Here is a 72,089-nt window from a genome sequence, read left to right as displayed (position 1 = left end):
CTAAGAGAAGGATACGGTCGATTCAAGAAGAACACAAAAAGTTCCAAGAGAAATGGACAGACAAGTATTTTTTTATACTGCATGATGTGACTAGCTCACTTTGTCTTACTTGCCAGAAGGCTGTCAATTGTTTTAAACAAGGAAATTTAGAGTGACATTTCCAGTCACACCATGCCCACTCTGACAAAACATATCCGCCTCAAAGCAACCTCAGAAACAACAAAATAGTGCAACTCAAAGGACAGCTCAAAGGACAACAACAAATGATGGACAGATCACTGTTGCAGAAAAAACAACTGAGGCAACATATGAGATTGCTTGGATACTCGCGAGAAACAAGGTCTTCACAGACTTGGAGATTGTCAAAGAATGTTTTTTGGCCTCAGCCGAAATATTGTATGCTGATTTCACAAACAAGGAAGCTATTTTAAAGCAAATTAAGGTACTGCGACTCTCAGAGTCGACAATAACAAGACAGATAGAATACATCGGCGAGGACATCCATAAGCAACTGATTACTGACATATCCGTGGCGCCGTGTTTTAGTATTGCGCTTGACGAAAGCGCTGATGTAAGTGACATTGCCCAATTACGTGTTTGTCCCGAAGCCACTCCTGTGTTGTCTTGACTGTGTGCTTAGGGTCGTTGTCCTGCTTAGGGTCATTGTCCTGTCGCCCCGGTCTGAGGTTCCCTCAAAATAATCGTTCAGAGAAGAACTTTTATGTTTAGTGCCCCTTCAGGGACAAACACGAGGAGAGGATATTCTGAAAGCCTTTGTCACATTTTTTTGCTGATAATAATATTGACTGGTCAAACATGTGAGGGAAGGAGAAGGGACTCATAGGCCTGATGAGAAAGAGAAAGGATATTCCCGAATTTGTTACATTTCATTGTATCATTCATCAGGAAGCGCTTGTGGCTAAACTCAAATACTGTGACTTACAGAACGTGATGCAGCAAGTCGTGTGTGTGTGGTGAACATTATTGTTGCGAGGGCACTGAATCACCGGCAATTCCGCAAGTTGCTGGAGGAATACCAGACAGAGTACGGCGACTTGATATTTCACAATAAGGTGAGATGGCTGTCTCGTGGCAGAGTTTTGGAAAGATTTCTCTGTCCTCAAATCTGTGAATTTGTTCCAAGCAAGGGGAGAGAGGAGCCAGAGCTGGATGATCCACAGTGGATAGTAAAGCTGACTTTTCTTACAGACATCACCTGCCACCTGAACACGGTGAATCTCCAGCTCCAAGGGAAAGCTAAAACTCTGGTCAAAATGTTGCGTGTGGTCACAACATTTCAAAGTAAAATAACCTCACTGTTCATACCTGACAGACAGTTTGTTCATTTCCCAAAACTCAGAGCGGTCACCACATCCAACCCAGACATACTGCAACATTTTAGCTATGACGCATTTGCAGTGGTGTAAAGTTTAAAGTAAAAATACTTTAAAGTACTACATAACTAGGATTTTTTGGTATCTGTACATTACTTTACTATTTATATTTTTGACAACTTTTACTTCGCTACATTTCTAAAGAAATGTATGTACTTTTTACATTTTCCCTGACACCCAAAAGTACTAGTTACATTGTGAATGCTTAGCAGGACAGAAAATGGTTGAATTCGCACATTTATCAAGAGAACATCCCTGCTCATCCTTACTGCCTCTGATCTGGTGGACTCACTAAACACAAATACTTTGTTTGTAAATTATGTCTGAGTGTTGGAGTGTGACCCTGGCTATCCGTTAAAAAAAAATTGTGCCGTCTGGTTTGCTTAATATAAGGATTTTTTAAATGATTTGTACTTTTATTTTGATACTTAAGTATATTTTAGCAACTACATTTACTTTTGATACTTAAGTATATTTAAAACCAAATACTTTTAGGCTTTTACTCAAGTAGTATTTTACTGGGTGACTTTCACTTTTACTTGAGTTATTTTCTATTAAGGTGTCTTTACTTTTACTCATGTATGAGAATTGAGTACTTTTTCCACCACAGTGCATTTGTGCGTGTGTTGGAAGAGTTGAAGTTGGAGTTTGAGTCAAGATTCAAGGATATCATGGACTACTTCATTGAGACCCCCTTTCATGTGCCAATGTCATCTCTGAAACCAGTCATCACAGCCCTCTGTCCTGACCGTGCTGGAATAGAGAGTGAGATAGTGGAGCTGCTGGCAAATGACACATTGCAAGGTGAACTAAGATCAGGTGTTACCCATTTCTGGAGCCTTGTCAGACACAGAGTATCCACTTCTGAAGCAGTGTGTGCAAAACATTTTTTTTTTGTCAGCACCTATTCATGTGAAGCAACATTATCAACAATGAACATTGTGAAACAAAAACAAAGAAACAGACTGACCAATGCAAACCTGGATTGCCTGACAAGGATAGCAACAACAGACTATACATTTAGAATTAATTCAGTCAAGGAGCTCATCCAACTACTGAGGTAACCCTTAACATGGGTCTTAGGCATGTGATGTAGCCTATTTGATGCGTGTGCAGTATGTATATATTTGTGATGTACATCAAATCAATTGCATGTGCTCTTTTGTTCTGAATTTGCTCTCATTTGATAATTGATAATTTTGGAAGAAAAAGTACAACAAATTAAAGATCTGTGCGGCCCTCTGAATTCACTGTCTCAACCCAACTTGGCCCCCTTACAAAAAATTGTGAGTAACACTGAAATAGGGCTATCTTCTGTATACCACCCCTACCTTGTCACAACACAACTGATTGTCTCAAATGCATTAAGAAGGAAATAAATTCCACAAATTAACTTAACATGGCAAAATGGTTAATTGAAATGGATTTCAGGTGACTACCTCATGAAGCTGGTTGAGAGAATACCAAGAGTGTGCAAAGCTGTCAAGGCAAAAAACCCTTGAATTAGGTGTGTACAAACTTTTGACTGGTACTGGTACTTGTACTATATATATATATATATATATATATATATATATATATATATATATACACACAGTTGAAGTCAGAAGTTTACATCCACTTAGGTCGGAGTCATTAAAACTCATTTTTCAACCACTCCACAAATTTCTTGTTAACAAACTATAGTTTTGAGAAGTCGGTTAGGACATCTACTGTGTGCATGACACAAGTCATTTTTCCAACAATTGTTTACAGACAGATTATTTCACTTATAATTCACTGCATCACAATTCCAGTGGGTCAGAAGTTTACATACACTAAGCTAACTTTGCCTTTAAACAGCTTGGAAAATTCCAGGAAATGATGTCATGGCTTTAGAAGCTTCTGATGGGCTAATTGACATAATTTGAGTCAATTGGAGGTGTATCTGTGGATGCATTTCAAGGCCTACCTTTAAACTCAGTGCCGCTTTGCTTGACATCATGGGAATATCAAAAGAAATCAGCCAAGAACTCAGAAAAAAATGTGTAGACCTCCACAAGTCTGGTTCATCCTTGGGAGCAATTTCCAAAAGCCTGAAGGTACAAAGTTGAACTGTACAAACAATAGTACGCAAGTATAAACACCATGGGACCACGCAGCCGTCACACCGCTCAGGAAGGAGACGCGTTCTGTCTCCTAGAGAAGAACGTACTTTGATGCGAAAGGGGAATTCAATCCCAGAACAACAGCAAAGGACCTTGTGAAGATGCTGGAGGAAACAGGTAAAAAAGTATCTATATCCACAGTAAAACGAGTTCTATATCGACATAACCTGAGAGGCCGCTCAGCAAGAAAGAAGCCACTGCTCCAAACAGGCCATAAAAAAGCCAGTGTGACGGCTGTCAAATGGAGTAGACCAAGGCGCAGCGTGGTTAATGCTCATCATGAATTTATTTGATCTGAACACTGAAACCAAGAAACGACAGCCAAACAGTTCTGTCAGGTAAGATATACTAAACAGAAATAAACCACCCACAAAACACAATGAGAAAACACCTACATAAATATGGACTCTAATCAGAGGCAATGAGATTCAGCTGCCTCCAATTAGAGACCAACCCCAAACAATTCCAACATAGAAACAGAAAAACTAGATATTTAAACATAGAAATAGCGTAACATAGATTAACCCAAAACACACAAAACAAACACCCCCTGCCACGCCCTGACCAAACTATCGTAACAAAATAACCCCTTACTGGTCAGGACGTGACAGCCAGACTACTGTTTGCAACTGCACATGGGGACAAATATCGTACTTTTTGGAGAAATGTCCTCTGGTCTGATGAACAAAAATATAACTATTTGGCCATAATGACCATCAATTTGTTTGGAGGAAAAGGGGGGAGGCTTGCAAGCCAAAGAAACACTATCCCAACCGTGAAGCACGGGGGTGGCAGCATCATGTTGTGGAGGTGTATTGCTGCAGGAGGGACTGGTGCACTTCACAAAATAGATGGCGTAATGAGGAAGGAAAATGATGTGGAAATATTGAAGCAACATCTCAAGACATCAGTAAGGAAGTTAAAGCTTGGTCGCAAATGGGTCTTCCAAATGGACAATGATCCCAAGCATACTTCCAAAGTTGTGGCAAAATGTCTTATTAAGGACAACAAAGTCAAGGTATTGGAGTGGCCATCACAAAGCCCTGACCTCAATCCTGTAGAACATTTGTGGGCAGAACTGAAAAAAGTGTGTGCGAGTAAGGAAGCCTACAAACCTGATTCAGTTACACCAGCTCTGTCAGGAGGAATGGGTCAAAATTCACCCAACTTATTGTGGGAAGCTTGTGGAAGGCTACCCAAATGTTTGACCCAAGTTTAAATTGTTTAAGGCAATGCTAGCAAACACTAATTGAGTGTATGTAAACTCCTGACCCACTGGGAATGTGATGAAATAAATAAAAGATGAAATAAATCATTCTCTCTACTATTAATCGGACATTTCACATTCTTAAAATAAAGTGGTGATCTTAACTGACCTAAGACAGGGAATTTCTACTAGGATTAAATTTCAGAAATTGTGAAAAACTGAGTTTAAATGTATTTGGCTAAGGTGTATGTAGACTTCCGACTTCAACTGTAGATACATACATACCTCAGGAGGCTGCTGAGGGGAGAACAGCTCACAATAATGGCCATTCCACTAATTCTGCTCCAGTCATTAACACGAGCCCGTTCTCCCCATTTAAGGTTCCACCAACCTCCTTTGATGTATACAGAATATGCCAAATGACAGACACACAGGCCTTTTCTCAATTGTATACTCCTCACGTCCTTTCTTCTCTTTCCTTGTCTCCTTCTCAAAACCCATTGGAGGAAAGGTCAGAGGGGCGGGACCTCTGGCTTTCTCATCCTATGGGTTTTGAGAAGGAGACGAGGAGAGAGGACGCGAGGAGAATGCAAATGAGAAAAGGCCATCGACAAATACCTTTGAGATAGTATTGGTGGTGTCCCATTACAAGTACTTGGGATTTCACCTTGATGAAACTATGTCCTTTAAGGTGCACATTCAACTGCTCCCTTTTTATTTAGGAACAAGTCTTGTTTTTCATTTCAAGCAAATAAAGACCTTGTTGTAGCCTTTTTTTTGGTTGCCTTTGGTGATGTTCTGTACATGAATGGCCCAGGGTGTTACCTGCACACTCTAGACACACTTTACCATGCTGCTACAAGATTTGTAACCACCACAAGACCTCTTGCACATCACTGTACCTTATATCAGGATGGCCATGCTTGACTGTAAGGTGACAGACTCACTATATTTAAGCACTTTATTCACCATACAGATAATGCATTTTATATAATGTTCCCAACACAAGAACGGAGTTTGGTATGATATTTGTACCTCTGTAACATTCTCTCTCATCATTATTCACAATTCATTCATTGATATCCATAATCATGGTAGCATTCACATTAATGTAGAAGTGTTCAGAAACATATTATATCCATATTTACAATAAAAGTGACTCCAAAATGACAGACTGACCAAGTCAATTAAGGGGAAAACTATGATCCTTTATTGATGTCACTTGTTAAATCCACTTCCATCAGTGTAGATGAAGGGAAGGAGACAAGTTAAAGAAGGATTGTTAAGCCTTGAGACAAATGACACGGATTGTGGATTGTGTATGTGTGCCATTAAGAGGGTGAATGGGAAAGACAAAATATTTAAGTGCCCTTGAATGGGGTATGGTAGTAGGTGCCAGGTTTTTCATGCTCAACAGTTTCCCATGTGTATCAAGGATGGTCCACCACCTAAAGGACATCCAGCCAACTTGAAATAGCTGTGGGAAGCATTGGAGTCAACATGGGCCAGCATCCCTGTGGAATGCTTTGACACCTTGTAGAGTCCATGCCCCGACAAATTGAGGCGGTTCTGAGGGCAAAAGCGCAACTCAATAATAGGAAGGTATTCTTAATGTTTTGTACTCTCAGAGTACATTATCTAACATTCATTTATATTGGGTAAAATGTCATCTGAAACTCAACAAAACAAACTGCAAATGCATCCAACAAGTTTGTAGAGTCACAAGCTTGATTTGTGTGCTAGGAATATGAGACTTTAATACACATATAAGTGAATTTGTGCAAATACTTATGATACCTTCAGATGGGTTGGGAATAGATACATAAAATGCTTTCTTTTCTAAACGGTAAAAAGATATGCATGAACATACCCTCAAATATAAGGTGACATTCTGTACTGTCAAATCCAAAATGTTGGCGTATAGAGCCAAATTAAAAGTTTTAGCTTCACTGTCCAAATAAATACCTAGGAGTGTAGTGTATATCCTTTTACCTTATATATATTCACACCATCTTTTCTTCCTCTGCTGCTTTCTGAGGGAGCCAGAGGGGGCTGTGTTTGTACAAGCCAGCAGAACAAATCGGAAACAAATCACCCAGGCTAGTCAACGTTTTGTTAAGGGGTTATTTGTTATTGTAGTTTGGTCAGGACTTGGCAGGGGGGTGTTTGTTTATGTGGTTCAGGGTTTGTTAGTATGTTTGTTTTGAGTATTCTGGGGTTTTTGGTTATGTTCTATGTTTTTGTATTTCTAGGATCTGTCTATGTTGTGTATTTCTTTGTGTTGGCCTGGTATGGCTCTCAATCAGGAACAGCTGTACATTGTTGTTGCTGATTGAGAGTCATAGTTAGGTAGCCATGTTTTCACCTGTCCCTTTGTGGGAAGTTGTTGATGCATAGCTGTGTATTTAGCCTGCAATCCTGTTCGTTCGATCGTTTTCTTGTTTTTGTTTGTTCAGTGTTAAATAAAGTCACTATGAGCACTCAACCCGCTGCGCCTTGGTCCACTACATACGACGACCGTTACAGAACTTCCCACCACCAACGGACCAAGCAGCGGGGTAAGGAGCAACAGAGGAATGGAAGGAGTTATTTTGAGTCGTGGACTTGGGAGGAGATTTTAGCTGGAAAGGGACCATGGAGGAAGGCTGGAGTGAACCGGGATTGTTACATTGGTACACAGTTGGCATTTAAGCCTGAGAGGCAGCCCCAATAAATTTTTTTGGGGGGGCCACATGGGTAGTTTGGCTGGGCCAGAGTTAAGCCCCAAGCCAACACCCCGTGCTTATCGGAGGCAGCCTGTTACTGGTCAGGCCCCGTGCTATGGGGTGATGCGCACGGCATCGAGGCCGAGCATTCACAGGCCGGTGTGCGCGGTGCCAGCGCCCCGCATTTGCCAGGGGGAAGCGGGCATCCAGCCAGTAAGGGTGGTGCCAGTACTGCGCTCAAGACCGCCAGTGCGCCTTCACGGCCCAGTGTATCCTGTTCCCGCTCCTCGCACTAGCCCTGAGGTGCGTGTATCCAGTCTGGTGTCTCCTAAGCCAGCACCACGCACCAGGCCTCCAGTGCGTCAGCCCAGTCCAACTCGTCCTGTTCCTGCTCCTCGCACTAGCCCTGAGGTGCGTGTATCCAGTCTGGCGTATCCAAAGCCAGTCCCACGCACCAAGCTTCCAGTGCGTCAGCCCAGTCCAACTCGTCCTGTTCCTGCTCCTCGCACTAGCCTTGGGGTGCGTGTCTCCAGTCTGGTACCTCCACTACCAGCCCCACACATCAGGCTTCCAGTGCGTCAGCCCAGTCCAGAGCTTCCGACGACAGTACCCCATCCAGAGCTTCTGGCAATAGTGCCTCATCCAGAGCTTCTGGCAACAGTGCCCCGTCCAGAGTGTCCGGCAACAGTGCCCCATCCAGAGTGTCCGGCGACAGTGCCCCGTCTAGAGATGGCCTACAGTCCGGAACCGAGTGAGACGGCCTACAGTCTGGAACCGAGTGAGACGGCCTGCAGTCCGGAACCGAGTGAGACGGCCTGCAGTCCGGAACCGAGTGAGACGGCCTGCAGTCCGGAACCGAGTGAGACGGCCTGCAGTCCGGAACCGAGTGAGACGGCCTGCAGTCCGGATCCAAGTGAGACGGCCTACAGTCCGGAACCAAGTGAGTCGCCCTACAGTCCGGAACCGGCGCAGCCAGAGTCGCCCTACAGTCCAGAGCTCCCAGAGTCGCACTACAGTCCGGAGCTCCCAGATTCGCCCTTCTGCCCGAGGTCTACAGCGACGTGCCTCAGCCAGAGGTATTCAGCGGGGGTGGACAGGTTAGGTGGGGGACTAAGGCCAGAGCCTGAGCCACCTCCACAGTAGGAGGATTGGGGAGGGGGGGTGTAGCACGGGAACCGTCGGTGACAGCAGCCACCCTCCCTTCCCTCCCTTTAGTTGGGGGGGGGGGGGGTTTATTTTTGTGTTTATTTTTTTGTGTGAGGTGCATCCGGGTTCTGCACCTTTTGGGGGGGTACTGTCACGTCCTGACCAGTTAATAAGGGGTTATTTGTTATTGTAGTTTGGTCAGGACGTGGCAGGGGGGTGTTTGTTTTATGTGGTTCGGGGTTTGTTAGTATATGTGTTTATGTAGAGGGGTGTTTGTTTTGAGTATTCCGGGGTTTTTGGTTATGTTCTATGTTTTTGTATTTCTAGGATCTGTCTATGTTGTGTATGTCTTTGTGTTGGCCTGGTATGGCTCTCAACCAGGAACAGCTGTGCGTCGTTGTTGCTGATTGAGAGTCATACTTAGGTAGCCATGTTTTCACCTGTCCCTTTGTGGGAAGTTGTTGATGCATAGCTGTGTGTTTAGCCTGCAATACTGTTCGTTCGATCGTTTTCTTGTTTTTGTTTGCTCAGTGTTAAATAAAGTCACTATGAGCACTCAACCCGCTGCGCCTTGGTCCACTACGTACAACGACCGTTACACGTTTGATCAGCCCATTCCGCCACTTCACCCACTGCTCACACTAAGAGGAAAAAAACAAAGATTCAACGGATCACAACTGGCCGTGATTGGGAGTCCCATAGGGCAGTGCACAATTGGCCCAGCATCGTCCTTGTTTGGCCGGTGTAGGCCATCATCATCAATAAGAATTTGTTCTTAACTGACTTGCCTAGTTAAATAAAGGTAGAAGTCTCAAAATAAACTGTCCAGATGGTCTGAGAGCAATTCCAAGATGGAAAAGTAAAAAACCCACCATGATATAGCCTACTTTGGGGTTCAAATATAAGCTCCGCTTTTGTGCATAAGGTTTGACGATGTCAGCTGACTCAACAGAGCACTGTCACAATGAATAACTTCAAAGAATGTCTTTGTGTTAAAGAACTTCAAACGGCATGTAGGGATCTGATTGGCTGATGAGGCTGCTGGTGCACAGAACAGAGAATGGCAGCAGTGACCTAAAAGAACCCCAGGTCTGTTTGAATCTCTAGCTCAGAAAAAAGGGACACATGCTTTTTTTCAGAGTAAAGAATCTTTCTTTACAACAACACATCCTTTCAGAGAGAGAATGAGAGATGGGAGAGCCCAAGCGGGCGATACAGCGAAAGAGGGAGAGAGAGCACCATTCAAGCAGACAAAACAACTTTTGGTGACTCAATTTCAGTTATTGCCAAGGGCTAGATATTGTTTGTGATAGTTGACAGTACAGCAGTAATACATGAACCATAACTGATTCTGTAGACTTAATATCAGAAAGTATGAATAGCTTTATGAGACAGCTGTTGTTCTCAATGGCATTAATGATAATGATGTCACTCCCATGTCCCCTCTCCGTACCCCAACAATGGTGACCCCCCCCCCAGGCGGGGGCTGATGTTCGCACAGACTGGTCCTTTCAGGGGGTTCCACTCCCAACCAGCAGCCGTGAAATTCCCCATTATTGCGGCTCTTTCACTGGGAAGTCTCATCTCTCCCCTGGGCGCCCGTCCTGCCGTGCCCTCCTTATTCAGGACGCCTGCCAAACACAGGAACTAAACACAGGAACCAGAGTCTTTTTCTGCTGGAGGGTCTGGTTTAATCCCAATCTGGTCTGGGTCTGGGTGAATAACAGCCTCGGCCTCAAGTAGTATACAGTGCATTGAGAAACTACTATAGAAACTACTTTGAAGAATCTCACATATAAAATATATATTGATTTGTTTAATGCTTTTTTGGTTACTACATGATTCCATATGTGTTATGTCATAGTTTTGAAGTCTTCACTATTATTCTACAATGTAGAAAATAGTACAAATAAAGAAAACCCCTTGAATGATTCGGTGTGTCCAAAATGTTGACTGCTACTGTATATATAGACTACCGTTCAAAAGTTTGGGGTCACTTAGAAATGTCCTTGTTTTTGAAAGAAAAGCACATTTTTTGTCCATTAAAATAACATCAAATTGATCAGAAATAAAGTGTAGACATTGTTTATGTTGTAAATGACTATTGTAGTTGGAAATGGCAGATTTGTTATGGAACATCTACATCGGCGTACAGAGGCCCATTATCAGCAACCATCACTCCTGTGTTCCAATGGCACGTTGTGTTAGCTAATCCAAGTTTATCATTTTAAAAGGCTAATTGATCATTAGAAAACCCTTTTTCAATAATGTTAGTGCTGCTGAAAACTGTTGTGCTGATTAAAGAAGGCCAGGATCCCGGAGTCGCCTCTTCGCTGTTGACGTTGAGACTGGTGTTTTGCGGGTACTATTTAATGAAGCTGCCAGTTGAGAACTTGTGAGGTGTCTGTTTCTCAAACTAGACACTCTAATGTACTTGTCCTCTTCCTCAGTTGTGCACCGGGGCCTCCCACTCCTCTTTCTATTCTGGTTAGAGCCAGTTTGCGCTGTTCTGTGAATGGAGTAGTACACAGCAGTGTACGAGATCTTCAGTTTCTCGGCAATTTCTCGAATGGAATAGCCTTCATTTCTCAGAACAAGAATTGACTGATGAGTTTCAGAAGAAAGACTTGTTTCTGGCCATTTTGAGCCTGTAATCGAACCCACAAATGCTGATGCTCCAGATGCTCAACTAGTCTAAAGAAGGCCAGTTTTTTTGCTTCTTTAATTAGCACAACAGTTTTCAGCTGTGCTAACATAATTGCAAAAGGGTTTTCTAATGATCAATTAGCCTTTTAAAATGATAAACTTGGATTAGCTAACACAACGTGCCATTGTAATACAGGAGTGATGGTTGCTGATAATGGGCCTCTAAGCCTATGTAGATTTTCAAGCTACAATAGTCATTTACAACATTAACAATGTCTACACTGTATTTCTGATCAATTTGATGTTATTTTAATGGACCAAAAATTTGCTTTTCTTTCAAAAACAAGGTCATTTCTAAGTGACCCCAAACTTTTGAACGGTAGTGTATATATATAATAATTTGTGTATTTATAAAAAATAGTGTGGGGGGGGGGGTGGGAAACGAACTCATTATACTTAAAAAATACTAAAACCAAATATAAACTGCGTAGACATGATAATGGACCTACATTCATGCAGTTTCTTGACTGTGTCCAGCTCTCTAATATTCACCTAAATGAAAGCTAGACAGTCACAGAACATATACAATTCCCAAAACGATGGAAAGGTGACAATTTTTTACACATTTTTACTGTGAAGAAATATACAAATAAATCATTGCGGACTTCCAGACCTCATCAAATACCGAATGCGGCCCCCGGGGCAAAATGAGTTTCACACCCCTGGTCTAAATGGTACTGAACGGTATGTGTCGGTGGGCTTAGCAGGCCAGGCAGTGGATAGTTTCTGGCCTGATTTGGGTGGCTAGCAGATCCTGGCTACAGCATGATGGATGTGGCTCTGAACGCTTTCGCCTTACTGTGTGTCAGGCCCAGTTACCAGAACCCTGCGTCTCAATCACACTGGCCCACAGCTGGGCCCTGTTCTGGGGCTGTGACAGGCCCATTCTTCACCAGGACAGAGTGGAGGTACAGTCAAACAGTCAGCATTAGAAACAGCCAGCCCCCCCCAGCTCAACTTACTGCAGTACTTGTACACAAAGTCCACATATACAGCACATTAATAATATATCTAACACATGCCATGAGTGTGTGTGTGTGTGTGTGTGTGTGTGTGTGTGTGTGTGTGTGTGTGTGTGTGTGTGTGGAGGAAAGGGAGGACCATCCTCAGTGAATAATATAAAAATAATAATAGTGAAACATTTAAAAAGTTATCCTTTTTAGATAAAACTATAGTAAATATATTTACGTCACCAAATAATTTAACCCCCTTGAGCCAATATCCACAGCCCCGTGAAAATTAATTAGCATAATAAAATAATCCCCATCAAAATCCATCAATTTAAGCTTGGGCTGCATCGCAATCTACTGCACCCGCCGATGGCGCCCTTCCGTATCTGCGGTGAAAGGTGGCAGAGCTAGAGCGGTGTTTGTCAGACCATGAGACATTCCAAAAATGGGTCTTCTCACGAAAACGTCTGCAGAGTCCGAACAGTTTGGCACACAAACGATTATGTTTTACGACCCCCACCACCGTCATAGGACTCGTTTGAAGTCGGTACATCCGATTCGCTAACTTCTGTCTGTAGCATTTGAATAATTTGGGCTGCACACTAATGTGACCCCTCTGTGGAAGGGTGAGTATCTCCTGAACACATACATGTTGGTTGTTTTGCCTCACAAGCCTAGTCTGAAGGTAGCCAGGTACCAGTTAAAGAAAGTGAATGGAAGCATACATGAAGATAGTTTAGTGTCTAAAATAAGGGGTTAAATACATAAACAACAAAACAAAAAGTTTCCTGATCTTTCTTACATCTCTCAGATATACAGACATTTCAGAACAAACTTTTTTGACTCTTTATCCATGTATGAAGCTGTTATTCAATGCGTTTCTATTGGCTAATAGCAGTAAGGCCAAAATCAATGTTTCGTCAAATAATAATGGAAAAAAAAGCTTAGTAGTTGCCGCAACAGCACCCCGTAGGGGGCTCATGGTTCTCACCCCCTTCCATAGACTTACACAGTATTTATAACAACTTCCGGAGGACATCCTCCAACTTATCAGAGCTCTTGTACCATGAACTGACATGTTGTCCACCCAATCAAAGGATCAGAGAATGAATCTAGTACTGAAAGCATAAGCTACAGCTAGCTAGCACCGCACTGCAGTGCATAACATGTGGTGAGTAGTTGACTCAAAGAGAGAGAAAGACAATAGTTGAACAAATGAATTTATTTAAAAATGAAGAAGTGTCTTTTTTCCCCCCACTTTCAGTTAGCTAGCGAATGCAGCTAGCTAGTTTAGCCTACTCAAAAAGCCAGCTCAAACAGAGAGGGATGCTATGTTGGCTAGCTGGCTATCCAAACCTGGAGTCAAGGTAAGTGTCACATGGTGGAAAAGTGACAGGTTATTTTGGATCTGGGTTTAATAAATAAGGCATGGCTCCATTAGGTTAAGAATGTACTTTTCCTCTGTTTAGTTACACTGACCATTCTCTGGCTCAGGAACACATTTGAAGCAAATGCAAGTTACAAGTTAATCAAACTACAAACAAACCAAAAAAACAAGAACCAAAAAGGGGACACAGGAGACGAGGCAGCCCACGAGGCAGGCTTCCATTTTCTTTAAACAGTTCATATCACAATCCCCAGTAGCCATGTGTTCAGACCAAAATCCCACCGCATGCTCTCTACAAACAGGGCTCGACCGTTCCTCTGGACTGCATCACTTCCTGTGGGTGGCCACCTAGAACACAATAATAGGGAGGTTTAAATACAAGTAAAGAACATACAATTTAACCAATGAGATTGCTTCCTGATTTAACAAGGTAATTAGTTACACCTGTGAGGCTGTGACATAAGCTTTTGGTTTTATTAATTTATTGCCACCGGTGCCCACTGGTGTAACTACTAAACTACTTGCTGACTCTGCACTGTACTGCATGATTGTAGTGGGTTTACTAACACATTAGTTCTAGTAGCTATGTTGACAGCTATGATGTTAGCTAATATGGTGACAACAATGTAGGATGTGTGTAGCAGTTAGCGGTTATGATATGAAGGTTTGGCTTGGAAAGGTTTTTTCGCCTGGTCACAGACATCTGATATGTTGTGCACTGAAGTCTACAAGTATAGGAAAAAGGTGAGAAGAAGAGAGTGCGTAGATGCTAGAATGAATTCCACAAAGAGCAAAATGATCATGCTGTTTGTATGTGACTGCTATGAAAGTGAACTGTGTTTGCGTGTGATCAGGGGTGTTAGAGCATTGGGCCAGTAACCAAAAGGTTGCTGGATCGAATCCCCGAGCTGACAAGGTAAAAATCTGTCATTCTGCCCCTGAACAAGGCAGTTAACCCACTGTTCCTAGGCCGTCATTGAAAATAAGAATGTGTTCTTAACTGACTTGCCTAGTTAAATAAAGGTAAAAAATAATAATAATAATGCAAATGAAAATAAACAAATGATTGACAAAATCTGCTTTTCCTCAATTAGCTGACACGCTTGTTCTGCTCATAGCGCCCAAACCCTGGTAAGTATCAATTGTGAGTGTCTATTTAAAATGATTGACTCAAGACCTCTCTCACTTTCTTTCATACTATCACACTTCATGTCTCCAGTCCTCACAACATAATGAGTTGATGTTGGCATGTGGATGCTAAGCTACCGAGCAGATCTTGGTGATGTTTTTTTGAGACTGACCAAAAAGTCTCAGAGAATCACACAGGATTACCCCGAAGCAGAAAACCCTCCATCCTCTGCCAGTCGAGACTTTTTCATGTTTCTCACAGAGCAGAAAAATCCCCAGAGTGCTTAGATCTCCTTCACAGAGCTCAAAGCTACAAGAAGTCCTCAGCTCAGAGCTGCACCACAGGGCTCAGGGCATAATTCAACCAACACCAGTTTACTCATTTTCAACATACATATTTTAAATAAAGGGAAGGTACTGCCCATAAAGAGACTATGTGATTGTAAACTCCACACGTATATTTGTCTGAATCATGAATAAATGTCACTGCATGATACTGTATGCGCCAATTTTTTTGTTTATTTATTTTTGTTTATTTATTTATCCAGGTTAGTCCCATTGTAACTCAATCTATTTTTCTAAATTTTACCTTATGTACCTAAGTCTTTGTTCAAAATGCATCAAAGACATATTGTATCATCTACAACAGCCACAACTGTCCCATCGTATCCAGATTCCCTGATTCAGGAACTGCTGCTGAATACATGTCTAAATATTTGCCCTGCTCCAGAAGGATGGATGTGTGTTGATTTATGACTAAAGTTGGGAGATATCATTGTGCACATGATATGTCCGAGAAAGGGAGGAGAGAGAGAAAGGGAGAGAAAGAAGAAGAAGAATAAAAAGAAGAAGACAACGACAAAGAAGAAGATTACATGCTTACTAATAAGGTCTGCTGTCTCGTACAATTCAGGCAACTTAGCTGGCACTAGGATGCTCTCACTAGAAGGAGGATAGGGCAGTGAAAAGAGGGGAAGAGGTGATTGGAGTAATGTAAATGTGGTTTAGAGAGGAAGTCAGGAGCCGGTATAATCAGGAAAGAGGATTCCCATTAAACAGTGAAAACACTGCCAGTGATAATCAATGGTGAATGAAGTTCTTTGTGAGTGTTTGTGAGTTGCTGGAGGCCTTCGATCAGATGAATGCAGAAAACAACTCACCTTGGAGTGAATGGGCTCTGGGTCAACTGGCTGGTTTCTTAGTCAATTTCATGTGTGTGCACATTTATACCATAGAGGAATAATCTAGCAATAGTCTCTTGCTCCTATGCAAATTATTTAATAAAAAATGACCAACAATTGTGCTAGAAGCTACGTTTGGTGTTTCTTTTGAACATCAAATTCTCACAGACCAAGTCTTCAGTTCATGACCCCAAGATTTAGCACCAGTGCCGAACAGGGCAGCAGTGTAATCGTAATACAGTGTGATTACCGAACCAGTTTGTACTCTCTGTGAGTTATGATTGACAGTGAGAGGAGGCCTGTCCATGACTTCCTATGATACACATAATCCAGGAAACAGAGGGCCAAGACTGACCACCCCACAGGAGGGATGTGTGAGAGAGAAAGGAGAGGAAGAGAGAGAATCAAAGGGGGAAGGAGAGAGGGTGCCAAAGGGTCTGTCCAAAGAGGATATGAGGCATTATCCAGCAGCTGAAGCTTGTACTACAGATGTAGAATCTTATTTTGATCACTCTGTTGCAGGAGAACTTTCCTACAGTGCAGGAAATGTAACACTTGTGTATTTGAGGTTTAGAAAGGCTTCTGAAGATAATAATTTACACTTTGAAATTTCAGACGTGATATTCCCTTACCAAAAACGTATCAACCCCTACAAAAATGTCCAATAATTATAAACCACATAATAATTCACATTTCCTGTTTCTGCAGGATTCTTTTCCTGCTGTTGCAAACTGGCTCAAATTAGGATCCTAGATCTGTTTATGAGATACTCTTTATTGTCTCGTTTGATATTTAAATTGTAAATTGTGGCCTCCCGAGCGGCGCATCGATCTAAGGCACTGCATCACAGTGCTTGATGTGTCACTACAGACCCGGGCTCATTCCCAGGCTGTGTCACAACCGGCCGTGACCGGGTCATTACTCGACCTTCGCCTCTCCCGAGCCCGTTGGGGAGTTGCAGCGATGAGACAAGATCGTAATTGGATCACAATTTGGGAGAAAAAAGAAGGTCAAATTAAATAATAAATAAATTGTAAGTGGCTAATGGAATTACGCAGGAGGCATGACTAAACAATGACCTTAAAAAGTAAAGTATGTCTCTCCACCTCAGATGCATGAATTGGTACTATTGTTCTACTTACATCAAATGCAATATGGCGTCATAATAGTACGTCACACACTACCTCATTCTACTCCTCCTCTGTTCCTCGGGTGATGTAGAGGTTAACCCAGACCCTGTGTGTCCCCAGGCGCTCTAATTTGTTGACTTCTGTAACCGTAAAAGCCTTGGTTTCATGTATGTTAACATCGGAAGCCTCCTCTCCAGGTTTGTTTTACTCACTGCTTTAGCACAATCTGCCAACCCTGATGTCCATGCCATGTCTGAATCGTGGCTTAGGAAGGCCACCAAAAAATCTGAAATTTCCATCCCCAACTACAACATTTTCCGTCAGGATAGAACTGCCAAAGGGCAATCTACTGCAGAGATAGCCTGCAAAGTTCATTCATACTTTCCAGGTCTATGCCAAAACAGTTCGAGCTTCTAATTAAAAAAATTAATCTCTCCAGAAATAAGCCTCTCACTGTTGCCGGCTGTTATAGACCCCCTTCAGCTCCCAGCTGTGCCCTGGACACCATATGTGAATTGATTGGCCCCCATCAATCTTCAGAGTTTGTTCTGTTAGGTAACCTAAACTGGGATATGCTTAACACCCCAGCCGTCCTACGAGCTAAGCTAGATGCCCTCAATAGCACCCAAATTATCAAAGAACCCTCCAGGTACAACCCTAAATCCGTAAACATGGGACCCTCATAGATATTATCCTGACCAACTTGCCCACCAAATACACCTCTGCTGTTTTCAATCAGGATCTCAACGATCACTGACTCATTGCCTGCATCAGGCCTTTCTAATCGACCTGGCCCGGGTATCCTGGAAGGATATTGACCTCATCCCGTCAGTAGAGGATGCCTGGTTGTTCTTTAAAAGTAATTGAAATAAGCATGCCCCTTTCAAAAAAGGTAGAACAAAGAACAGATAAAGCCCTTGGTTCACTCCAGACCTGACTGCCCTCGACCAGCACAAAAACATCCTGTGGCGTACTGCACTAGCATTGAATAGTCCCTGCGATATGCAACTTTTCAGGGAAGTCAGGAACCAATACACACAGTCAGTTAGGAAAGCAAAAAAGTATTTGAAAGCTAAGTTAACAAACAGATCACTGACCATTTCGAATCCCACCGTACCATCTCCGCTGTGCAATTTGGTTTCCGAGCTGGTCACAGGTGCACCTCAGCCACGCACAAGGTACTAAACGATATCATAACCGCCATCAATAAAAGACAGCACTGTGCAGCCATCTCCATCGACCTAGCCAAGGCTTTCAACTCTGTCAATCACTGAATTCTTATTGGCAGACTCAACAGCCTTGGTTTCTCAAATGACTGCCTCACCTGGTTCACCAACGACTTCTCAGATAGAGTTCAGTGTTTCAAATCGGAGGACCTGCTGTCCGGACCTCTGCCAGTCTCTATGGGGGTACCACAGGGTTCAATTCTCGGGCCGACTCTTTTCTCTATATATATTAACGATGTCACTCTTGCTGCGGGTGATTCCTTGATCCACCTCTATGCAGACGACAACATTCTGTATACATCTGGCCCTTCTTTTGACACTGTGTTAATAAACCTCCAAATGAGCTTCAATGCCATACAACACTCCTTCCATGGCCTCCAACTGCTCTTAAATGCTAGTAAAACTAAATGCATGCTCTTCAACCGATCGATGCCCGCACCCGCCCGCCCGACTAGCATCACTACTCTGGACGGTTCTGACTTAGAATATGTGGAGATCTTCAAATACCTACATAGGTGTCTGGTTAGACTGTAAACTCTCCTTCCAGACTCAAATTAAGCATCTACAATCCAAAAATAAATCTAGAATGGGCTTTCTATTTCACAAGAAAACCTCCTTCGTAGAACTGACAATCCTACCGATCCTCGACTTCGGCGATGTCATTTACAAAATAGTCTCCAACACTCTACTCAGCAAACTGGATTCAGTCTATCACAGTGCCATCCATTTTGACATAAAAGCCCCATATACCACCAACCACTGCGACCTGTATGCTCTCATCGGCTGGCCCTCGCTACACATTCGTCGCCAAACCCACTTGCTGCAGGTCATCTATAAGTATTTTCTAGGTAAAGCTCTGCCTTATCTCAGCTCTCTGGTCACCATAGCAACACCCACCCGTAGCACGCGCTCCAGCAGGTACAGTTGAAGTTGGAAGTACATACACCTTAGCCAAATACATTTAAACTCAGTTTTTCACAATTCCTGACATCTAATCCGAGTAAGAATTCCCTGTCTTAGGTCAGTTACGATCACCACTTAATTTTAAGAATGTGAAATGTCAGAATAATAGTATAGAGAATAATTTATATCAGCTTTTATTTATTTCATCACATTCCCAGTTGGTCAGAAGTTTACATACACAATTAGTATTTGCAAGCATTGCCTTTAAATTGTTTAACTTGGGACAGACATTCCGGGTAGCCTTCCACAAGCTTCCCACAATAAGTTGGGTGAACTGAGTCAGGTTTGTAGGCCTCCTTGCTCGCACATGCTTTTTCAGTTCTGCCCACAAATGTTCTATAGGATTGAGGTCAGGACTTTGTGATGGCCACTCCAATATCTTGACTTTGTTGTCCTTAAGCCATTTTGCCACAACTTTGGAAGTATGCTTGGGGTCAATGTCCATTTAGAAGACCCACTTGTGACCAAGCTTTAACTTCCTGACTGATGTCTTGAGATGTTGCTTCAATATATCCACATCATTTTCCTTCCTCATGAAGCCATCTATTTTGTGAAGTGCACCAGTCCATCCTGCAGCAAAGCACCCCCACAACATGATGCTGCGCTTCACGGTTGGCATAGTGTTCTTCGGCTTACCTTTTTCCTCCAAACATAACGATGGTCATTTTGGCCAAACAGTTATATTTTTGTTTCATCAGACCAGAGGACATTTCTCCAAAAAGTACGATCTTTGTCCCCATGTACAGTTGCAAACTGTAGTCTGGCTTCTTTTATGGCGTTTCTGGAGCAGGGGCTTCTTCCTTGCGGTGCGGCCTTTCAGGTAATGTCGATATAGGACTTGTTTTACTGTGGAAAAAGATACTTTTGTACCTGTTTCCTCCAGCATCTTCACAAGGTCCTTTGCTGTTGTTCTGGGATTGATTTGCACTTTTCGCACCAAAGTACGTTCATCTCTATGAGACCGAACGCGTCTCCTTCCTGAGCGGTATGACGGCTGCGTGGTCCCATGGTGTTTATACTTGCGTACTATTGTTTGTACAGATGAACGTGGTACCTTCAGGCATTTGGAAATTGCTCCCAAGGATGAACCAGACTTGTGGAGGTCTACAATTTTTTTTCTCAGGTCTTGGTTGATTTCTTTTGATTTGCCCATGATGTCAAGCAAAGAGGCACTGAGTTTGAAGGTAGGCCTTGAAATACATCCACAGGTACACCTCCAATTGACTCAAATTATGTAAATTAGCCCAACAGAAGCTTCTAAAGCCATGACATCATTTTCTGGAATTTTCCAAGCTGTTTAAAGGCAAAGTCAGCTTTGTGTATGTAAACTTCTGACCCACTGGAATTGTGATGCAGTGAATTATAAGTGAAATAATTTGTCTGTAAACAATTGTTGGAAAAATTACTTGTGTCATGCACAAAGTAGATGTCCTAACCGACTTGCCAAAACTATAGTTTGTTAACAAGAAATTTGTGGAGTGGTTGTAAATCAAGTTTTAATGACTCCAACCTAAGTGTATGTAAACTTCCGACTTCAACTGTATATCTTGCTGGTCATCCCCAAAGCCAACACCTCCTTTGGCCGCCTTTCCTTCCAGTTCTCTGCTGCCAATGACTGGAACGAATTGCAAAAATTACTGAAGTTGGAGACTTATATCTCCCTCACTAACTTTAAGCATCAGCTATCTGAGCAGCTTACCGATCGCTGCAGCTATACACAGCCCATCTGTAAATAACCCATCCAACTACCTACCTCATCCCCATATTGTTTTTATTTATTTTCTTTGCTCTTTTGTACACCAGCATTTCTACTTGCATCATCATCATCTGCACATCTATCACTCCAGTGTTAATTTGCTAAATTGTAATTACACTGTATATAGATTTTTCTAGTGTTATTGACTGTACTTTTGTTTATCCCACATGTAACTCTGTGTTGTTGTTTTTTGTCGCACTGCTTTGCTTTATATTGGCCAGGTCGCAGTTGTAAATGAGAACTTGTTCTCAATTGGCCTACCTGGTTAAATAAAGGTGAAATATACATATGTTTTAAACCTTGTGGAGATTTTCATCTATCCAAATTGACGCTCTTCCAGCCCAGCTCTGTGTGTCCCACACCAGCGCTAGTTTTGTAGCCTTTAATCTCTTTTACAATAGCAACACACAAAGTTGCAGACACATTTACAACATAAAACACAAAGCACTACAGTTTAAAAAACATACATTTACAAATTGAACAGCAAAATCGTTTGAGAAAGTGTGGTGCAACTAAGGGTCAAAACATTAATTTCCCACTTAATTTTCCCCACTTAATTTCTATCATAGTTTGTCTAGGTTAAAACTAGAAAAGGGACTTTTTGAAGCTCGTTCCAAGCGGAAGGCACAATCAACAAAACACAGTCATGTGAGTACAGGCAATAGCTTTAATTTGTCTGCTGGACAATGTTGTTACACAATTAAAATGGGAGCTGCTTAAATATGGCCTTATAAATAAAAATGTCTCCCGAGTCTTGCAGTGTTCTAAGGCACTGCATCGCAGTGCTAGAGGCGTCACTGCAGATCCAGGTTCGATCCCGGGCTGTGTCGCAACCGGCCGTGACCGGGAGACCCATGAGGCAGCTGGATGTACTGTATGCACGCTGACTTCGGTCACCAGCTGTGTGGTGTTTCCTCCGACGCGTTGGTACGGCTGACTTCAAGGGTTAAGTCAGCAGTGTGTCAAGAAGCAGTGCGGCTTGGCGGGGTCATGTTTTGGAGGATGCATGGCTCTCGACCTTTGCTCTCCTGAGTCCATATGGGAGTTGCAGTGATGGGACAAGACTGTAACTACCAATTGGAAATCACGAAATTGGGGAGAAAAAGGGATAAAAAGTACAAAAATAAATCAATAAAAACATACCAATTTAATTGCCAAAAAGCTAAGAAGGCCAGCTCACTCTCATATAGAGGGTACAGTGATGTGTGAGAGCCTTGGAGTTAGTAACAAACCTCAGCACCCCATTGTACACAGTGTCCAGCATATGTAATGACGCAACAGGGGCATTTAACAAGATATCCCCCTAATCAATTACAGGCACGAAAGTAGCAGAAACAAGCCTCTTTCTCGCTACAAAAGAAAAGCATGACTTATTGCAAAAATAAAAACCTGACTTGAGCATAAGCTTTTTCACAAGACCTTTGATATGGAGTTTAATGGTGAGACACTCATCTGTCAAGAATCCCAAGTACTTGTAAGTTGTTACTATTTCTATTTGCTTGTCCTCCATTGTGACTATACGTGGAAGAGTCTGAGGTTTCATCTTAGAGTTCATGAAAACCATCAACTTTGTCTTTTCAGCAGTGAAAAGCAACTTCAGCTGAGAGGGTGGATTCTAGACAATAGTAAAGGCAGACTGCAGTTCTTCAGAGGCCTTATGTTGCTGCACAACAAAAAATAACTGTGTCATCAGCATAAAAATGAAAAATAGCATTTGACACATTTCTACCGACATTATTAATATAGATGGTATATAACAGCGGTTCAAGAACAGAGCCCTGTGGCACTCCATTCTGGACAGTTATCATATCAGATGACGTGCCATCAACCTGGACACACTAAGTTCTATCTGATAGGAAGCTTTTGAGCTACGAGACTACCTGATCAGATAATCCTATGTTGACAAGTCTTTGCAACATGATATCATGATCAACTGCGCCTTTTGACAGATCGATGAAAAGGAAGACACAGTAAAAGTGCCATGCTGTTTTCTGAAACCTGATTGAAACTTAGATCAAATGTACTTGACATATAATTGACACAATTGATACAAGGGTCTCCAGGATTTTAGCTAGAACTGGTAGCTTAGTTAGGCCTGTAGTTATTCCGGTTAGAGGGTTCTCCTCCCTTCAAGCAGGGCAGAACATAGGCTGACTTCCAAACACTAGGGATGACATTTAGCTCAAGGGTGAGATTAAAGAGGTAGGTTAGTGGCTCAGCAATGAAGTCAGCTAAAGTTTCAATCGATTTGGATCCAGATTGTCAGGAAAACAGTTTTTTTGTCAATATGCTTTAGAGCTTTATGTATCTCAGAAATATAAAAGGGGTAAAAACTAAAACTCTGGTAATTTCTCACATCTACATCAACAAACGCTTAATTATCTGAGTTTTATGCAGTTTTAAAAAGAAAACCAGAAGAAACAAAAATATCATTAAAACAGTTCAACATTTCAGCTCTGTCAGAAACCATTTTAGAGTCCTTAGTTACACAATGCAAATCATAGTTACAGTTAGCATTCAACATTGTAATTACTTTCCAAAACTTGAAAGGGTCATTAAGGTTTTCAGTCATGGCAGATAAATAATACTCTGATTTTGACTTCTTGATAAGAGCTGTACCAAAACCTCAAGAACCAAAACCTGGAACAATCCAAATTTCATCTCGTAGCGGTGGCCCATACTTGCTTCCTCTCATGTATAACTTTTGACAGCTCATCAGAGTTCCTTCCTTTAACCTTTGAACTCCCTAAAGGGGCATGTTTATTGGTTATTTCCAGGAAATTGTCACAAAAAAACTCCTAGCCATTTCAACATCAGGACTAGATGCCATCCTGCTCCCAACAAAATAATACATTCAGTGGGCATGGAAAGTCACCACCCCCTTTCAAAATGTTCACCCTTTGTTGCCTTATAGCCTGAAATGAAAACACATAAAATCTGACTTTTTCTGGCTTTATTTACACACAGCAACTAACAATATCCAAGTGGGGGGAAACATCTGAAAACAGTAAAATACCCTTGGAATTGCAATTGCAAACTTGCAGAGGTATAACCAACCACCTTCAGATCACAAATCAAGCTAATTGGCATCCATCTGTGATCAATTGTAGTGACTTGGATTAGTTCAGAATAAAAGCAGTTGTTCATAGAGGCTTAGTAGTGCAATTCAAAGCAAAGAATCCACTATGGGTGGGAAGGTACTTTCAAAGGATCTACGAGATAAAGTTGTGGAAAGGCACAAATCAGGGGATGGATATAAAACAATTTAAAAGGCTTTGTCTATCTATTGGAGCGCAGTTAAGACCATTATTGAGAAGTGGAAGGCGTATGGCACCACCCAGACCCTGCATAGATCAGGCTGTCCCTCCAAACTGGATGACCGGGCAAGGAGGAGACTGATCAGAGAGGCTACCAAGAAGCCAATGGCGACTTTGAAGGAGCTTCAGGCCTTTATGGCAAAGACTGGTCAATGTGTGCATGTGACCACAATATCACAAGCGCTTCACAAATCTGGCCTCTATGGGAGGGTTTGCAACAACAAAAAAGCACTCCTCAAAAAAAGCCACACCAAGTCTTGTTTGAGCTTTGCCAAAAAGCACATTGTAGATTCCGAGTCCAAGTGGCAAAAGGTACTGTGGTCAGATGAGACCAAAATTGATATGTCTGGCGAAAACCCAATACATCTTTCTACCCAAAGAACACCATGCCTACAGTACAGCACGGCGGTGGCAGCATCTTGTTGTGGGGGTGTTTCTCTTCAGCAGGGACTGGAGCACTTGTCAGGATAGAAGGGAAAATGGACAGTGCAAAATACCGACAGATTCTTGAGGAGAACCTGCAGCCCTCTGTCAGGAAGTTGAAAATGGGAAGATGGTTCACGTTTCAACATGACAATGACCCAAAGCACACCGCCAAAGCAACCGTACAGTGGCTGAAGGACAAGAGCCCCGACCTAAATCCCATCGAGAATCTCTGGAATGAGTGCAGTCCATGAGCGGTCACCCTGCAATTTGACTGAGCTTGAACAATTCTGCAAGGAAGAATGGGCGAATATTGCACAGTCTAGGTGTGCAAGTTAGTAGAGACGTATTCAAAGACACTCATGGCTGTAATTCAAGCAAATGGTGGTTCCACCAAGTATTAACTCAGGGGGTGTTCACTTATCCAAATACATTTTTTTACAGTTTTAATTTTAATACATTTTCAGACTTTTTGGGGAGATTTTTTTTCTTCTGATTTTATTTGTTTTCATTTTAGACAGTAAGGCGACAAAAGGTGAACATTTTGAAAAGGGGATGGTGACATTCCATGCCCACTGTATCATGTAAAAACCCTTGCTTAGAGAAGTGTTTAAAACATAGTCAATAAGGGTTGATTTCTCAGGACACTTCAGATTAGGACGTGTCGGAGCATTTATCAACTGAGTTAAATTCATAGTATCACAGTAAGTCTTGACGTCGTCAGAGGCAGGCTTGAACCAAACCCAGTTTAGATCCCCAACAATAATTACTTCCCTGAACTTTAGTTTCGCCATGCAATTTGTGAAAGATACTAGCGTCTCACTCAGGGCTGTCGGATATCTATAACATCCTACCACAGTAACGTGGCAGTCTTTCGATACCTCAACACTGAGTGCAAGCATTTCAAGTTGTTTGACCCCTGGGTAAATGTCTTTGTAATCTCCAGGGCAGCTGGGGCACCTGGGATAGCCTTCTCACCCTGCCATGCCCCCACTTCTCTCCTCTTGTATATCAGCACGGGGACTTCCTGTCTCAACCCAACACACAGCTTCTGGAGGAAGTGTGGTGCTGATATACAAGTGTGATTGTTAAAGTGCAGTGTGTGTGATTGTTAAAGTGCTGTGTGTGTGTGTGTGTGTATGTGTGTGTGTGTGTGTGTGTGTGTGTGTGTGTGTGTGTGTGTGTGTGTGTGTGTGTGTGTGTGTGTGTGTGTGTGTGTGTGTGTGTGTGTGTGTGTGTGTGTCTGTGTGTGTGTGAGAGAGAGGGATGATTTGTTTGTGATAACTGACACAGCTCATTTGTTGGACCTGTGTTTGTGCACGCACTCATGTGTGAGTGTGTGTGTGTGTCCACACTATTTCCCTCTCACAGGCAACAACTAGACATCTGTTTCATTTCATCTGGCTTCATGTCCTGTTAACGCTCTCACTATGCAAAGGGCAGGACACTGACTAGATTGCAGGGACATCTGTGGTACTCGCAACACAAAGCCTGGCCTAGCTAGCATCGGCACCATGCCGAAGGCCCTAGTCTCTACCCACTCAGCCTGGTGTGAGTGGAATCTGACCTACCAGCCCCTTTCAGTCCCCTTAATCAAAAATGTCCTCATTAACCACACACAAACACCCCATAGGACAGGATGATAGCTAAATACATCAAAGGAAACAAAATGCACCGACAGTGGATATCAAACAAACAGTAGACTATGAAGTACAGTCCTTGTCTGTGAAGACCCATTTGACTATTTCACAGCATGTACTGTATTTACTGAACGTGAACCTTCAGATGTGGCTGTATTTATGATTGTTCCTCATAGTTTATGGCTCTGTTCATTCAAACGCTATAAAACGCGAACCATATCAAATGTATTGAGAAAGCACTGTGTCAAGACAAGATTCCGAGGGATATGAACTGCAGTGAGCATAAAGAACACTTTATCAAAAATGTTTTTTTTAAATTACGGAGGAGGTTTTCGGTTGGGGAAGGGGGGTTTGTTTGATTTACGATGCAGGCGAGAGCAGCACAGACAGTTCTAGTCCAACATGTAGCCTGACAGAAACGGCTCAATAGAGGAGAGAGAGAAAGCTCTCTTCATGCAACAGGGAAACATAAATCACACACTAAGCAGTCTGCAGCTGTCCGTACAAACATCCTCCTACCCTGGCCTCCTGGACATCACCCGCTACACAGATAGCAGTCATCTCACTGGGCCCAGCTTATCCATACAGGCATTCATCATTGCAGATAACTCATTGGACACAAACACACACAGGGCTCTATTTTTGGCTGGTGCTAAGGAGGCGCAAGTTTCAAACACACATTACTTTGCAATTCCGTCATGTAAGTACTGACATTTTCCAGCCCTAATGCCAATTTTGGCAATTTACCTGTTTAACATCATCTCGCTTGTGCTGAGATGTGAGGGGTGGCAATATTTGAGGTGTATCCTTAAAAACAAGTGCAAAAGTGACAATTTCATGCAGCACTAATGGGAAGTTTTAAGACCCACAAAAAGCAGGTCTTCAAATGAACACAGTTGAAAATGGCAAGAAGCGCAGCCTAACCAGCCATGACGCTCAGTGCCCATGGAAGAGAGATATGCCATTTGTGCTACTGAATCTCGTATTTAGAAACATAAAAAAATTATTGGTTTCCCCCATTTCGTTTAATTTGATAAGGGGAGGGGAGGCATAGCCATAGCTCCAGAGCTTTTGTATAATTTCAGCCAGCAGTTTTGAAAGTAGTGCTCACGAGCAAAAACTGGTGCCTGAAAATTGTACACAAAACATTTCGTATGATATCTTACGTCCTGCAATTCATATACGTTACGAATTCCAATTCGTACAATATGTTAAGAATCTGTACGTGCTTAAGATCCCGGACTGCATCTTTAATCAATGCTGGTTTAGCAGCATCGCATAAGTGCAATTGTTTATCCTGGCCATTGTCCAAGTAGCCTATGAATAAAGGGGGTTTAAATAGTCTACTGAGAGTGACTTGAAATATTGGAGGTTGTTTCCCCTCATGCTTTTTCATTATTCACAATTCACATACCTGCCTACTTCATTTCATTTCTCTTGTTCAAGTAGGCTATCCATCCCCATTTTCAAAGAGCGCCCCTCGTCTGATTACCGAAGATGAGCTCCTCCAAACTATTCCATCCTCCTATAATGGCATACCAAATGCAGAATTGTTTTGAGAATCTGCCTCACACATAGGCTACGATACAATTGATATGAGCCTAGTATTTTGTATAGACGTGCAAAGGTTATGCGTAAAGACATTTATGCCTACATGGGCACGTAGTGCCATCGAACGAGAGAAGTGATTTATGATATTATGCTTCTGACCCCGTCCTATTTAGAAATGTTGTTTTAAAAAATAGATTGCTTTTTTCAAACCCTCCGTAGGCTACCATTAACCTAGGCCTAGCATACTAAGGCTGGTTCAACAGCAATGCTTTGTCAATTTTGAGTTTGCATCCCAATATTACACTTAATATACATCACAAAAGGCTGAATTATAACAAAACTGTTTGACATAGAAACACCAGATTTCCGTCAAATATAATTTTTTTCTTTAAATGAATTTTGAAATGATGAAAATTATTAATAACATTCCACCCATGGAGCAAAAGAGGGAGCTTTTGGTCATTGACTGCAGGGAAAGACTACATTGTCTATTCGTCAGAGTGCCTTGAATTGAAAATATACTGTACAGTACATCCTAAAACATACACATATTCCTACCTGCATACTTCATTTGGCTTGTCAGCTGTGAAAATATCAAAAATATTTCTGACACACCCCTGGACCTATAGAGCTAACCGCCAGGGCTTATATTTACCATTGCGAGCAGGCATGGACACACTCTGTTATACACACACATACACACATGCACACACACTCTCCTATTCTTGGTGTTCTAAGTGCAAATTGTTTTATTCTCCACCATCTTCAAGGCATGGACACACTCTGTTATACACACACACACACACACACACACACACACACACACACACACACACACACACTCCACCCTCGACCTTGTAGGTCATTCTGACTAGGATAAAAGAAGAAGGGTGGTCTGGTCAGTGAAACAGGTCTGGGTCATGAGTGAGGGGGAGATGTCATCATTAAAACTCACTAACAATGCCCAATTTGGCTGCCTCTTGGCCAGATGATTATCTATACGGTATAGAGCCAGGAGTTTTTCCTGACTACACGACCTGACCAGGAAATAAGTAGCCCATAACTAGGACATGGAGTTTTTCCTGGTTTTCCTAATTATAAACCAAACCTTTGTAATGCCACAATTCCTACAGATATTCTTCAGACTAGACAAACAGTAGAGGAATGATATACAGCCAAGTTATTGGACCATAAATGTCACTGGGAAGAAGTTGTTATAGACAGGCGTGTAATGTGGTTAGAACATGGATGGATCTAGCCTGACAATTTTTTAGATTGAAACGATTTCTTGATTTACAATGTTGTCTGTTTTGGATGAGATGCACGCATGTTTGTTTCATAGGCTATGCTACGTCGGAGTGAAAAATATGAGCACGTATAAAAGTGTTGAATTCACCAAGCTTGGGGATTATTGGAAATGAAATCCAGAAGCGACAGCATGCTTTCTCTGTCTAACACTCTCTCTCTTTTTCTGTGAATGTGAGGGTCTGTCTGTGGCTTTGTGTGATTACTGTAGGCTATATTCTGGCCCTGTATTATTTTCACTATAATTCATTTATCACTGTGCGTTTGACAGCGATGCGCACACAAACGCACACGCAAACACGCACGCACACACTCTCAGACGTCTTGCGCAGCTAACCTTGTGGGGACATACAATTCAGTCCCATTCAAAATTCGCGCACACACACCACACACACACACACACACACACACACACACACACACACACACACACACACACACACACACACACACACACACACACACACACACACACACACACACACACACACACACCCAGGCCAGGGCATCCATCCCCTGATACAGCCCACTGTAGTGAATGTGCTGAATGTGCCATCTGCTCACTGTAGGGCTAAACAGGCAAGACGGCCTCCACCACTCTGCTCTGGTTACAGAAGGCTCTGAATCCAGCCAGGAACCAACCACAAAGGCCAGCATTGTCAACACGAGGAGGTCTGCTGAGTGTTTCCTACGCTCCCCAGCAATCAGCACAGGTTACTGAAACGCAGGGAAAACAAAGAGCATTACACACTCTGGACCTGGGAGGACCAGGGACACAGCTCATTTGTTGCACCTGAAACGGTAAATGGAATGAGAGATGCATGACAATATCGTAGGTCACGTATGATGTATGGCTGGAGAATCCAAGGTATTGTGAGAACTAAGAACTTCTCCTTCCTCTCGTTCTCCCTTTCCTCCGGCTGATTCTGCTCCTGGACTTTGTTTATTTTTACCAGGAACCTTCAGAACCCTGAGACAGTCAAGCTCTGTTGCCGTGGTGAAAGCTGGAGGAATAACAGACTTGTGTGTGTGTGTGTGTGTGTGTGTGTGTGTGTGTGTGTGTGTGTGTGTGTGTGTGTGTGTGTGTGTGTGTGTGTGTGTGTGTGTGTGTGTGTGTGTGTGTGTGTGTGTGTGTGTGTGTAAGTGGAGCAGCACTAAGGGAGACGGCAGCATCCTGTCTTGTAGACCTGCGTCACTGGAGACAGAGTGTCAGTGACTTGGATAATGGAACCAATGGCACCAGAACCTTTCGGATCAAAGCAATTGGTTATCAATGAAGATGAACAGGAAGGTGAGAAGAGATGAGAACGTGAGAGGTGAGACTTCCCATAAACGGTAAGGAGAGTAACACAGGGAATTGACCATGCAATGACATCCGAACCCTTGCCCATAAGCCTCACCCAGTGAAGAACAAAACAAGTTTTCAGTGTGTGTCTCTGAGCAGAACTCTCTAACGAGGCAAGTTAAGGAGACTGACCTGTAGTTGATCATGACATGAAGCAGGTCTGACCTGGCCCACAGACAGACAGAGAGATGTTCTGTTGTGGTCCCCATGGTTAACTTCCGCCAAGTTCAAAGAGCCTCGTCCAACCATGAGGGGCAGATGTCCTTTCAGAGCTGCAGCATCAAACACTTACTGGGGCCACGGCAGGTCAGAGATCATAAGTCATACTCCTAAATTACATATTTATAGAGATACACTTGCACAGTAGAACATTCATCTGAGATGAATTGTTATTATCTATATAATTCCCACATTGTGTGGAAAATTATAATTCTATTCCATTCTACAATGAGCAAAAATAGAAACGCAACATGTAAAGTGTTGGTCCCATGTTTCATGAGCTGAAATAAAACATCCCAGAAATGTTCCATTCACACAAGAAGTGTATTTCTCTCAAATGTTGTGCACAAATTGGTTTACATCCCTGTTAGTGAGAATTGTATCCCTTGCCAAGCTAATCCATTCACCTGACAGGCGTGGCATATCAAGAAGCTGATTAAACAGCATGATCATTACACAGGTGCACCTTGTGCTGCGAACAATAAAAGGTCATTCTAAAATGTGCAGTTTTGTTACACAACACAATGTCACAGATGTCGCAAGTTTTGAGGGAGCGTGCAATTGGCATGCTGAGTGCAGGAATGTCCACCAGAGCTGTTGCCAGAGAATTGAATGTTCATTTCTCTACCATAAGCTGTCGTTTTAAAGAATTTGGCAGTACCTCCAACCGGCCTCACAACCGCAGACCACGTGTATGGTGTTGTGTGCTGATGTCAACGTTGTGAACAGAGTGCCCCATGGTGGCAGTGGGGTTATAGTATGGGCAGGCATAAGCTATGGACAATGAACACAATTGCATTTTATTGATGGAAATTTGAATGCACAGAGATACCATGATGAGATCCTGAGGCCCATCGTGAGTCCCATTTTCTTTAAGGTATATGTGACCAAACATGCATATCTGTATTCCCAGTCATGCGAAATCTATAGATTAGGGCCTAATATATTTATTCCAATTGACTGATTTCCTGATATGAAAGAGTCTCTGTTCAGGCCCCCAGTCCCAATCCCACTGCTCTGTCCTCTCATCTCTAGAAACATTCCACAAAGAACAAGGCTGAAAAATCAGCTGAAAATGGCACAGTTGTAAACTCTTATCGCATGCTGTTTCTGGACAGTTTTGGCATCTAGTAGAATCTTGTTCATCTATATCACATTTATCCGACTGCTTTCCATAATCCCATAGAGCAATGTGTTATCTCTTTGAGCTATGTTCACCATCATGCAAGTGTAGAAAGAGTGAGAGGCCAATGGCTCCCTGGCTTGGTAGATGGGTTTTGAGGGGAATTCCATAACTTGACTAAATGGGCCATCTCCTAGAAATGTTGGAAAATGTGGAGAAAAACATGTGGAGGGGAGGATGTATCTGTAGTCCCAGGTGAAGCCAGTGAAACAGGTCTGGTACGGGTATGGTGATTGGTGAGCGAGTAGGCAGCCTACCAGTATGCCCTCAGAGTCTGCCCTCTTGTGGTCAAACTGGGCACAGTCTTTCTCTCTGTTCCTTCTCAACTCTGTCCTCCCTGGAAATGGCAGAAAAAGTATGAATGAGTAAAATACATTACATTGACATATTTGATGCATTTCAACAAAAAGGGGTATGGAATAACATCATTGGAGTGGATGAGGGGTCTTCTCCACTTGAGGCATATTTGAACAAATGACACCACTCCTATCAACTTTGATCTAAATCAGCACATTATATTCTAATACACATACAAAAGGAACCAAAACCCATCTAAATATATTTTTTTAACTGTACTTATATGCAAGAACCACCATTGAATTCTCTCCCTCTCACTCAGTCACTCATAACCCCAGCAGTCATATTGTATCCCCTTGATGACCCACCCTATCATGATCCAGGCTGGTAACAAGCTGGGAGCAATCAGGCTCACAGGCCAAAGACCAGCCAGCACCAGGGAGAGGACAGAGATGCACACAGAGTTGTCTCAATTAGCCTTAATATCAGGGAGTGGTGAGAGCCTGTCCAAATACTGACCCCTGACCTCCCCACCCTCCAATAAACACTATGTTAATTATGTCATTACAAATATATCTGATGGAGATGTCAGACAAGGGGGAGAGGAGAGAAAAAAATAGAGGGAGGGAGAGGGAGGTGGCGAAAGAGAGAGAGTGAGGCAGACAGAGAGAGAGAGGGGAGAGAGAGAGAGAGAGAGAGAGAGAGAGAGAGAGAAATACTTAGATATTGAGAGAGAGCGAGATTAAGAGTGAGAGAGAGTCAAGAAAGATAGTTCAGTGGCCTGACCAGGCATATAAGGAGCAGCCATAGAGGACTGGGTAAGTGCATTGTAGCAGATCAGAGTAGGCCTCGCTTCAATGCAGAACTTCTGTCCAAGATATCGCCGCACAATGTGCCATGAAAGAGATGAGGGGAAAAATATCTGCTGTGATGCAATCATCATGTCAGCCTCTCTAATCTAGAGTAATCAAGTCAGTGGGTTGAGCAGGGCCGGGACCAGAGGTGAACTTCTGAAGAAATAATAATTTATTCTTGGATCTAATATCTCTCAAATGTTGTGCACAAATGTGTTTACATCCCTGTTAGTGAGTATTTCTCCTTTGCCAAGATAATCCATCCACCTGACAGGTGTGGCATATCAAGAAACTGATTAAACAGCATGATAATTACATAGGTGCACCTCATTCTGAGGACAATAAAAGGCCATTCTAAAATGTGCAGTTTTGTCACACAACACAATGACACAGATGTCTCAAGTTTTGAGTGAGTGTGCAATTGCCATGCTGAGTGCAGGAATGTCTACCAGAGTTGTTGCCAGAGAATTGAATGTTCATATCTTTTCCATAAGCCGCCTCCAACGTTGTTTTAGGGAATTTCGCAGTACGTCCAACCGGCCTCACAACTGCAGACCACGCTTAACCATGCCAGCCCAGGATCTCCACATCCGGCTTCTTCACCTGCGGGATCGTCTGACACTGGCCATCAGGACAGCTGATGTAACTGTGGGTTTGCACATCCACAGAATTTCTAAACATTTCTACAACTGTCAGAAACCATCTCAAAGATCTGTACACAATTTCTGGAAGCTGAAGATGTTCCAGTTCTTCCATGGCCTGCATGCTGACCAGACATGTCACCAATTGAGCATGTTTGGGATGCTCTGGATCTAAGTGTACCAGTTCCCGCCAATATCCAGCATGTTCCAGTTCCCGCCAATATCCAGCAACTTCGCAGAGCCATTCCAATGGCCACAATCAACAGCCTGATCAACTTTATGAGAAGGAGATGTGTTGTGCTGCATTAGGTTAATGGTTGTCACACCAGATACTGACTGGTTTACTGATCCACGCCCCTACCTGTATCTGTGACCATCAGATGCACATCTGTATTCACAGTCATGTGAAATCCATAGATTAGGGCCTAATGAATTTATTTAAACTGACTGATTTCCTTTCATGAACTGTAACTCTTAGAATCGTAGAAATTGTTGCATGTGTAGATCCTAAAAGGGTTATTTGGCTGTCCCCATAGGGGAACCCTTTGAAGAACCATTTCTTTCCACATGGAACCCAAAAGATTTCTACCTGTAATCAATAATTGTTTTACCTGGAACTAAAAAAGGTTATCCTATGGGGACAGCCGAAGAACCCTTTTGAAACCCTTTTTTGTAAGAGTGTACCCCGCTATTTGGTGATCACTTTTAAATTTGGTTTTAATATTTTATGATGCCTTCAATCTGTATATTTAGCTAAATCCATGTCAGTAAAGAGCATAGCACAGTTTGCAGTTCACTTTTATCTGATCAATTCAAGACTGAGCAAACTCACCACTCCTAACTATCAGAGTTGGCTGATCATATGTGCGAGAATGCCTGCCTGCTCGATAAGTTCCGTCTAGACGCAGACCGGCTCTTCTGATAACAGCAACATTGAGGGACAGACATCCACCAACTAGATCTGGTCCAGCAAGAAACTTCCCTGGAGAATTCCACTGATAACCGTAACACCAGTTTGGCTAGTAACATCCGTCCCACAATATAATGTTCAGACTCTCTCTGTAATAATGTTCAGACTCTCCCCCCCCCCCCCACCACCACCCTCTCTCACTCTCTCTCAGGCTGACTCAGTAAATCTCAAACCTCAAGTGTTGTTTACTGCATTGGGGTCTCTCCACAACCCTGGCTGCGGTCTACACTCTCCTCCCCCTTATTGAATGTGCTGTAATTAACCATCAAGATTAGGGAAGAAATAAAGTAAATAAAGGTCCTTCTCATCAGGCGTTGCTATTTTCAAATGGAGATTCTGGAAGGCTTTGCGCTCTCTCTCTCTCTCAGTATTCTTGCAGAACCGGTGATATAAAACCTCATGCGCGTTCAGAAGTTAGTAGCTCCATTTTGTAACGTCAGAACTGTGATTACATGTAGCAGCCAGACAACATAGTTTAAATTAAGCCTATAAAGTTGATAGATCAATATATCCCCAAGCAACCGGAAGAGAGTAAGCGTTCAGTTATAATACAACAATCTGTGGGTAAAGCGATGCTGCGAACCAAACCCAACAAGCCAAAACAACTTGGAGATGCAAATGAGAGCAATGATATCCAGGAAAAGATAACTAAAATGCTCTCAATGCTCACCAAAACAAATGAACTGTTACAATCAGTTGTTAAAAAAGTAGATTGGCTCGAAAGGAAAGTAGAGTCTATCATGTCAGTTATGCATATACAGGGCAAGCATGTGTACAAAAAGGACAACAAAATTGGCCTTCTAGAAACAAAGGTGTAAACTTTAGAAGATGAACTGGACCAGCAAGAAAACAGAACGAGACCAAATAATTTGAGAATATTGTCCCTATCGGAAGACGAGAAATAATGTGGGCTTTTCAGCTAATCAAGCTAATATCGGAGGAGCTTGGTGTGGATGTATCTCCGGAGGATCTGGAGCGATGCCAACGGTGTGAAACACAAGAACGCTAAATTCCCTTTCATGGTAATCTATAAGCTGTAGAACTATCAGACCAAAGTCAACATTCTGAAAGCATGTGGGGGAAAGGAGATCAAAATCCACGGCCAGTCCATTCCATCTGTCCAGGACCTGTCTGCTAAACTGAGGAAAAAAACGCAAGCTACTCAATCCGATCAGGTGGTCACTGGAGGAAAAAAAAAATCAAGTGTCAACTCCGATTCCCGGCAGTGCTGTGGGCATGGAAGGGAAAACAGAGAAGGGAGTTCACAAACGGAGATGAAGCCCTGAACATACTGCAGGAAACCTTTCCAGTTGAAAGAGAGCCCAATGCCCCGAGGAGTGGAAGAAGCGGGAAAAGGTGATAAGCACACTAGGCTACATACAGTGATCCCCAAGACCAGCTTATTGTAAATTGAGACAATATTATTTCCCCCTACACCAATACAATCCAGACTCTACTGTCCTCAAGTAACTGTTGAATTAGAATTAGCCAATGCCAATGAGATACATGGTCACTGAAAAGACTATAAAAGAGGAAATATAGCATGTATGTCAATAATTGTTCTATGGATGCGTGTGTGTGTGTGTGTGTGTGTGTGTGTGTGTGTGTGTGTGTGTGTGTGTGTGTGTGCGTGCGTGCGTGCGTGCGTGCGTGCGTGCGTGCGTGCGTGCGTGCGTGATTGGGTATACTGTATGTTTGAGTATGTGTCTGTGCATATGAACAGGAGAGTGAAGGAAGGTGAATATGAATATGTATAGGAGGGTGGGAGAGAATGGGTGTGCGGAGGCTATATGTTGTGTGTGAATGAAAGAGAATGGATGAGTAAGTAGATGTATAGGGGGATTGTAAATGTGTCGGAGATAAAGGGAGGGGGAAAATAAAGGGAAGTTGGAAAAAACTTAGCCTGGGTGGGTAAGAGAGGCGAAGGTTGGGAGGTAGTGATAAGCTTGGCTTGGGTGGGCAAGGAGGGAGAACTGGGGCGGTGGAGAGGGTTGGATATGGTTTGGGAGAGAGAGAGAGAGAGAGAGAGAGAGAGAGAGAAGGACTTAATTATACTACATTGTAATTATTATTTTTTTAAATGCAACTTGCAAGCCCGCTGTAAAATTAATAAGAGTTCTGGACAGATTAGGAAAGGATGTCGAATCATTATTATCTTTGTTTGTCATTGTAACTAACATTCAATGGTGGTAATTGGTGAGAATGAGAGGGGCTTTATCCTGGGGATTGGGATGGGGTGACTTGGAGGTCATCAGTCACTTCTCAGACCCCTAATCTCCCAAGTAGATCCCCACCAGCCCCTATAATTGTATTGTATTCATAAGGTAATACAAACTGACCACACTACTTAAATTGCAGTCTTTCTCCAATGTACAATATGTACAATTATATAATCCACAGTTTTTGGGTATATATTAGAAGAGGAGTTGAAGCCTTAACTACAAAGATGTACTTTGCTTTAGGGTCTTAAAATGTTTGTATTAAATGTCTGCTCAGCCCATATACCCACACGCTCTGTATACTGTATGTAATGTATACAATAACTATGTATTTATACTATGATCCTCCCATTGAATGGAATGCTCACCGCCCTCAAATGTCATGTCTGCTAAAATGTTTTATTTGGTTATTCAATCATTGACGTAACAGATCGTTTTAAAACCAGTCGAGCTGATAGCAGTTTTGTACTGTTTCGCTATGACTTTAAGCAGACAATGTGTTACATTTGTGAATGTCTAAACAACATTTGGGCCATTTAAACAGTCTTTCCTATAGACAAGGGGAGAAAGGCTATGTAAAGGGCTCGGTTTTGTCGTTCTGAGCACATGCAATGTGTCTGCCTCCGACATAAAACAAAAGTTTGACTTCCACACAAAATTGCTTCTTTACTTATTTTAGGTTTAAGGAAGCGTGTGGGTCGCATTCTTTATCGTAGAGCTATGAAAGTTATGTATTTAGATGCATCTGCTTGAGACAAATTCAGCGATTGCTTTGCCATGTCTATTACCGTGAAGCAGTCGAGCTAAATAAATCTGTGAAGTGATATAAGTTGATGTAATGATGCAGTCGAGCACCAGAGGGAAGGAAAAACAAGTTTATTTGACAGAGGACGGTTACATGGTCCTATGAAGGTCTGGAAGACTGTATTCTGACATTAAACGGTGCAAAATCAATAAAATAAGTAATGTAAACACATACATATACAAGTAATTCTAGTGCCTGATTTCGAGAACTGTCAGTTTAAGAAATTTTACATTTGATTTCTATACAAGCATAGACCAACGTGTGTGTGTGAGCTCCATGATGGGAAAAAAAGCATATGGTTCTTTGAACACTCAAAAATATTGTCAGCAGATGTGGTTTTCTTGCAAGAGTTACATAAAAAAAGGAGAAATGTTATATTTAAAGAAGAGCTGTGTTGGAGAGGCCAATGCTGCCACCTACTGTAGTAACAGCAGAAGTGTAGGCATCCTGATAAATAGGAATACACCTTTTGCTGTTATAACCCAGCACATGGACCAAGAAGGTTGTTGTACGGTAAATGGTGAAAAATATTGATTTCATGGTAAACCCACCTACATCATACATTCGATAAGATTGACAGAAGTAGTAATAAAAAAGGCAACTTTAGTCAGGCTAAAAGATTTCATCTGTACAAATAATTTACAGAACACCTGGAGATTACTACTCCCTACTACAAAATACTGTTCCTTTTTTTCTCAATGTAAGAACATCTATTCAAGAATTTACTATATATTTATTTCCCAAAATGCACTCAACATTTTACTGGATAAAAAAGGTAATGATATAGTGATATTGGATCATTCTCCGGTATCATGCTTAAATACACCAATAGAAAATACACTTAGCAACAGCTTTGGAGAATGAAAAGATCGCATCTTTCTAGACCCGAAATGTATTAAATACGTAAACAAAAAATTAAAAGCTTTACCATTACAAATGTAGACATAGAGGACAGAGAAAAGCTGACCCCAGATTTAATTTGTGATGCCTTTAAGGAATGATAATCTCATACTGGGCAAAATAAATCACTATCTTAGAAAAAGCCCATAAAAAAATCTTTACAACGTGAAGAAGAAAATAACATTTCTGAACAGGAATACAATATTTTACTTTTGAAGAGAGCCAACAACTACAGGTTAAACTCAAATAAAGCATACTACTTAAAGCAAAGCTCTCACAAAACGAATACAAGCTAAAACAGTTATAATTTTAAAAGATACAAATGCGGTAATTAGGAACAACAAAGCGATGAATTACAATTTTGAAAGCTCCTATGAAAATATATATAAATCAGAATTAAAGAACAGTTGGACGGATCCTATAGCCTTCTTAGATTCAACAACCGTGAAGCAATTAACAGCTGACAAAAAACTATCACTAAAAACAGAGATCACCCCCAAAAAAGTATTAGATACTGTTAAAACACATTGTGCTGAGAAGAGCTCCAGGAATGGATGACTTTCCCATATAATTCTATTCAACATTTTGAGACTACAACATTTTTACACAAATGACAACACATGTCACTCAATTTAGTACTTCCTAATTCCATGTATCAAACTGTTATTTTAGTTATATTAAAACCAGGAAAATCCGGAGAGTCCCCTGCTGATTATAGACCCATAAGTTTAATAAATTGTGACAATAAAATAATAACAAAGCTTATAAGCAATAGAATGGCAAAAGACTTACCAGACTTGATACATATCAATCAAACAGGGTTTATTAAAAATAGACACTTACAAACAAATACAATAACATTTCAGTTTAATACAAAATGCAAAAAACAAGACAAAGATCTACCAATAATTATCAATTGCCAAAAAAGCTTTCATCCGTCTGGAATAGCCTTTTCTATTCAAAACTTTGGAAGCATTCAACTTTCCAGCTGAAATAATACATATTATACAAATATTATATAAATGTCCTAAAGCAAAATGATACACAAATAATACATTATCTGATTAAATTGCTTTAGAAAGGGGCAAAAGACAGGGATGTCTCCTCTCACTCCTCCTGTTTGCACTGCAATTGAACCGCTTGCAGAAAGAATTAGATAGGACACAAGTGTAACAAGCATCAGTATTGGTGAACATGAATGTAAACTAAAACTTATTTGCAGACAATCTCCTTATATACATAATGGGACCCTTCTCATCCAAAAAGTTGACTCAAGTTTGCCAAAAAGTATCTGGAAGCACCTGGATGTTGTGTCACTGGGCTACACACAATACCCTATAATTTGGAATTGTGTTTTTAGAAAAAATATATTTTTTACAAAAATTAAAAGATGAAATGTTTCAAGTCAATAAGTATTCAACCCCTTTCTTATGGCAAGCCTATTTACGTTCAGGAGTAAAGATTTGCTTAACAAGTCACATAAGTTCAATAGATTCACTCTGTGTGAAATACTAGTGTTTACATGATTTTTTTAAATGTTTAAAAGTTATTATAATTTTTTATTATTAACCCATCCACATTTGACAGCTTTTATGCTACATATACATACATTTTACATATACATTTTACATACACATTTTACGTACATCTTACTTTTATATACAGCAATCACATAACAATAATACATTACCGAAAATAAGCTCTTTAATCCCAACCCTCAGCCACTCTCAGCCCATCCCACCGATCACCATAGACCCCCCTCGTTTGGTTTCCATGTGCCATATATATTTCAATTGTGCTGTGATGTTTCACATACATTTTGAACCTTTCTAATCGTATAGTATCCACAGATTGTGAGCTAAAGATGAAAACATTTCCTTTGAGTATTATTATATTATTGATTGACTGACAATGGCTTTCCAAATCACTCAATACAGCTATTTGTAAGTTTGATTTTATGTGAATGTTGTGGACGACTTGCCTTAACAGAAGGAACCATGAATTCTGGCTCTGTATCAGAGAGTTCTACAGGAGAATGTCAGGCCATCTGTCTGTGAGCTGAAGCTGAAGTGCAGCTTGGTCATGCAGCAAGACAATGATCCAAAACACACAATCAAGTCTACATGAAAATGGCTAAAAATAAACAATTTAGAAGTTTTGGAATTGCCTAGTCAAAGCCCAGACATAATCCCAATTGAGATGTTGTGGCAGGACTTCAAACGAGCAGTTCATGCTTGGAAACCAACAAATGTCGCTGAGTTAAAGCAGTTCTGCATGGAAGAATGGACCAAAATTCCTCCACAGCGATTTCAGAGACTGATGAACAACTACAGGAAGTGTTTGGTTGGAGTCATTGCAGTCATTGCAGTTCCCTCTTGTTCCCTTTATCTAATATGCGGTTTTGGTTGAAGATCTGATAACTATGCAAAAATATGCAAAAGTTGAGAAAATTAGAAAGGGGGCAAATACTTTTTCACAGCACTGTATATTTGGAATCTTTAGGGCATCAGACAACCTTGAGGCAATCTGACTTAAGTCAGAAAATGATGTTCATATGATAGGTAAAATATAGAATACATTGCAGAGAGCATATCCAACTAACAATCTATTACAAAAAAAATGTAAGCTATTGGAACCAAGATTTAAAAGGAACTGATGTTGGCACAAGATGGAGGGAATGTTGGAGCATAGCTAACGATATTACAGTTAATGAAAATGTACAGTTAATCCAGTATAAACTAATGTATAAAATGTATTACACAAAAGATAACATTCACAAATTCTACAGCACAACGGCAGTCATGTCTTCAGTATAAAACTAACAATGACTCAATAATCCATGGTTTCTGGGAACGTTATGAAGTCTAAAGGTTATGGGTGGAGCTTGAAAGTTGGCTGTCAGAAGTACTACAATATAAACTTACTTATAATGAATCTGTCTGCATATTTCAAGACATGGCATATGGGGTATAGTGAGATACCCAATCGGCTGGACGATTCTATTCTCTTCACTCATCTTGAAAAAGTTTATATTAAAAACTTGGAAATCAATCAATCCTCCATCATTAACAGAATGGAAAATCCTAATGATGTATTATTGAAATATTGAAAGAGCATAGGCTACCGAGAAAAACAAATTGGTACAATTTAAGGCCAGGTGGCAAACAATAATGCAGGCACTAGGGATGAGGGTATGAGCATGCAGGTCTGTGCAGAGGAGATGTAGTTGTTGTTTGTGTACGTCTGTAAGTTGTTGTTCGTATGTGTATGTTTTGTATTTGGTGTGGGGGGAAAATGCAAAAATATATTAGCAAAAGAAGAAAAAGAAAAGGAACTCCAACAGCCCACTAACCAGATCAGAGGGGGAGAGCTGCTTGGTTTTTCTGAGTGAGGGAGCTGCCTTAGATGATCTCCGTGGTCTGCCTTAGCCCCTCCTCTCATTCCAGCGCCCCCTCCCCGGTCCCAGCAGAAGGGGAAATGATTTGCTTATGGGCCATATGCTGTGTATATTTGGGGCAGGAGGCAGATAGTGCAGCAGAGTGGGCTGTTTGATCCTAATGCACCCTATCTGTCATACAGACACTGCTGGAGTGCTCCTAATGCACCATAAAATAAGCCGTACTGCAGAGGCAAGGCTTGGTGTGTGTGTGTGTGTGTGTATGTGTGTGTGACTGTGTGCGTGTGTGTGTGTGTGTGTGTGTGTGTGTGTGTGTGTGTGTGTGTGTGTGTGTGTGTGTGTGTGTGTGTGTGTGTGTGTGTGTGTGTGTGTGTGTGTGTGTGTGTGTGTGTGTGTGTGTGTGTACATGCGCTCATGCATGTGTGTAAAAATGATGAGCATTTCTGTATGACAACCCACCTCTTCCCTCTAAATGACCAATCCGGGGCCAACATTTTCACAAAATGTCTCAAGCAGCACATTTTACATTGATCCCTCTGGAAGTGACATGAAAGTAACCAGAAGTATGCCTTTTCAATCCCTGTAATTCATTCTCAGTGTGAGAGATGGATGACATCAATTGAACGATGGATGTTCAAAGCTCACTGATCAATTAAGAGATCAAGTGAAAATGACAGATGGGGGATTCTGGTTGGACATAGAAAAGCATAACCAGACACTAAAGGTCCATATATGGGAGAGGTAGTCGCATACGAAATACAACTTGTGTGCTGATCTATGCTCCAAACATAGCTCTATGCTAAACGCTAATGCATGAGGTGTTGACAGGGCCATGCACAGACATTTTAGGGGGCAGGTGCTCTGAATTGGAAAAAGGTCAACCCCACTTAAGTTTTTTGCTGTACTTTCATCATTCATATCTCGAAATTCATACATACCGAATGCCTCTAGAGCATAGTCTTTTTCATTTTTGCAACAACACACTCACTCTTTGTCACAAATTGTAAACAAGCTACGGTGCCTCCTAAAGCCATGACTGACATCGGGAAAAGAGGGTGGGCTATCAGCTGATCATTGATGTAGATGGTTGACGTAATCTGCTAGATAGCTAGCTCTATTTCTTTTACTGATTGTGATTCACCTCTCTATGTCTTTCTGCCTCTGTCTACTGCGTGTACAGTATCAGCCAACCAGAACGAATATTGAGGATGACGTAGGCTAAATCATGTGTTAGGCTAGCAAGTGTTAATCAAATGTTATGCTGCTGTGGCAGTACTGGTTATACTTAAACTAGGTAGCTAGCTACACACACTTGACTGGTGACCGCATCTCTCAAGCCATGCATGTTTGGATACCGGGTGCTTGCAATCTCCATACAGAGCAGACTAGGAAAAAGGTTCCGTACAGGGCAGATCAACAGGCGCAACCAACGGATGGGATAGGTGGTGGCGAACTTGAAGACGACTTGCGGGCAGTGGGTTCCGAACAACAATGACAAAAAATGTATATTAAAAAAAACGTTGGTCATCCCACCACCCAAAAGGGCACTTTGGTGACTGGAAGGGCAAAGGGGCATGTGCTCTGCACAGGTAGAGCCCTATCTGTGCACGTGCCTGGGTGTATGAGAGTAAAACCATGGTTTTCCTCTGACCTTTCATGCCTCACCTCCAGACAGTCGACCTATGACTTGTTACTGTAATATTGTCATGACAATGCCCTCTGACAATGCCCAATGCCCTCTGGGTTTTCCACTCCAGTAGTTTCACTTTTTGGCTGTTTTGATGTGAGCCAGGCTCCTGACAGATCAGCCAGCCCTTAGACTCACCAGCGCAGCCTTGCCTGGTTCTGCTGTGACTGTGATGGATGGAGCTACTCCAGAGAAACACGTGTGCAGAGTAGAGCAGGATGCTACACTCTGGAGCTCTGGAGCTCTGGAGCCAGGAACACAGACAGAGAGAGAGAACTGAACCTTGACCCAGATCGAGAGAGTGTGGGGCTTACTAGTCCACCATGGCAATTCATGGATCAATGCCACTTTCAGAAGAGTTACTACAGGTGAGAGGGCCTTGAATTGATATTTCCTGTTGATATTGTTAACAACAATCTACAGAATGTTGTCTAGCAGTGTTAGGTCTGCTAAATGGCCATTCCAAAAAGAATAAGGGTTAATTTATGAGAGAAAAACACTAACTTATGAGAGAAACACACTATAAGAGAAACACACTATCTTTTGGATGCAATCGCTAAACAAACTCAGTTCACTCACCCCACCATAGTAGGATCCCAGTGTGATCCCATTGAGTTCCATTTTACATTTGTAAAGTTCTAGGTTCTTCTAAAGTTCTTCTGCTGTGTGCTGGCTATGCAGTGGTTACCAGTCTTCAAGGCCTCTCCTCCCCACATGAAAGATTACAATTCCAGCAGTAGCTGCTCTTCGAGTCAGGCATGAAACCTTCTCCCTGGGAGAAGCCTGGGAGCCTCCACTGAAGGGGTGACATCACACCACAGTAAAACCACTCCTATACACACTAATTGCTACCATACTGTACTAACACATTGCCACACACACATGAAACTGCACGCGTACATGCACACACACAGACATATAAACATACACAGTCACACAACCAGGCACACCCGTTCACACATGCACACATGCTTGCAAGCAGAAAGTCAGGGACACAAGCACGCGCACACACAAAGCCTCTAACTCAAACGTGTTTAAAAACACAACGACCAACACCAGTTGATTTTAGACCATGACAGATATATCCAGTACATTGACATTTAGGGTAGAATAGAGCCATCCTTATTCCTCCTACTCTAACTAAAGAGATCATACTACATTTTTTATAATGAAGAGCTTGTAGTTGATGAGTTCTGAGACAGACAGGGATGGGAGGTTGGCTGTTTGGCTTGCTGTTTGGCTTAAGTCTTTCAGGCCTCCTGGCGAAGCTACAGAGAACACCCACATCATTGGCTCACAGTAGACGCAACCGTTTTTCAAACCAACATGACATTGCCCCAGCCAAGCCTAATAGTTTAATCTTGCCACTGAAATATGTGTATAAATACTATTTGGGTTTGTTTCATCCTCTAAAAATACGTCTGCCGTGGCTAGCTGCCGTATGGAGGCTCAGGGAACATGGTGGCGGTTTTACTACATTGAATTCAAACCTGAGGACAAAGTTTAAGATATGAGAGAAAGTATGGAGCGGTTTAGGTAAGGGAAGGGTTTGTGTTCAAATACAATTTTATTTGTCACATGCGCCGAATACAACAGGTGTAGGTAGACCTTACAGTGAAATGCTTACTTACAAGCCCTGTACCAACAATGCAATTTAAGAAAAAACGAAGTATTAAGAAGAAAGTATTCACTAAATAAACTGAAGTATACAATAATCAGGCCACTGTTGTGTTAGCAGCAAACGTAATGATGGTGTTGGAGTGATGCTTGGCCATGCAGTCATGAGTGAACAGGGAGTACAGGAGGGGACTGAGCACGCACCCCTGAGGGGCCCCCGTGTTGAGGATCAGCAAGGCAGATGTGTTGTTACCTATCCTTACCACCTGGGGGAGGCCTGTCAGGAAGTCCAGGATCCAGTTGCAGAGGGAGGTGTTTAGTCTCAAGGTCCTTTCCCACCTTTGTCCAGGTGGGAAAGGGAAGTGTGGAGTGCAATAGAGTTTGCGTCATCTGTGGATCTGTTGGGGCGGTATGCAAATTGAGTGGGTCTAGGGTTAATTATGGGATAATGGTGTTGATGTGAGCCATGACCAGCCTTTCAAAGCACTTCATGGCTACACACGTGAGTGCTACGGGTCGGTAGTCATTTAGGAAGGTTACCTTGGTGTGCTTGGGCACAGGGACTGTGGTGGTCTGCTTGAAACATGCTAGTATTACAGACTCGGTCAGAGACAGGTTAAAAATGTCAATGAAGACACTTGCCAGTTGGTCAGCGCATACTTAAGAGTACACGTCCTGGTAATCCGTATGACCCTGCGGCCTTGTGAATGTTGACCTGTTTAAAGGTCTTACTCACATCGACTACGGTAACCGTGATCATACAGTCGTCCGGAACAGCTGGTGCTCTCATGTATGCTTCGGTGTTGCTTGCCTCGAAGAAGTAATTTAGCTCATCTGGTAGGCTCGTGTCACTGGGCAGCTCACAGCTGTGCTTCCCTTTGTAGTCCGTACTATTTTGATAGCCCTGCCACATCCGACGAGCGTCGGAGCCGGTATAGCAGGATTCAATCTTAGTCCTGTATTGACACTTTACCTTTTTGATGGTACGTCGGAGGGCATAGCAGGATTTCTTATAAGCTTCCGGGTTAGAGTCCTGCTTCTTGAAAGCAGCAGCTCTACCCTTTAGCTCAGGGCAGATTTAGCCTGTAATCCATGGCTTCTGGCTGGGGTATGTACATACGGTCACTGTGGGGACGACGTCATCGTGCACTTATTGATGAAGCCGGTGACGGATGTGGTGTACTCCTTAATGCCATCGGAAGAATCCCGGAATATATTCCAGTCTGTGCTAGCAAAACAGTCCAGTAGTTTAGCATCTGCATCATCTGACCACTTCCGTATTGAGCGAGTAACTGGTACTTCCTGCTTTAGTTTTTGCAAACTGTTTGCAGGACACTGAGATCACAAAGCGCTACTGTGTGCATGGAAATGTATATCACTTGCATCAGAGGAAAAGACACAGATAAGAAGACACGTTTAGCATCAGTTTGATGTGTACTTTGCGCCTCTCTCTAATAAATCCTGTCGTCTCCAGTGTAAAATTTTAGAGTAGGTATTTAAAGTGTCAGCCGCTGACTGCCTTCTCCTCTCTCTCCATATGTTAGAGTCCTTTACTGGTCCTCACACAACCAGAGGCCTGCCACTGGAAGTGCATTTCAATGTGAGATCCTCCCTTTACATGAAATTCAGTCTAGCATTTGTGTGTTGTATCTTTTTAATGGCTTTTCTGTGGGCCCTGTCAGATAGGGCTTTAAGCCGCAGTAACAAACATGCTTCACATGAAGGAGATAGCAGAAGTCTACAGTAGCCTAGCTAGGTGCTCAGATTAGTTCAGTTGAAAAGTGCAGATGGTTGGACTATGGTTCTAACAATAATGGAATCCTGACTCATGCACATACTGTACACCCATGCAGGCACGAGCATGCATACACACACACATACACACATGCATGCATGTGTCACTTGTGACTCATTTGCATGTTTAACCTAACAAGCATTTATATTGGTTAATAACCTGGTCATGTGACTTCAGCAGCATGTATTTAACGTCCCCACCTGTTTTGTGTTTCTTTGTGGCTGCCCACAGGACGTGAGTACAGTCCGGAGGAATGGTGGCTCCTTGGTTTTGCCAGAGCACGTGATCACTTCTTATGGTAAAAGCACATGGATAATGGAGTTTGTTTGAGCTAAAGTAACATCTTCAGGAAAATCTGCCTCCTGGGCTGCATCGCTTCCTGTGCCCCTTTTTGTTTTGGTTTATATGTCTGTATTTTAACTAGCATGGTTTTAATAGTAAGAAATTATGTTTATGAAATGTTTGTAAACGAAGCAAATGACCGGAATGCAGCAACTGAAATGTGTTGAAGTAGAACAATGGGAAAACCATGCCTTAAAATAAATGATAAACTGTCCTTTGTGTTCTGCTTCAACCTGCCTGCTCAATACCAGACCTTGAACTTGTCACTTTTCCACCTCGTGACACATGCACACACACACACACACACACACACACACACACACACACACACACACACACACACACACACACACACACATTATTATTCAAACTCTTTCCACATTTTGTTACGTTCCAGCCTTATTCTAAAATTGATCAAATATTTTTTTTCATCAATCTACACACAATACCCATTATGACAAAGCAAAAACAGGTTTCTAGAATTTTTAGCACATTTATAAAATAAAATAAACTTAAATATCACATTTATGTAAGTATTCAGACCCTTTACTCAGTACTTTGTTGAAGCACCTTTGGCAGCGATTACAGCCTCAAGTCATATTGGGTATGACGCTACAAGTTTGGCAAACCTGTATTTGGGGAGTTTCTCCCATTCTGTTGTTGCCACCACCATGCTTCACCTTAGGGATGGTGCCAGGTTTCCTAAAGACGTGATGCTTGGCATTCAGGCCAAGGAGTTCAATCTTGGTTTCATCAGACCATAGAATCTTGAGTCCTTTAGCTGCCTTTTGGCAAGCTCCAAGTGGGCTGTCGTGCCTTTTACTGAGGAGTGGCTTCAGTCTGGCCACTCTACCATGAAGGCCTGATTGGTGGAGTGCTGCAGAGATGGTTGTCCTTCTGGAAGGTTCTCCCATCTCCACAGAGGAACAATGGAGCTCTGTCAGAGTGACCATCAGGTTCTTGTTCACCTCTCTTACCAAGGCCCTTCGCCCCCGATTGCTCAGTTTGACCAGGCGTCCAGCTGTAGGAAGAATCTTGGTGGTTCAAAACTTCTTCCATTTAAGAATGATGGAGACCACTGTGTTCTTGGGGACCTTCAATGCTGCAGAAATGTTTTGATACCCTTCCCCAGATCTGTCCCTCGACACAATCCTGTCTCGGAGCTCTACGGAGAATTCCATTGACCTCATGGCTTGTTTTTTGCTCTGACGTGCACTGTCAACTGTGGGACCTTATATAGACAGGTGTGTGCCTTTCCAAATCATGTCCAATCAATTGAATTTACCACAGGTGGATTCCAGTCAAGTTGGAGAAACATCTCAAGGATGATCAATGGAAACAGGATGCACCTGAGCTCAGTTTCGAGTCTCATAGCAAAGGGTCTGAATACTTATGTAAATAAGGTTTTATTTAATCCATTTTAGAATGAGGCTGTAACGTAACAAAATGTGGAAAAAGTCAAGGGGTCTGAATATTTTCCGAATGCTGTGTATATCCCTGGCGCAATATGGAGGAAATATTTGGTAAGCATATACACAGTCCCAGATATTTAATCATCTTGTGCTCTGTCTTTTCTCATAGACAGACAGCGTCATCCACCACAGTGGTGAGAGTGTTGGAATAATGTCTGGTTTCATTCCCCCCCCTTTTCTCCCCTCCAGGTTGGGTTGGTACAATCTGTGGGCCATGCACAGTGTCTGGGGAGACAGAGTGGTCTGCTCCAGGGCAAAGAGAGTGGAATCTGTGACTACAGCGGAGTCAACCTAAGTTCAGAGTGCTGTACTGCAGCCAGAGGAGGTCTAGTGTTTCCAGTAGCAAGTCCAGCCGTGGCTTTTATATCTTGTCTGTATTATGTTTCCCCTTTCCTCCATCTGTCTCTTCTTTTTCCTGTTTAAGTCCTTTATGTCCACTGGGTGGCCTTCTGTCTATCCTCTGTTTCTCTTGTTTGTAACTATTCATCTCGAACAAACACACTCCATCCTCCCCTATCCATGTCGTGCCTTATCAACTAGTCTCCACCCATGTGTCTACTTCAATTTAAGGCCTCTTAAATGTATTTAAAGTCATATTTTTTTCACCAAAAGTGGTACAACACAAGCTTTTATGACTGTTCGTAGCCTCTTGACTGTGTCAGTCAGGGTTCCACAACAGGTTCTGGCCAGAGGTCCAGTCCAGACTCCACACCTAAACACTGGGCTCAGGCTCACTTCCTGCTTGTGGAAGTGGTCCAATCCGGGAAAAGTTTATTATATTTTCACAAAGCCAAGCGCATTTGGTTTCAACACTGGGGTTTGTGTGTGTGTCTCACTTACACCCACACGGGACAAGCTCCATGAAACCACCACCAAATGCTGTCACACTGGCTTTTGAGTTGTGGCTGTGTTTGCCTTCTCATGTATATTTGCTGAATTAGCAGAGAGAATTTGATCGAATGTCATGATACGATGCTGCACATTATCTCCACACACAGTTGGGAAAGATGTAAGGCTGCCTGTTTACTGCAGAGAAGCCAAATCAGTTTGTACACGCGTGATAGAACAGCAGTGTATGTACTACCATTTTTTACCACGATGTTGCATGCTCAGTCCCTCAAAATAAACACAATAACAAATGCGCCTGGGGCCGGCTGGTGGCTCTGTTTTGACTATGACGGAGTTCAACTTTAAAGGGCCATTCAGCTGTTTATACATCCATTGTTGGACTTATCAATGAATGATACGTACCCATTGATTCTTGAAGAATATAACTTAGAAATGCCTCATTAGTTTAGTTTAACTGTCGTACCCCCTCCCAGCCCAAAACATAAGCTTGTTTCACTCCAATGTTTGTAAACAAAGGAAATGTAAACAAATACCATATAACCTTAAAACTATAATTTTGGATCATGTATGGTCAGTCCTTGAATCCTTAGCACTTTCAATAAATTTGAGTGGTTACATTTCTCCAGCCCCATCCCTCAGCTTTTTAATGAAATGGGCAGCAAATCACCTTGTTATTATTTTAACTGCTGATTGCCCCTTTAAAGGGTACAGTAGAATACTGAGGGGTTTAGATAAATGTCAGTGCTTTGCCCTTTACAACTAATAATCTCCTGTGAAAGTACAGTATCGTGAATAAAGTGCAAACGTTCATTAAATGATAATAATCACATGGCTGAAATTGCCCTCATTACATTAAACTAACGGCACAGAGGAAGTGACATATGCACGACCTGTAAACACTTCTGAGTACAAGCTGTTGATTCTATTGGGCCTAATAGTAGTGTCCACTCCGCTGGCTATTCGGGGGAAATTATTCAATGTTTTCATGTACGCTGGCCATCCTGTTTACGTTGTGGGCACTTTGTCACGGCAGCCAGGGGTGAGCCGGGTCTTTGATCAGGGGGTCCAGAGAGGGGTGTGGGGTGGGGGTCCGGAGGGGTAGAGGGGGGGAGGGGGCTGCACCACACCACTCTGCAGAAGCAGCCTGCAGCCCCTCCACCCCCGGGTCATGTCTCCACACACATCACGGTCCGCTCCTCATTTCCTGGTGCTTGATCCTACAGCGAGGGGTGACGGAGGTGGGGGGGAGAGGGGGTATGGGGGGGTGTTGGGTCACAGGGAAGGTTAACGTGATGCCAAGGTCTCTTGATCACAAACGGTCAGGTAATGAAGTGGTAAACGCACACATAGCATACGGATCAGAAATCTTGACAGTTACACTAGACAGACACATTCAAACTCCTCCATGAGCAATTGGCCGGGCACCTCTCCAACCCAAACCTGCACCAGTAGAACAACCCACAGTACCACTACTGTAACTTAACACACCTCTGAAGGCATTCGTCAACCTTGATCAGACCTAAATAGCAGGATCACAAGAACCTCTACCAGCGGGGACTGCGGCATCCCATACCGGTCCACCAGGTTTTTCCAATCTGCTTTCCAGTGCAAAGCTAAATGAAATGGAATGGCCTCCCCTCCTTGCTGAAAGCACATAGCACAAAGCTTCAAAGCTTTCTCATCTAAGGAAAAAAAAAAGATCAAGTCAAATCAGACTCCCATAGATTTTTTTTATCTGAAAGGTCACATTGACTTTTTATATGCAACAGAATACACAGCAATACACACTCATGTGTAATGTCAATAACTGGGCTCTGTACAATATCTTGATTTAACTATGTGTTTATTATTTGTTTTACAACTCAAATTCATCAGGTCCAACAGAAATATATGCAAGGTATTGTATGTGTAATGCACTGACCTCAGTTTTGAAACGTGTCTGCAAAGTATGTCCTGACTTTCTAAACGTCTGATGTACAGTGCATTCGGAAAGTATTTAGACCCCTTCACTTTATCCACATTTTGTTACATTACAAACTTATTATAAAATGGATTAAAATTTTAAAAAATGTATCTACAATCTACAAACAATATACCATAATGACAGAACAAAAAGTTTTTACATTTTCTTTTTGTAAATGTATGCAAAATACAAAACAGAAATACCTTATTTACGTAAGTATTCAGACCCTTTGCTATGAGATTCAAAATTGAGCTCAGGTGCATCCTGTTTCCATTGATCATCCTTGAGATGTTTCTACAACTTGATTGGAGGCCACCTGTGGTAAATTCAATTGATTGGACATGATTTGGAAAGGCACACAGCTGTCTATATAAGGTCCCACAGTTGACAGTGCATGTCAGAGCAAAAACCAAGCCATGAGGTCGAAGGAATTGTCCGTAGAGCTCCGAGACAGGATTGTGTCGAGGGACAGATCTGGGAAGGGTATCAAAACATTTCTGCAGCACTGAAGGTCCCCAAGAACACATTGGCCTCCATCATTCTTAAATGGAAGAAGTTTGGAACCACCAAGACTTCCTACAGCAGGCCGCCCGGCCAAACTGAGCAATCAGGGAGAAGGGCCTTGGTCAGTGAGGTGACGCTTGGCATTGGCCTGAATGCCAAGCATCACGTCTGGAGGAAACCTGGCACCATCCCCACGGAGAAGCATGGTGGTGGCAGCATCAGGTTGTGGGTATGTTTTTCAGCAGCAGGGACTGGCAGGCTAGTCAGGATCAAGGGACGATGAACAGAGCAAAGTACATAGAGATCCTTGATAAAAACCTGCTGCAAAGCGCTCAGGACCTCAGACTGGGGTGAAGGTTCAACATCCAACAGGACAATGACCTTAAGCACACAGTCAAGACAACACAGGAGTGGCTTTGGGACAAGTCTCTGAATGTCCTCTGAATGTCCCAGCCATAGCCCGGACTTGAACCCGATCAAACATCTCTGGAGATTTCTTTAAATAGCTGTGCAGCGACGCTCCACATCCAACCTGACAGAGCTTGAGAGGATCTGCAGAAAAAGAATGGGAGAAACTCCCCAAATACAGGTGTGCCAAGTTTGTAGCATCATACCCAAGAAGACTCGAGGTTGTAATCGCTGGCAAAGGTGCTTCAACAAAGTACTGTGAGGGTCTGAATGCTTATGTAAATGAAATATTTCCATTTGTATAAGTTTGCTGAATGAAAAAAAAAAAACTGTTTTTGCTTTGGCATCATTGGTTATTCATAGTGTGTAGATTGATGAAGGAAAAAATACTTTCCCGAATGCACTTTATGTATGTTGTCCTTTTGCATATAATGTTTTCATGTTTATATGTTCACCTGCCGGGGGACTACTATGAACTGTTAGCTAAATCTGGTGCAACGCATCACTTCTCACTTTTGAGATTTATGTTTTCGTTGTACATTGTTCCTGTCCAAATAAACTTCACATTTTACCATTTTTTTGTAGATAAAGTTGCGGTTGAGTTCTGGCTGTATTCTGTTAGTAGGGTCACATCTTTAACTTATAAACAGGCCTGCTAATTCATTTTTCTCCATTCACTCAGTTGTCAACGCCGTGCTACACCGGACCGCCTCCTCAGCAAGACAGCTGGGATCAGTTAGACAACAATCAAAAATATAGACATGTTTGTGGTGGAAATGTACATTTTCCAGATTATCACAAAAATAAAAAAGTTGGCATGGGCCGTTCGCACATTTTAGCATATCGTGTTTGACTGATGGTTAGGGGGCTGAAGTAGAGGAATGAGCAGGCTCAGGGTAGAGGAGGGCTGAGGGGGGATGACAACTGAAGTAGAGAAAACCCACATGAAAACATATAGTATACTATGGTATAAATACTATAGTATTCACTGTAGTGTTTTTGCAGACCTAACTGCAGCATTCACTATAGTGTTTACTGTAGTAATATTACAGTTAACCATAGCATAAATACTTTAGTAAAATAAAACGGTAGTATATACTATAGTAATTAATGTAGTGTTTTTGTGGATTGTAGTATGCTGTATTTTTACTGTAGTGTTTTTACAGACTGTACTCTAATGTAGTATTTACCATAGCATTTTTGCGGACTATAGTATTTACTGTAGTGTTTTTGCTGACATTACTGCAGTATTTACTGTAGTGTTTTTGTTTCATTATCTTTCAAATAGAAGTGGAGGCTTTCTCCTTCAGGAAACCTACTGGATAAAAACTAAAACACCAAAATGATATAACCTGTAGGTAGGTAGGTAGGTCTGGTGTCACAAGGAGAGGACCAAAACGCAGCGGGAATATGTACACTCATCTTCTTTATTATGGACAAAGAAGGAAAAACCCAAAACAAACACGTATACAAAACACAACTACAAATAACAGGCCAGTAAGGCACAAAGCTATACACAGCACAATCTCCCACAAAATCCCATGACAAACACACCCCTAATTATAGGACCTTCAATCAGAGGCAACGATAGACAGCTGCCTCCAACTGAAGGCCCCAACACCAATTAACTAAACATAGAACTACAATAGACTAGATAGAACATTGAAAAATACTAACATAGACTAACAAACCCCGAACCACATAAACCAAACACCCCTCTACCTAAATACATAGCCCAAACCACATGAAACAAACACCCCCTGCCACGTCCTGACCAAACTATAATAACAAATAACCCCTATACTGGTCAGGACGTGACATCTGGGGTCTAAACAGATAGTTCAGAGCTTCCGCTCTTTTCTACAACCTATAAAGAACACAATATATGGTCTATACTTGGCATGTAGGTTTCTAATTTATGGGTGGCATAAATTACAATATGGGGGAGGGGAATGGGCAGGGTATTTGCAAATTAAATACTGTAATATTTACTATAGATAAAAAAGTGTCGTGTTTTTGCGGACATTACTGTAGTATTAACTAGTGTTTTTTTTGTGTGGATAATACTGTAGTATTTACTGTAGTATTCTACATTATGAACTGGGTGGGTCAAGCCCTGAATGCTGATTGGCTGACAGCCGTGGTATATCAGACTGTATAACACGGGTATGACAAAACATTTATTTTTACTGCTCTAATTACGTTGCTAACCAGTTTATAATAGCCATAAGGCACCTCAGGGGTTGTGATATGTGGGCAATATACCACGGCTAAGGGCAGTGTCCAGGCACTTTGCGTTGCGTCATGCTTAAGAACAGCTTTTAGCAGTGGTATATTGGCCATATACCACACCTCCTCGGGCCTTATTGCTTAAGTATACTACAACATTCTACAATAGAGCCCCACAGTGGAGTTGTCATAATATCTATAAACCTAGCGGTCAAACAGGGGAATGGTTCCAATAATTTTTCCATCAGTAATTTTTTTCCATAGGGGATTTTGGAAACACTTAAAATAAGGGCTGTGTTTCATGTAAGGCTTACCCTGGCGTGACGTTTTGATAACCTTGTAAATATCTCTTGGACAAGGTGACTTTTATCAATATATATATTTACTCTCAGATTTGAAAATGCTAATTAGCATCAAAGAACTACAAATCCCTGCAAGCTCCTGCACGTCATCTCTAGCTTACACCTTTGCTGACAGGTATTGTGTTAAATTTAAACTTGCGCAAGACAGTTCACATAATTGTCCATTGAAATAAATGTAAGCAATTTATTAATTACTACGTTTAGCTAACATTAGATGGTTAATCTAGAGATTCTTACTTTCACCTCGATTCAGCAGTCTCGTCCAGATCATCATGGCATTTATGATAGGCTCATTAGCAGCTAATTAGCATTTACTTTTTGGGGTGTAAACACATTTACATTACATTACATTACATTTAAGTCATTTAGCAGACGCTCTTATCCAGAGCGACTTACAAATTGGTGCATTCACCTTATGATATCCAGTGGAACAACCACTTTACAATAGTGCATCTAAATATTTTAGGGGGGGGTTAGAAGGATTACTTTATCCTATCCTAGGTATTCCATAAAGAGGTGGGGTTTCAGGTGTCTCCGGAAGGTGGTGATTGACTCCGCTGTCCTGGCGTCGTGAGGGAGCTTGTTCCACCACAAATACAGGCGAATATATTGATAAAAAGCACCTTGTCCTGGAAAGATTTACACAGTAATCAAAGCATCCCGCCAGGGTAAGCCTACACAAAACACAGCCCTTAACTTTCAGTGTTTCTAAAATCCCCTATTGGAACCATTTCCCTGTTTGACCGCTAGGTTTTACAGGTAGTATGAGTCATACTGTGGTACTCTATGGAGGGATACTACAGTGTTTAGTATAGTATTCTACGGTATACTACAGTTTGCGATAGAATTCTATAGTAAGTAGTGCAGTATTCTACAGTAAGCTGTAGTATTTTTTACATGGGAATAGAGAGAAAAAGAAGAGAGAATGAGAATGTGTGTTTGAGAGAGGTTGACAGAGTGGGAGAGAGGTAGCTGGTATTGGATGGAGAGTGGGAGAGGGGGTGGTGGAGGGATGGTTGGCTAGTTGCTCTGTGCCAGAGGGTGTGAGTGGAGGTCTGGGATGGTAAGGGTATGTCAGCACTAAGAGGAAATTAGGACTTAACAGAATACAGAACAGCAGAACCCAAAACACAACATAGACAAAGAACTGAGCCTCTTGTACAGCCAACACACACGCACACAACACACACACACCATGCAATGGCTAACTATACAGCCCCCTCTCGCCATCTAGTGGAGACACTTTGTGCTACACCACTCCTGGGACTGGTTATTTTCACATCAAGTGGGAGAGTGAAAAAAAAGGGTTCCTAGCTTTGGTATGTTCCATTATATGCGTTTAATAAATATTTATGTGAATAATGTATATATAGGAGCGAGGAGCTGTGGAGCGTGTGTGTTGTACGCGCGTGAGCACGCGTGTGTGCACAAACCCGTGTGTGTGTGTGTGTGTGTGTGTGTGTGTGTGTGTGTGTGTGTGTGTGTGTGTGTGTGTGTGTGTGTGTGTGTGTGTGTGTGTGTGTGTGTGTGTGTGCGGATTTGTCTTCTCCACTCTCCCACCCTGTGTGTTTGTTCAGATGGAGAGGGAAGCAGAGCTCTTCCAGTTTACTGTGGTCTCTGCTGTAATCCAGAGGGTTGACAATGTCTCAAAGTCAGTCAGACAGACAGGCTGGCAGGAAGAGGGAGAGGGCCGGGTGCGCACAAGGCAGGGCGTGCCTCAGAATGGTTGCATTGCTCGCCAATGCCTCTGTGATTCAGTTCATCCAAATTGCTGACTCGCTGTGGTCTTGATAACAGGAACATCTACACTGCCTGGCACAAAATTCCTTCAATCAATTACCTAAAATCCATGCCTGTTGATAGAGTAATCCACTGTGTGCTCCCTCACTGACCTCTTATTATCTTATTCTCATAGGTCAATATATGTATAGTATACGCACAGTTGAAGTCGGAAGTTTACATACACCTTAGCCAAATACATTTCAACTCAGTTTTTCACAATTCCTGACATTTAATCCTAGTAAAAATTCCCTGTTTTAGGTCAGTTAGGATCACCACTTTATTTTAAGAAGGTGAAATGTGTCACGTTCGCTATCTTCAAACTCCCTGTCGTAGATCAACCAAGGCGCAGCGTGCTTGTAATTCCACATCTTTATTGAGGTGAAACCGAACAAAACATTAAACAGCAAAACAGAAAAGAACGTGACGCAACTGAGGCGCACACAAAACACACACAGAAATAATAAATTACCCACAAACACAGGTGGGGAAAAGGCTGCCTAAGTATGATTCCCAATCAGAGACAACGATAGACAGCTGCCTCTGATTAGGAACCATACTCGGCCAAACAAAGAAATACACAACATAGAATGCCTACCCCACATCACACCCTGACCTAACCAAAATAGAGGAAATAAAACGTCTCTCTCAGGTCAGGGCGTGACAATACCCCCCCCCCCCCAAAGGTGCGGACTCCTGGCCGCAAACCTGAACCCATAGGGGAGGGTCCGGGTGGGCATCTACCCATGGTGGCGGCTCCGGTTCGGGGCATAGCCCCCGCTCCGCCCGCTGATCCCTCTGCTTTTGTCTCACCGGACCGTGGATCATCGCCGGAGACTCTGGACTGCAGACCGCCGCCGGAGGCTCTGGACTGCAGACGGCCGCCGGAGGCTCTGGACTGCAGACGGCCGGCGGAGGCTCTGGACTGCAGACGGCCGCCGGAGGCTCTGGACTGCAGACGGCCGCCGGAGACTCTGGACTGCTGACGGCCGCCGAAGACTCTGGACTGCGGACCGTCGCCGAAGACTCTGGACTGCGGACCGTCGCCGAAGACTCTGGACTGCGGACCGTCGCTGAAGACTCTGGACTGGGGGACGTCGCTGGAGGCTCCGGACTGGGGGACGTCGCTGGAGGCTCCGGACTGGGGGACGTCACTGGAGGCTCCGGACTGGGGGACATCGTTGGAGGCTCCGGACTGTGGGCCGTCTCAGGAGGTTCCGGACTGTAGGCCGTCTCAGGAGGTTCCGGACTGTAGGCCGTCTCAGGAGGTTCCGGACTGTAGGCCGTCTCAGGAGGTTCCGGACTGGGGACCGTTGCAGCAGGCTCAGTGCCATGGATCATCACTGCAGGCTCCGCGTCATGGATCATCACTGGAGGCTTTGTGCCATGGATCATCACTGGAGGCTCCGGGCCAGAGGCTTCGTGCCATGGATCATCCCTACAGGCTCCGGGCCATGAATCATCCCTACAGGCTTCTTGCCATGGATTATCCCTACAGGCTCCGGGCCATGGATCATCACTGGAGGCTTCGTGCCATGGATTATCACTGGAGGCTCCGGACCATGGATCATCACTGGAGGCTTCATGCCATGGATCATCACTGGAGGCTTCTATGCCATGGATCATCAATGGAGGCGTCGGACCATGGATCATCACTGGAGGCTTCGTACGTGGAGCCGGAACGGGTCTCACCGGACTGAGGAGACGTACTGACAGCCTGGTGCGTGGAGCTGCCACAGGGCGTACCAGGCTGGAGAGACTCACTGGAGGCCGGGTGCGTGGAGCAGGCACAGGGCGTACCAGGCTGGAGAGACTCACTGGAGGCCGGATGCGTGGAGCAGGCACAGGGCGTACCAGGCTGGAGAGACTCACTGGAGGCCGGGTGCGTGGGGCAGGCACAGGATATACTGGGCCGTGGAGGCGCACTGGAGGTCTGGAGCGTAGAGCTGGCACAACCCGTCCTGGCTGGATGCTTACTTTCACCCTGCAAATGCGGGGCGCTGGCACAGGACGCACTGGGCTGTGAATGCGCACTTGCGACACAGTGCGTGGAGCCGGCGCAGGATATCCTGGACCGAGGAGGCGTACTGGAGACCAGGAGCGCTGAGCTGGCACCATCCTTCCAATGAATGCTAACTGAATGCTAACTCTAGCCCGGCAAATGCGGGGCGCTGGCACAAAGCACACCGGGCTGTGAATGCGCACTGGAGATACATTGCATAAAACGATGCTTTACCAGTCACACGCTCCCCACGGTAAGCACAGGGAGTTGGCTCAGGTCTCAACCCTGATTCAGCCAATCTCCCTGTGTGCCCCCCAAAAAAAAAATTGGGGCTGCCTCTCGGGCTTTCGTCATTGCCGTGACTCCCAATCTCGTCGCTGTTCCTTCCTCGCTGCTTTCACCTGTTCCCATGGGAGGCGATCCCTTCCGGCCTGGATCTCCTCCCACGTCCAGGATCCTTTGCCGTCCAGGATGTCCTCCCATGTCCACCTCGTCCTCCCCGTAGGCGCACACTGCTTGGTCTTCTTGTGGTGGGTAATTCTGTCATGTTCGCTATCTTCAAACTCCCTGTCGTAGATCAACCAAGGCGCAGCGTGCTTGTAATTCCACATCTTTATTTGAGGTGAAACAGAACAAAACAATAAACAGGAAAACAGAAAAGAACATGACGCAACTGAGGCGAACACAAAACACACACAGAAACAATAAATTACTCACAAACCCAGGTGGGGAATTGGCTGCCTAAGTATGATGCCTAAGTATGATTCCTAATCAGAGACAACGATAGACAGCTGCCTCTGATTAGGAACCATACTCGGCCAAGCAAAGAAATACACAACATAGAATGCCCACCCCACATCACACTTTGACCTAACCAAAATAGAGGAAATAAAACATCTCTCTCAGGTCAGGGCGTGACAAAATGTCAGAATAATAGTAGAGAGAATGATTTATTTCAGCTTTTATTTCTTTCATCACATTCCCAATGGGCCAGAAGTTTACATACACTCAATTAGTATTTGGTAGCATTGCCTTTAAATTGTTTAACTTGGGTCAAACGTTTCTTGTAGCCTTCCACAAGCTTCCCACAATAAGTTGGGTGAATTTTGGCCCATTCCTCCTGACAGAACTAGTGTAACTGAGTCAGGTTTATAGGCCTCCTTGCTCGCACACGCTTTTTCAGTTCTGCCCACACATTTTCTATTGGATTGAGGTCAGGGCTTTGTGATGGCCACTCCAATACCTTGATTTTGTTGTCCTTAAGCCAATTTGCCACAACTTTGGAAGTATGCTTGGGGTCATTGTCCATTTGGAAGACCCATTTGCGACAAAGCTTTAACTTCCTGACTGATGTCTTGAGATGTTGATTCAATATATCCACTTCATTTTCCTACCTCATGATGCCATCTATTTTGTGAAGTGCACCAGTCCCTCCTGCAGCAAAGCACCCCCACAACATGATGCTGCCACGCCCATGCTTCATGGTTGGGATAGTGTTCTTTGGCTTGTAAGCCTCCCCCTTTTTCCTCCAAACATAACGATGGTCATTATGGCCAAACAGTTCTATTTTTGTTTCATCAGACCAGAGGACATTTCTCCAAAAAGTACAATTTTTGTTCCCATGTGCAGTTGCAAACCGTAGTCTGGATTTTTTATGCCGGTTTTGGAGTAGTGGCTTCTTCCTTGCTGAGCGGCCTCTCAGGTTATGTCGATATAGGACTCGTTTCACTGTGGATATAGAAACTTTTGTACCTGTTTCCTCCAGCATCTTCACAAGGTCCTTTGCCGTTGTTCTGGGATTGATTTAAACTTTTCACACCAAAGTACGATCATCTCTAGGAGACAGAACGCGTCTCCTTCCTGAGCGGTATGACGGCTGCGTGGTCCCATGGTGTTTATACTTGCGTACTATTGTTTGTACAGATGAACGTGGTACCTTCAGGCATTTGGTAATTGCTACCAAGGATGAACCAGACATGTGGAGGTCTACAATTGTTTTTCTGAGGTCTTGGCTGATTTCTTTTGATTTCCCCATGATGTCAAGCAAAAGGGCACTGAGTTGGAAGGTAGGCCTTGAAATACATCCACAGGTACACCTCCAATTGACTCAAATGAGGTCAATTAGCCTTTCAGACGCTTCTAAAGCCATTACATAATTTTCTGGAATTTTCCAAGCTGTTTAAAGGCACAGTCAACTTAGTGTATGTAAACTTCTGACCCACTGGAATTGTGATAAGTTAAATAATCTGTCTGTAAACAACTGTTGGAAAAATTACTTGTGTCATGCACAAAGTAGATGTCCTAACCGACTTGCCAAAACTATAGTTTGTTAACAAGACATTTGTGGAGTGGTTGAAAAACTAGTTTTAATGACTCCAACCTAAGTGTATGTAAACTTCCGTCTTCAACTGTATAGTGAGCGTGAGTGAACCTACTCTCCTGTAGCCCCTCTAAAGGCCCAGAGGGCCTCAGAAAGTCTGCCATGTTCTGGGACTCGTGAGTGAAGAGCAGTAATTGAACATTTCAGTGTTGCCGTTATTTATTGAAATTGAGAGCACAGGGTGCACAGAGACAGGCACTTCTTCGTTCATTAACATCATGGTCCCGCAGTGGTAAAAGCCCTGTGAAGTGTATACATAAACAGAATTGGACTGAAGAGTAAAAAGCTGTGAATAAGGCTCCTGGCTCTTTCCTCTCCTCCATTCTGCCGGCTTGCGTTTATCTACAGTCCATCTCTCGTCTCGCTAATGTAGCTCGCTCAACAGTCCCGTCGAGCGAGGGAGGAGGGGAGGAGAGGAGGAGGAGGAAGGGGGAAAGAGAGGGCTGTGGGGAAAGTGAAATAACAGAGACTTGGGAGAGTGGTTGCGCTTTGCTCTCTCTGTGGGACTTAACGCCGGCATTTCCCTTCGCTGCACTCTCTGACAGAGGGGAGAATAAAGATGGGGGTGTTGGTGGAGAGTGGGGGTCACTGGGGCTACTGTGGCACAGGGAGACCATGGGGTCTGGGATGGGGGAACGGGGGGACACTTGTTGGGGTTTAAAGGGACTATGGGGCTGTTTAGCCCTAATGAAAGTTGAGGAGGTGGAAAGTGGGAGAAGAGAATGATGAAAGCAGGAAACCTGGCCAGTGGTCACCCAGCTCTACTAACAGGGGACTGGGCTCTCAGTGTGAAGCTGAGGGGTACACCATGCTAGCCTCAACTCTAACCCCAATACTGAGCTCATACTGTAGTACCAACACTCAAACCTAAAAGAGCATTTACCTGTAAGTTACCATACAATAGACCCAGTAGTCAATAACCGAAGAAAGTCCACATAAATAGAATCAGTGGCAATTGTCATCTACTTAAATCTACAAAACCAGCTCCAGCGAAAGTCAGTGTGGATTCAACACCAGATGTTTAGATCGTGTAAATATCCCAGACAACACATTCGGTTCCTTGAAAGTTGTGGGAACTTAGTTTTTAGTTTCCCATTAGTTCTGGGAATGAAGCCATGTGTTTACTGAAAAAAAATGTAAAGCGCTGAGAATTGAAGTGAAAATATAGCCTGTTCAGGGAACATACATTTTTAGGTTGCAGGGAGGTTCTGAGAACATTTTACTATGGTTCCCTGAAAGTTTTCCTGGGAGATTTTACTAACTTTCTGAGAACGGAAACTCATTATTTAATAACGTTCTGAGAATGTTTCAATAAGACTTTTAATAACACTAACTCTTATGACACTCAATGCCTGAGCTTTGTAAACGATGTTAAATGTAGAGTATATCATACACGCTCTATGCATTTTAGCAAAATAGGACCTTTGTTTGCTTAGGCATTAATCATGCAAACACATGTATTTTTTATTGTGGCATGGCATCATTGAGATTCAAACCGATGATCTTCTGTTCTCTATCAATGGAATTAGTCAACTGTGCCACCAGGATGGTGCCAGCATGTCATGTTTTTTTTTTTAAACTCATACAAGGCTGTTCATTTTAGTCCATTCAAACAGACCCTATTTGAAAGAAAACAAGCATTCTTTAGGTGTGGCCAATTAGTGGTAGCGGTCAACACACCTGAACACACTTAACAAGATAGAGGATGGAGAGAGTATTGTTGATGCTGAGAACGGAATGTATCTGCGTTTAAACAACATTCTTAGAACGTTCGCTGAATATTACTAAAGTTTTCTTGTGTTTTTTTTTTTTTATGGAACGTGACTTTAAATAGCACCACGAGGAAACCTGTAGGAAAAGTTATTGTGAAGTACTGAAATTCCCACAGAAGAGAGTTGTTTCTTAATGTTCTCTGAACTATTTGAGGACATTTCCAATGTCAAACCAGTTGGAGAACATTCCTAGAAATTAAAATTAAATGTAACCATGTTTAGACTTTTAGAAAAAGTTCTGTTAAAGTAATGAAATAAGGTTTTTTTGTCAAGTTCCTTAAATGTGCTGAGAATGTTCCAAAGCCGAGCAACTATCCTGCACCAGTCCCAGAAGGTTGTGGGAAGGTTGTATACAAAATAACCATAGGACAACCACACTCTCACCAAGCTCTAAGAAACATATGGTTCTCAGAACGTTTTGTGCTAGCTGGGTGGAGCCTGAGCCAGAGAGAAATAAAACATATTTGCAAGAGCTCTATCGGGATAGGAGGAAAGTCCCTTCACCGCTTTCCACCTCCTCCCGTCCGATGCCTGCTGTGCTGTATGTACCTCCTCTACTGTACATTCCTACACACCATGGAGTTATGGCAGAATGGAAAATTATCACAATCTCTCAGCAACCCAACTCCAGGGCAAACAGCATAAGAAATATGGCATTACAATGAGGTTATGAAAACATGGCTAATGAGGGGCCCACCGCATAAACAGGCCTTCAGTATAATGCAACAGCTGGCTGCCATGTCCACGGTAATCATCATTATCATCCTTATTGATGTTATTAATATGGTAAAGCATTAATCAACTGTCCCGTGGTAACAGTACATTAACTGTAGCATGGTCATAGCATTTTATGAAATTGGTTTTCTCATAGAATGAAGTATTGTACATATCAGGACTGGTTATGTAAGTATAGGGAGGTATGAGATTGGAATGTTGCAGGAATTAGTTCATTTTTTGAGGATTCACAAAATGAATTCCTACACTCCCTGAAGAAAAGACTCTTGTAGTCGAATAGTAGTCGGTAATGGGGAGGGGGGCTTATGATATGAAATCATATACTTGGTTAAAGCGAAGTGTGAAAATCATATATAAAAGATAAACCTGAGATCATATGCAATGGACCTGCTGGATCAGAATGGCTGGTGTAAAAAACAATCACACAGTAAGTAGTCTCGGTAATCCCAGACCTAGAGCAACAGCACTTGTTAATTAATGTGGGAGGCTAGCCTTCTGCCTAAAGGAGACTGCGCAGTAAGCCAACTAATATTTGTGAGCGCTGGAAGTGCATTAGGTGCAATGATCATGTACAACCACTAGAGTGCGCCACTACTCAAGTAAAAGTTGATCAGAACATCTCAACAGTACTAAATTGCGTTGAAATCTTCTTGTCAGGCTTTACCCAATATACATTAAAAACCTTTTTCATGACACATAATTCACAGATAGACAACATTCAACATCTATTAGGAATAGACTTTAATTGTCTTACTTGCATTGACTTACTGACTCGTTACCAAAAACAATAGCGTGTGGAGCAGATTAGAGCCACCTAGCGTGAATTGAAACCCAGCCCCCCCCCCTCTCTCTGTCTCTCTCTCTCTTTCTCTCTCAGAAACATCTGGCTGAGCAGGAAACTGTGAGCACAGACAGGGTGAACCCCATCTGCCCGACAGCAAGAAGACACATTCAGAGATGTGCCATTCTGGCTCAAAACCTCTACTAGGGCTGTGTTTACACAGCAGGCAGCTTAATTATGATATTTTTCAACTAATTGGTCTTTTGAACAAACAGAACAGATCTTTTGCCAATAATTGGGCTGCCTGTGTAAACGTAGCCTATGGCCCCAGCATGTCTACCAGTTACAGCTACAGACTCAATCAAATGAAATGTCCAAATAATGTACTGTTCAGCCTACATTGGACTAGTTTTTACTATGAATGTGCCTCTAAAACATACGAGACAGCAAAAATAACCGGGCCAAAAGTAGTACAATGCATTGGGTGACTCATTGGAAACGTAAAAGCAATAAGCACAGTCCCGGTCAGTTCCAATCAAGCCAAAGTGAAGGAGCTGGTTGCGCAACGTGCCAGGTTCGCTCTGTGATTACTCATCATCCGACTGCCTCCGAAGCATCCTCAAAAATCATTTACCCTGCTGGATAAACCCACAGGCAGAGGCCCCCAAGCCTCAATCCCCTCTGGACCGCGAAGGAGGATAAAAGAAGAACAAAGGGGGGCTTTGTGGTAGGGGTGTTTGAGCAAGGCGGGTGGGGTGCGGTGGTGGGGGGGTTTACTGGTGTAGTGGGGTCACACACTGCCAGGAAACAGGCGATGAGGGGGTAGAGGGTGGGAGAGGAAGGGTATTTGTTTGCTGGGGGTCATTTACTCCACTGCGATACAAGGTGACAACCGGATTCCTTACTGGCACACACACACACACACACACACACACACACACACACACACACACACACAATACGTATGTTTTACTATCCTTGATGTGACCTACAATTTATTTCCATTCAAAATCCTATTTTCCATAACCCTTACACTAACCCTAAACTTAACCTTAACACCTAACCCTACCCTAACTAAGCCTAAAAACAATCATTTGTACTTGTGGGGACCTGAGGGAGAAATGTTCTTGTTTTACTATCCTTGTGGGGACTTTGGGGGATTTCCAGTACACCCCCCCCCACACACACACACACACTCATCATGACCTCTATCTGCATAACAGAGCATGTGGATTGAGGAAGGTTGAGGAAGGTTCTGTTCCTGGGAACAGTCTTCCCTCTGTCCTGCCAGAGTTAGCCCACTCAATATCTCACAATGACACCTCTATCTCTCTCGCTCTCTTTCTCACACACACACACGCACACACACGCACACACACACACACACACACACACACACACACACACACACACACACACACACACACACACACACACACACACACACACACACACACACTTCCTCCCATCCCTACAGTAGGGGGGACCAGCCATTAAGGACAGCTCACTGGTCTTGATACTCTGGCATTTGGTTGATTGGCTCGGTTAAAGGGTGAGGGCTTACCTCCTGAGGTTTCCAGCTGGTCAGTGGGATGGAACGAGTGTCTTCTGGTAAGACGGGTCAGTGTCTGGCACAGACTGAGATGTGGTGATGTCATACCCATGAGTTCTACTGGGAAAGGACATCCACCAATTAGCCATAGATCTTGGATTCGAATTGTCAGTTGTGAAAAGTCCAGTCAGTCCACACAGTTTTTTGTTGTTGTCAGACTGTCATGCGTTGTGTCACGGCACCCTATAGACAGGGGCGGATTGGCAATTCTGGCAAATGCCAGATGGGCTGGACAGTTGTTTTGTTAGGTGGGCTGGTCAAAATTGACACACACAAAAATATTTTTTTATATATAAAAATAAAACAATGAAAAAGGTGATATGGCTGGCGGCCCATGGGCCTGTTAAGATATTTTCTTGAAATTTGTTGGAGCAATTTATGTTATACTAATCTTTAATGAGCCCTTAGCTAATCAGTGGGCAACAGCCGGCCCCCTAGCAAGATGGGACGGGCCGGTTTTCTGATAGGCTGAGCTGAAGTCACGCAAACTCACATTCAAAGTCAAACGTTGCACCAGCAAAGAGACCTGGTCAGACTCTGTCATCAGTTAGACACCCAAGATCATTGATAGTAAAAAAATGGAAAGGGTGCATATAAACGCAGAAAGATCACAATCTACATTGTCACCAACATTGGGCCGGCTAAAACCATGATTTGGTCAAACAGTGAAGTGCATTATCCTCATATCCAGCCCTTATCTGCCCCTATAATTTCGCTGGCGCCTGCTGCTGTGATGAACAAAGCCACTCTCCTCTCCCACCATGCGCTCAAGATAAAAATGCATTCTGATCTTATAACATTTCTAAATGCAATTGTGGGAAAGACAGAGCTTTGGAAGCTTCGTCCCCCCTGAGAGGAGGGACTCAGCTTTCTGTAGGTATTGTTTTGTATTTCTCAACTCAGTTCAATAGCAACTATTTTACAACCAATATATTTGATATGGCTTTGAGATACGGAGTGGCGCGAGTGCAAATTGCGCACCAGCCATTTCGAGGGCAAAGGCCTAGGTCTCATGGGAAGTTGCCTACACATGGCTACTAACAGTGGGTATTTATTTAGAGATAGCGATCTAGTTATTTGTGTTTTGAGTTTCCACTTGCTTTCCCCCTAATGAATTAGCCTATGATATTAGTTAGTGCACGTAAAGATGTATGCAATTCATCACTATTGAAAAAAATAGAATAATTCTGGAATCCTATTTTTGACTGTAAAATACCAACTATAGTCTAATTGTCAACCCAAAATTCATGACAATCACTGAATTAGGATGCCCATCAAAATATATTGAATCACGCATTTGATGAAACAACTTATTTCTAATAGCTCAGTAGTCTATTTGTTATACTTTTTGACCATATCAGTCCCGAGAAAATCAGCAAAAATCTACTTTTCATTTATCTGAATTTCATTTATCTGCATGTCCAGCCCTTATATTTAGCCTCACAATGAAGGGATTTTATTTTCAGGAAAATCAGGGCTACACGTAAAACACTAAATAATTTGACATAAACAGTTGCACTCATGAATTTTCATGACACACATCATTAAAAAAAATAAGGTCAGCCAAAGCAAAAACCTGATAAAAATGAGTTTGTATGAATGCTGTAAGTACAGAAATGGTTTGCTCAGTGGGAAATAAATATCCAACTAGTCAGTGACAACTGTGTGGAGTTTGGAGTTTGTGACAGCAACTGTGTGAGCTTATTACAGTATTATAGACACTGTCCTGGGATTCCCTATGATCTTCTATGGAGAAGACCCTCTTACCTTCTAACGACTTTTGTGTAGCTCAGCCCCCCTTAATAACACAGACTAATGGTATCTACAGATGCAGAAGAATAGACTAATCTAATGGTGCAACCCAGTAGTCTTTAGCTCAAACACACAATGTATAAAACGGGTTACAAGTTCTAAATCACGCCTGCATTACGGTGGGACTTATTGGGTTAATAAACCACTATTAATTACTTGGCAAGATGACAACACACACACCAAATTATGCGGCGGTGCCACCAACCAACCGTTAGTGATACCAGTTACAACAGGGGAAATGTTAGTCTGGTGCCCTGTAAGAGTAATTAACACTTAGGTAGGTGTTGATTTGTTTTGTTTGTCCTGCACTGCAAATATTCCTCACTTGGAACTGGAACTCTTTTTGTAGGCTAAAATAAGTGCTGTCTCTTCTATACAGAGCATACTGCTGTTTGGTATTCTGCAGCATGTAGGCACTTTAGACATGACAGAAACAGAGGAATCACTAATGGTCGACAGATCTTGGTATTTGATGAACAGGAGCCTGATAATCGACCCTTCGCCATTAACACCTACAACAATGGCACGGGAATGTTTAAACGCCTAGACGCTGCACTTTTCCTCTAGATACATGAGTTTACATCACTGAAAGAGCTAGCAGACACCTTGAAAGAGAATGCCACTCTAACTGCGGCACTTCAATCAGAAGACAGACCCTCATATCTAACCAAGCCACCCTATTAGACATGGAGAGTGACAACTTGTCCCAGGCCTTTGGAAGTATTTCCCTACTGGAGGTAGGGGTGAATGAGCCATAGAGGACCTCTGGAACTCTGTCAGAGTGACCATCAGGTTCTTGGTGACCTCCCTGACCAAGACCCTTCTCTCCCGATTATTCAGTTTGGCCAGGCGGCCAGCTCTAGGAAGAGTCTTGGTGGTTCCAAACTTCTTCCATTTAAGAATGATGGAGGCCACAGTGTTCTTGGGGACCTTCAATGCTGCAGAAGTGTTTTGGTACCCTTCACCAGATCTGTGCCTCGACACAATCCTGTCTCGGAGCTTTATGGACAATTCCTTCGACCTCATGGCTTGGTTTTTGCTCTGACATGCACTGTCAACTGTGGGACCATACATGGACAATCATGTCCAATCATTTGTATTTACTTCAGGTGGACTGAAATTTCAGTACACAGAGTTGTACGAGATCTTCAGTTTCTTGGCAGTTTCCCGCATGGAATAGCCTTCATTTCTCAGAACAAGAATAGACTGACGAGTTTCAGAAGAATGTCCATTGTTTCCGGCCATTTTGAGCCTGTAATCGAACACACAATGCTGATGCCCCGGATACTCAACTAGTCTAAAGAAGGCCAATTTTATCGCTTCTTTAATCAGGACAACAGTTTTCAGCTGTGCTAACATAATTGCTAAAGGGTTTTCTAATGATCAATTTAAAGCCTTTCAAAGCCTTTTAAAATGATAAACTTGGATTAGCTAACACAACGTGCCATTGGAACACAGGAGTGATGGTTGCTGATAATGGGCTTCTGTACGCCTATGTAGATATTCCATACAAAATCACTTTCCAGCTACAATAGTCATTTACAACATTAACAATGTCTACACTGTATTTCTGATCAGTTCGATGTTATTTTAATGGACAAAAATGTATCTTGTTTCAAAAACAAGGACATTTCTAAGTGACCCCAAACTGCTGAACGGTAGTGTATATATTGGCCTGCACATAGGGATCCTCAACTGTGTCAAATTGAGACGCGCTCAGACTAGCCACTCCAGGGAAGCAAGTCGTGCCAAAGCGGGCGGAGTCGGAAATGCGAAAGCCGAGTTCTGCCTGTCCTACCTCCCCCGGCGGAGGTGTACTATCGTGGAGTCAAGCAAGAGCGTGTGATCAACTGGCCCTGAGAACCACGGTGTTGCTCCGGACTGAGAATTCACTGCGACTCGACAGAGCCCCAGTTTACTACGATACGGTCGCGACCACTGCGAGAACAGTTGGCTTGAGAAATTTCCGCCTTGCCTGCCAGTCTGGATAGCCCGTATAGAGACCGACATTCTCCCACTGTTCCCTGAATAGGACCCGTCAGAACAGGAATATTTTTGGTGTCTGCTCGGCTATTTCTCCCAGAAATGGACGGTTTCGCCGGCAGTTTGGGTAAGTTACAGACGAATACTAGCCTATTAATATTGTCTGTGTAACTGGTGGACGTGGTCAATGCGAAACGCATCGCAATTCATATAGCAGCCTGGAACGTATTGTGTATAGGCCTACACGTGTCAGTGCTCTCTAGCTTATTTATTAAACCAATCGAGTCAACATTGTAACATATCACCTTGACACCAGGTTGGCTCCAATGTGTCAAAGTGCACCACATTTTATGAGCTTTGTTTTTCTGTGCTGCATATCACAAGTCGGCTTCACTTTACATACCACACTGCATGCAATAGGCTATTGTAACAATGCATCTGATCTGGTGCTATTCTCTCACACGCACTGGATTTGTGCGTTCCTGTTTCGTCTACGTCCATTGCCTGTTATTGCTATGGCAGAGAGCCTTTTGAAAGACGTGTGGGTTGAAGAATAGATTCGGCAAGAAATAATTTAGTTATCCAGTCAGTCTGCCAATGCGGGTGCGCGTAGGGTCGTGTGCGAGAGCATTGCCAGCTCCGCGTATTTGACGCGCGCAGAGTGTGCGTGTTTGTGAAGAGGGGACGTGTCAGATGAGTGGCACTCTGAGAAGGGGGGGCCTTCCAAAGGTACTAATGTAACCGTTACACAATACAATTGAACTGACTGATGTTCTAACAAAAGGAATTCAACTTCCTCATTAGTCACCTACCTGGTATCTATCTCCAAGGACTGTAAATGATTAGAATATGCACAAATACTGTGTTAGCTCAACTTCCTTATTATCACGTTTTTTTTGCGAATCTCAGACACAGTACTGTATATGTAAACAATAATGCAATACCCTACAGAATACTGTAAATTGCACACCCCATAGGAAAGATGGTCTACAGAACACCTCCTGGAGTTTACTGCAGGTGACTTCTGACAGTGTAAATATTTGATTACAGTGATGATGGAACATGCATGGCATCAATTGCTCTCAATATCAGATAAATTCTTGCTGTTGATGGGCTACACATGCATATTATTTATTTATTTATTATTGAGTTGCTTGGCGATGCCACAGGCAATTATTGCAGTGGGAGTCATCGTGTGTGTGTGTGTGCCGTAAAGTATAGATCCTTATCCTTCATGTTTGAATGCGCTGAATGCAGTACAGGGAAGTTAGAGGACATTAGCCTAGAGCACGACAGAGGAGGTGGTGGAGGGTATGTGAGAGAGTGCCAGCACAGCGTATGAGGCTTTTGGTGCATAGCCCGCTGAGGTATATATGCCCAGTCATAACTGCTATGCAGTGACCTCATGCTGTGCCAGCCTGTCCTCAACACTTACTGTGCTGATTTTTCTCTCTCTCATACACACACATTAGTGGTGGGGGTGCCCAATTCTGCCAGTTTTGTGTCCACTGCCCACCAGGGTCTTGGGCAGAGCAGGACCTAGTAGAGAAGGCAAAAAGAGTGCTGCTGTCTCTTTCTCCTTATCTCACTCTGAGTAAGGCCACATTGCTTTACATATACACATTATGCAATCGCTTATCATACATTTATAGTAGAAAAACATTCTTCATATTTTCCTAAACACACTGCCCTCTGGGCATAAGCAACAGCACACCATATGCCATATACAGCCACAGTGTAAAGGAACTTGTATCTGCTTTACCCTTTCAAACATTCTATGCAATGCTACTTTATGGGATTATTTGTTTTGCCTGCCTAGGAAGGGTCTTTATTACACCAATGTACAGTGACATGTTTAAAGTGACAGAGCATCAGGTTTGGTATCTACTGAACTTTAGGGCTGGGGCATTGCA

General features: G+C 42.9%; 1 protein-coding gene and 1 long non-coding RNA gene across 4 annotated transcripts in view; one reads left to right on the top strand and one right to left on the bottom strand.

Annotated features, from left to right (window-relative positions):
- Positions 1-13,516: 13,516 nt before the first annotated feature.
- Positions 13,517-44,627, bottom strand: LOC106608624 (uncharacterized). Its single transcript, XR_001329552.2, has 3 exons — positions 44,359-44,627; positions 32,267-32,346; positions 13,517-13,990 (listed from the first exon to the last, which is right to left on the bottom strand). It is a non-coding gene; the product is annotated as an uncharacterized lncRNA (long non-coding RNA).
- A 25,295-nt stretch (positions 44,628-69,922) lies between these two features.
- The window catches only part of LOC106605231 (EMAP like 4), a 93,300-nt gene continuing 91,133 nt past the window's right edge, over positions 69,923-72,089 (top strand). For 2 of the 3 annotated variants that reach the window (XM_045719997.1, XM_045719978.1), the window contains exon 1: positions 69,923-70,303. In XM_045719997.1, the coding sequence (XP_045575953.1) occupies positions 70,279-70,303 (25 nt within the window). In that variant the 5' untranslated portion in view covers positions 69,923-70,278. The remainder of the gene's footprint in view (positions 70,304-72,089) is intronic. The other variant, XM_045720008.1, reaches the window with a different exon arrangement.

Source organism: Salmo salar, chromosome ssa01, assembly GCF_905237065.1.
Source record: "Salmo salar chromosome ssa01, Ssal_v3.1, whole genome shotgun sequence".
In the NCBI taxonomy this organism is placed as follows: Eukaryota; Metazoa; Chordata; class Actinopteri; order Salmoniformes; family Salmonidae; genus Salmo; species Salmo salar.
This window is presented reverse-complemented; position numbering and strand designations above follow the sequence as displayed.